The sequence below is a fragment of the Cydia splendana genome, chromosome 14 (genome assembly GCF_910591565.1).
Source record: "Cydia splendana chromosome 14, ilCydSple1.2, whole genome shotgun sequence".
Classification (NCBI taxonomy): domain Eukaryota; kingdom Metazoa; phylum Arthropoda; class Insecta; order Lepidoptera; family Tortricidae; genus Cydia; species Cydia splendana.
In genome coordinates, this window is record NC_085973.1 from 2,208,252 (window position 1) to 2,280,340 (window position 72,089).

General features: G+C 38.2%; 3 protein-coding genes and 1 long non-coding RNA gene across 4 annotated transcripts; 1 reads left to right on the plus strand and 3 right to left on the minus strand.

Moving 5' to 3' along the window:
* Positions 1-12,098: 12,098 nt before the first annotated feature.
* LOC134797094 (uncharacterized) lies at positions 12,099-17,124 on the plus strand. Its single transcript, XR_010145039.1, has 3 exons — positions 12,099-12,345; positions 13,756-13,937; positions 17,062-17,124. It is a non-coding gene; the product is annotated as an uncharacterized LOC134797094 (long non-coding RNA).
* On the minus strand, positions 17,062-31,850 carry LOC134797079 (endothelin-converting enzyme 2). The gene is made up of 15 exons (XM_063769303.1): positions 31,638-31,850; positions 29,564-29,660; positions 28,748-28,842; positions 27,709-27,830; positions 25,740-25,920; positions 24,827-25,088; positions 21,464-21,767; positions 20,699-20,992; positions 20,192-20,389; positions 19,431-19,767; positions 19,265-19,313; positions 19,127-19,194; positions 18,287-18,417; positions 17,764-17,928; positions 17,062-17,288 (listed from the first exon to the last, which is right to left on the minus strand). Exons 1-15 carry the CDS (start codon positions 31,687-31,689, stop codon positions 17,115-17,117), a joined length of 2,529 nt encoding a protein of 842 aa, XP_063625373.1. The 5' UTR covers positions 31,690-31,850; the 3' UTR covers positions 17,062-17,114.
* Positions 31,851-37,356: 5,506 nt separating this feature from the next.
* LOC134796848 (cuticle protein 16.5-like) lies at positions 37,357-40,418 on the minus strand. Its single transcript, XM_063769059.1, has 4 exons — positions 40,392-40,418; positions 38,805-38,945; positions 37,989-38,129; positions 37,357-37,546 (listed from the first exon to the last, which is right to left on the minus strand). The coding sequence occupies exons 1-4, from the start codon at positions 40,401-40,403 to the stop codon at positions 37,361-37,363; spliced, it is 480 nt and encodes a 159-aa protein (XP_063625129.1). The 5' UTR covers positions 40,404-40,418; the 3' UTR covers positions 37,357-37,360.
* A 20,246-nt stretch (positions 40,419-60,664) lies between these two features.
* Positions 60,665-65,775, minus strand: LOC134796849 (tetra-peptide repeat homeobox protein 1-like). Its single transcript, XM_063769060.1, has 4 exons — positions 65,753-65,775; positions 62,834-63,112; positions 62,228-62,377; positions 60,665-60,992 (listed from the first exon to the last, which is right to left on the minus strand). Exons 1-4 carry the CDS (start codon positions 65,762-65,764, stop codon positions 60,747-60,749), a joined length of 687 nt encoding a protein of 228 aa, XP_063625130.1. The 5' UTR covers positions 65,765-65,775; the 3' UTR covers positions 60,665-60,746.
* Between the last annotated feature and the right edge of the window lie 6,314 nt (positions 65,776-72,089).

The window sequence follows — 72,089 nt, forward strand, 5'->3', positions numbered from 1 at the left end:
CATGAGTGCTTGAGATTTTGCGAGTTTATGGAGCTACGGTGGATGGATTGGCAGTCGAGTGTATTTGGATGTTAATTTTAAATTAAAGTATGTAGTTTCTCAGTGTGTTGGTGACAAGACTGATGTAGTGCTGTGTAATCATTAAATAAATAAACAATACGAAATACGTCTTCAATCACGTAAATTGTGCTTGACAATCGCTACAAGCTAGGTGGTAAATCATAAGTCGCGATTGTCAAGCCGGAGTATTTGTTAAGTCGGCTTGATCGTCTACACAGCGCTTAAGACGCGTGATTTTAATGTTGTTCATTATATTAATGGTGTTAATTTTCATTAACTAAAGTTTTTTTATTGCGATTTCATAAGTTTGTTTCATTACCCTCCACTGATAAAATTACCATCCATGCCCATTTCATTACCAGCGCGTAGTTCATTACCACCAGTCTTATTAAATGAAAAGGAATAAGGTTACGAAGGTGCCTTTAGCATAAAAGTGTCAATAAATGAATCCACAATGCATGAAAACCCAAAAATTTACCATTTAAAAGAAAATTTACAAATCGAGAGAACATCACCGATTTGCACGAAATGAGAGAACGACCCATTTCCAATGTGCTCGATAGTCGTGTGAGGCACGAAATCTGTGAATTTTTTTTGTGTCAATTTCCGTCATTAAAAGCGGTCGTTCGTTATAAGCGGAGTCGTAATAAACGGTTTTACTTTCATAGTAGCTTACACTAAAACCAAACAAGTGCCTATACTTACGTCGCTATAAGCTAAATTCAAGAAATGCGTATAATTTGAATATATATATCTGTATATTCAAGTGATACGCAATTATTTGTAGCAACTACGCCAAGTGTGTTGTTTACTTTTATTTAAATACCTAAAGGCACAGAGTATATACCTATGTATATATGCAGTGGCGTAGCTAGGGGGGGGCGGCGGGGGCGGCCCGCCCCGGGTGTCACCCATTTGGGGGGTGACACCCGACCGTGAACATCAGTAGTGCCATCTATAAAAATTCGTAAAACTGTGGCAGATTGCACAACCGCCATTAAGGAAATAATATACAACATGCTCACGAGGAACCCGAGAGATTTTGACAGAATATTCCTGATCATATTTAAAGACTAAAATGTCCTATAAACTGTTTTGGAATTCGCCTAGTTTCATAGTCCAGTAGCACCAGCATAGCAATGTACAAATTGCAGAACATTCCCAAAAGGCGGAAACGTTCTCGAGGATGTTCTCAGAACATGGAAATTATTGTTCCGCCATCTTGGATTTTTTCCAAAAAAACTTTTTTTTGACATAGGAATCCAGAGACCTCTATCTCCCGCCATGCCAAATCTCAGCGCGCTCGCACCAACTTGAAAAAAAAAAAAAAAAAGTCGGCCATTTTTTTTTTATGCAGTTTGTTTTGCCTCGGGGCCCTCTATGACATTTGGTCGAGCACCCCCCACCTATCACGCACCGTTTAAAAGTTGCCATACAAAATAAAAGTGGCCAGTTTTCCCGCAATTGTAGCATTTTTCCAAAAAAACAATTTTTGATAGGTATTTAGGGGATCCCGAGATTCCGTGGCCAAAATTTCAGCGCGCTACTGCAAACCTGAAAAAATTAAAAAAAAAAGTCGGCCATATTGAAAAAAAAAACATGGCGGCGTCAATATGACATTTGGTCGAGCACCCCCCACCTAGGTCTGACCGTTTGGCCGGGCCGTCATACATTTTTCTGACCGGAAGCGGTAGACCAAAAGTCGGAATTTTCTGGGGGTAAGGATACTACACCTAAACTATCGTGAATATTCATGGTATAAACTACGATAAATAAATAAATTCTCGTTCTCGAGAACATTCTCAGAAGTTACCGAGAAATTCTCATGTGGAAAGTTTCGCAACTTTGGAAAGTTTTTTTTTAATTATGTGATTATTTCTGTAATTGACAAAAAAAAGTTAAAATTATTTTTGGGTGACCGTTTTACAAATTATAGCATTTACATTTTATGTACAAAAAATCGAAAAACGAGAAATTCTCATGTGGAAAGTTTCGCAAATTTGGAAAGTTTTTTTTTAATTGTGATTATTTCTGTAATTGACAAAAAAAAGTAAAAATTATTTTTGGGTGTCAGTTTTACAAATTATAGCATTTACATTTTATGTACAAAAAATCGAAAAACAATTTTATTTTGGCGAAATTGACGTAAACTCTTTTAGTATTTTTTCCTTCTTTTGGCCTCAGAAATGCATGGTTAAAATCTCTCGGGGTTCCTGGTATGTAACAATAATATGTTGGTGCCTCGTAGGTTTTTTTATTCAGAAAGTTTTTTTTAATTATGTGATTATTTCTGTAATTGAGAAGCTATGTCACTATTTCTAATTGGGTGACTCTGGACTATTTGAAATTCATTGTGAAATGGGATTTTACAGAATCTCTTTGAAATCGCGCACTTGGCAAAAAAAGTTTTTAATTTTTTTTTAACGTAAATTATTTGTATATCTTTCACGGGACAATGATGACTCGGACCTTTGGGAGGCGTGCGCGGAGCCCAGGCCAACATGTAGACCCTTATGACTCTTATGAAATGTAGGTTACACCGAGCGGATGCTGTCCTTGCCCGTGTCATAGAACGCGCGCAGAGGCAACACCCGCCAGGGTGTGGACTATTGAGAGTTCATGGAATCTAAAATGAAAGCGAAGGAGTAAATTGTGAGCTATGGAATATTATACGTAATTTTATAATTGTAAAATATTAAACATATTTTTCAATTTTGATTGAATTTTGGGGTGACACCCACAATTTCCGCCCCGGGTGCCACTCATGCTAGCTACGCCACTGTATATATGTATGTACTTGTTACAGTTTAGCATATGCTTCACTATCGGGAAATGCCTAGTGGAGCTCATGAATCCACCTAAGGAACTTCAGGAGGCCCTTGAGGGGACAGGATTCAGTGTGCAAGGCGTTGCAGCCATTTATTTACTGATCCTGGGAGTGTTCCTCGGTTTCAACATCACGTTCCTCGTTGGTCTGCGTAAGGTAAAAGGATGAGTCTTAGAAACAAACCTTTTTTTTTAAACTCCGTTCCGATCCGGCTCCGATTTGATTTATTTTTATATATGTTATAAGTAGTCTAAAATAACAGACATGAAATTTTTTTAGCTGCCCAAACTCAACCTACTGGAAGAAATTGGCCTCCAAAGTACTGAAAAGTGACAAAACCCTCTAACTTCTGTAGATTCCTTTATTTTTTAAACTGTTGGCAATTTGAATTCATTTCATTATTATATCCCTATAAGTATACGTTTTTATTACGCATTAATCTAATAATAATACCTTTAAATGAGCAATTCTTGTTTATTTATACAGTGTGGAAAGATATGTCGGGCCCTGGAGGGAAACTATCTTAAATCCTTAAGTTGGCTTATTTTACTTAATGGAGATATTCCTTTATTTTTAAAAAAGAAACAAAACTGCATTCAAAGATTTTTTTAAATTCGCTTGTCTCGACCGGGAATCGAACCGAGTAAAACTTCCAAAAAATAAACAATCGCAATTTTTTTCTACTAGTCTATACAGTTAATGTAATATATGCAAATAATGATAAAATATCCATAATATCGAATATTTAGTACTCAAGAATATTTTTAGACAAGCAAAATTGAAGAAAAAAAGAAAAATCTTTGAATGCAGTTTTATTTCTTTTTAAAAATAAAGGAATGTCTCCTTTAAGTAAAATGAGCCAACTTAAGGATTTAAGGTAGTTTCCCTCCAGGGCACGACATATTTTTCCACCCTGTATATATTTCGGGGATCTCGGAAACGGCTCTAACAATTTCGATAAAATTTGCCGTATAGGGGTTTTCGGGGTTCACAAATCGATCTAGCTAGGTCTTATCTCTGGGAAAATGCGCATTTATGAGTTATTATTTATGTTTTCCGAGTAAAGCTCGGTCTCCCAGATATTAACATTTAAACAAGAAATTTGTTCCAATAAAATAGTTTTTCTTTCAAGGCATAACTTGCGGTTTTTGCACGCATCAGAAAGTGTTTATGAGATGTGTAGGCATAGATAAATCAATGTATAAATTTATTTTTGCAGAACAAACGTGGCTACGTTTTGGCATATCTGATATTCACGACCATCACCAACGTACTTGCGGCAATCTTCCTGTTTGTCGTAATTATCATTTCGCAGATCTACCAAATCATTATTCCCCTTTTAATTTTTGTTGGTGAGTATATTTCAATAACTTTTTATTTATTTAAAAAATCAAACTGGTTAGTTCTATTTGTTTTCATCACACTTGCACGAAAAATACCTTATTCATGCAGGTATACTGAAGGACAAAAACTTAAGTATATTGTTCCCGCGGGAGTTATGGATTGTGAAAAAAAAGCTATAACTCCGTAGGGAGCTATAGCTTTTTATTAAATTATGTCACTAATTCATACGAACCATGTAGGTTATAAGTAAAATACTTAGTTTAAAGTCAAGGTATCAAGGAGTTTTAGTTTTAGGAGGTTTTCGCGGTAGGCCCTCTGTATCCAGCTACTATTCTTTTTCATATATTTATTTCATTATTTCGTATTATCAAACGACTACCTACCTATTTTCATTACAGGTATAAACGTGTACTTTCTCATGGTGATCAGGAGCCACTACTACAAGATGGATGAAACTAACATTCGCGATGGAGAAACAGTAGTCTACAGCAGCCCCCCCGCCGCCGCCCCGTACCATGATAATACGGTACACCAGAAGTTGTAAAACAGGTGCAGTTTTCGTAATAGAGGGTATGGTTGGCAGAAAAAACAAATACTTACATTTGAATATTTACTTTTGTTCTTTACTATAAAATAAATACTCATCTTAGGATTACACCTTTAGATATAACTCTTTCCGGTACAAAACCTTTTCGCGCTAATATATTTTTAAAACAATGTACGTCAAATGACATTATATGTCATAAAAATACAACTATAGTTGCGTGCAATATTTTAGAGACTTAAATTAACCTTCCTGTGACTTCTGTTAACGTAGAAAGGTCATTTAGCTATTTAAAATGGATTTTTTCCAATCGACATGAACGACTGACAGCCAAATCTGTTCAGCAAATTTTAGTCGTTTATTCAGTATAATTTGGATAAAGTGATTATAAATACCTATGTATAGAAATCTCATAATTTGTGAAATATATAATGTTTAAAATACTGGCGTATTTGTTTTTTTGTCAACCATACTTTGCTGCCAATACAGCACGTTTATAACGATCACTAGACTTATCTCACTGATAATCAGACATCGGGATTTTGGGAGTGAAATTTAAAACAGATGTTTTCTCTAGCAATGGTTTATTTCTATTATGTACTAGACGGGCCCGCAGCTCCGCTCGCGTAAATGAAATAAAGAGTTTGTCTTATGTTTAGTTAAATACCGATATTATTATGTATTGAACCCTGCCAGGGTTTATAACTGTGATAGGGACTTCTTATTTGCTATCGATATTTGGATAACTTAATTCGTAAATTTCTCAAAAAATTATGTGATTTGATAAAAGGCAAGATTGTATTTTTTCATCTACGTAGGTATTTATTTAAAACTTGTTTCAACATAAAATTATGGGGTTGCATTTGAATTACGCATTATAGGCAGGGGGGAGGGAGTAGGAACCCCCCCGAACCCATCCCCAAAGTTAGGAAATCAATAGTTACTACGAAAATATTTTTTTTATTTTTTGAGGTTATGTTCAATAAAACAACCAAAGCGTACGAAAGGGTAACCAATTTGGACTTAGAAAATTTCGTATACATATTATTGAGCACTTTGTCCGTATACATGTTTTTGAGCACTTTGTCCGTATACATGTTTTTGACCACTGTATTTCTTTTTTGACAGCGAGTCGGGTGTGTTGTGAACGCAAGATACCTAACACTCCTCCTCGCTTCGCTCGTCGTCGTACCTAACGGTGACTCTGGCACTGTATTTCGTTCCGTCACACGTAATTTCAAACACTTATAAAAGAAAACTACGCGTCTCCTAGACACAAATCGGGTGTCGTTTGAAAGGGGTGACCAATAAAATGCCACCCTTCCCCCCGCCCCTCCCTATAATGCGTGATTCAAATGCTAACCCAAAATTATTATTTATTTTTATAAGCCCAATTGCAAAAACGTTCATTAGATTAATTTCCGCCTTAAGACGAATATATACGACCACCGCCCATAAATCGCATTTTCATACAAACGTAAATAGTCCCCATTTCCCTGTCTGGATATTGATATTACTTACGACGGCTACGGTGACGCAACGACCGAAAATGAGTCCTGGCTTCCGACACCAGATCACGCCATGTTTCCCGGTCTTGCAATAGCTCTCGCCAGTCGCCATGGCCGAGGTTGAGCAGATCTTGAGTAACCCTTGAGCTCCAAAATATCTGAGCATGCACTTTAACTACATTATAATTTACATTGTTCGGATATTTGTGAATACCTCGGCCGTTCCGATATATCTGATGGGGACTGTTCAGCAAGAAGAAAAAATCCTACCTGGTCGAGTCGTATCGTATTACGCGAGAAAACAGTTCCCGAATTGGTTATATCTGTAAAGTCATTAAAGTATTATTATCACACACACACATTATTACGGGCACCATCCCTTGAACTGATATTTTTGGCCCATCTCGGCAGCCCGTTCCCCGGACGAATGGCAATGTTTGCCGAAGCCGTGAAAATCAATCTGAATAATATAACTCAAAAAGAAATTTAAAACAATAAAATACAAATTATTAACACGATAATTATACGATAATACTAATTTGATTGATAAGTCATTTATGGCATTTAAGTCACTCGTATGGTTTGGTTGAGGTTGACAGCACTTTTTATTTTACTTCGTGTAATAAAACGCCGCAATAACTGTATACCAACATGACAAACATAAACATTGGGTATGTCTGTAGCACCACATCAAATAATTTTGTCTGTACCACCACCGAAACGAAACTAACCGAGAGTTGCCGGAAATGGTCGATCATCGTAAAATGAAGATTGTTATGAAATTTTCTTTTGCTTATTGTAAATTAAATACGCATCGAAAGCGATAGTTTTTATGCTCTAGTCTATTCTCATATTTAGATAATAGATTTAAACAGTTTTTTCTTATCATATAGGTACGTGCGTCGTATTCGAGATACGTGTCAAAAACTTTTTCAGTAATTTGTAAGGCACCATCTCGCTTCTTCGCTCGTTTTTTATCCCGTTCTGGTTTTTCGATTTTATATTTATGACTAGACGGGCCCGCAGCTCCTCTCGCGTAAATGAAATAAAGAGTTCGTCTTATGTTTAGTTAAATACCGACATTATTATGTATTCAACCCTGCCATGGTTTAAAACTGTGATAGGGATTTCTTATTTGTAGCCGTTATTTGGATAACTGAATTCGCAAATTTGTCAAAAAATGATGTGATTTGGTAAAAGGCAAGATTGTATTTTTTCATCTACACGTATTTATTTAAAACTTGTTGCAAGATAAAATTATTATTTGTTCTTATAAGCCTAGTTGCAAAAACGTTCATTAGATTAATTTTCGCCTTAAGACGAATATGGACGACCACCGCCCTTAAATCGCCTTTTCATACAAACATAGGTAGTCTAGTCCTCTCGGTCTTGCGATAGCTCTCGCCAGTCGCCATGGCCGAGGTTGAGCAGGTCTTGAGCAACTACGTCGTTTCAGCGGTACCTAGGACGTCCACTCGCGCGTTTCCCATTTTGTTGTCCCAAGTACCTGCGCTCTCTTCACGGCACGATCCTCTCCCATTCTCTCTAAGTGTCCGAGCCACCACTGAATTTAGCCGCTTTTGTCTCTCAATATTTCGCCAGTATATCGGACCACATCCTTATTTCTATGGCAACAAAATTATATTACGATATTTGGCCGACTGCTGACTGTACATTTGCTTATTTTTATCAGGTCGCTCAATAACATCGGAACATGCACTTTAATGTACCTACATAACTTACTATCAACTTTGTATTTTTGGCCCATCTCAGCATTATTAGTCCGTTCCCCGGACGAATGGCAATATTTGCCGAAGCCGTGAAAGTCAATCTGAATAATATAACTCAAAAATAAATTTAAAACAACAAAATACAAATTGATAATAATAATATAGTAATTACTTTGATTGATAAGAATGATAAGTCATATATGACATAAATCACTCGTATGGGCTCTATAGACTAAGGTTGAGGTTGGCAGCACTTTTTATTTTACTTCGTGTAAAAAAAACTCAATACCTGTATACCAACATGACAAACATAATTTAGTTTACTTTAACTTACGGATTATTTGGTCTAATCTGTAGCACCGCCAAACGAAAGCAACCGAGAGTTGCCGAGAAATGGCCGATGAAGATTGTTATGAAAATTTCTTTTCCTTATTGTAAATTAAATACGCATCGGAAGCGATAGTTTTTATGGTCTAGTTCTGTTCCCATATGTAGATAATTGATTTGAACAGGTTTTTCTTATCATACGTGCGTCGTATTCGAGAAAGGTGTCAAAAACTTTTATAGAAATTTGTAAGGCGCCATCTCGCTTCTTCCCTCGTTTTTTATCCCGTTCTGGTTTTTCAATTTTATATATATGATGATAATATACATAACACATTATGTTACCGTAAAACCCGTCATAAGTGAAAACGCGTTTCCCTCAGTTCAAACTAGTTTTCCGTATCGTTTGATGAAAACGCGTTTTCACTAGCCAAAACTAGTTTTCGCGAAATCCCTGGGTGAAAGTTCTCATTAATTATTCAAAATGAATTTCAGTTACAACTACATAGTATTTGACTAAAGTAAAAGGATCGCCGTGGTTGTATGCCACGATTATAAACTTAAAAGTAATGTGGCATACGACCACGGCTATCCTCTGAATCTCCGTAAATATATAAAAAAATTCTTGCCTGATAATGTTAGTTTAGTATTGTGTTACTACCTGTGAGTTCCTATAATTGGCTTTCTGTATCCACTATAATTTCTATGGTATTGTCATAGCTGTTGGTTCTCCAAATAAATAAAATAAAATAAAATAAAATAAAAAAATAATTTCAGATAAGAATTCTATCTTGTTTCATACTTTTTAGAGCGCGATTTGTTTTTGAACTTATTTTTTATTGGGGTCATGATTTCGTTACTAACTATTTGAAGTCACTTTATATTACTTTTGCGAGGGCGTCCTCAGTTCAGAAATGCACGCAGAGCGCCGCCTATATCGGGCTACGCCCGACTCCTTTAATATGAGGGCGCCGATGGCGGCCGTCTTTGGAACGCGTACGGCGGGCTCCACCCAACTCTTTTAGTATGAGGGCGCCGAAGGCGCCCGGCTTTGGAACGCGTACGTCGGGCTACGCCCGACTCTTTTAGTATGAGGGCGCCGAAGGCGCCCGGCTTTGGAACGCGTACGTCAGGATACGCCCGACACTTTTAGTATGAGGGTGCCGTAGGCGCCCGGCTTTGGAACGCGTACGTCGGGCTACGCCCGACTATTTTAGTATGAGGGCGCCGAGGGCGCCCGGCTTTGGAACGCGTATGTCGGCTTACGCCCGACACTTTTAGTATGAGGGCGCCGAAGGCGCCCGGCTTTGGAACGCGTACGTCGGGCTCCGCCCGACTCTTAGTATGAGGGCGCCGAAGGCGCCCGGCTTTGGAACGCGTACGTCGGGCTACGCCCGACTCTTTTAGTATGAGGGCGCCGAGGGCGCCCGGCTTTGGAACGCGTACGTCAGGATACGCCCGACACTTTTAGTATGAGAGCGCCGAAGGCGCCCGGCTTTGGAACGCGTACGTCAGGATACGCCCGACAGTTTTAGTGGGAGGGCGCCGAAGGCGCCCAGCTTCGGAACGCGTACGTAGGGCTACGCCCGACTATTTTAGTATGAGGGCGCCGAAGGCGCCCGGCTTTGGAACGCGTATGTCGGGCTCCGCCCGACTCTTTTAGTATGAGGGCGCCGAAGGCGCCCGGCTTTGGAACGCGTACGTCGGGCTACGCCCGATTCTTTTAGTATGAGGGCGCCGAAGGCGCCCGGCTTTGGAACGCGTACGTCGGGCTACGCCCGACTCTTTTAGTATGAGGGCACCGAAGGCGTCCGGCTTTGGAACGCGTACGTCGGGCTACGCCCGACTCTTTTAGTATGAGGGCGCCGAAGGCGCCCGGTTTTGGAACGCGTACGTCAGGATACGCCCGACACTTTTAGTATGAGGGTGCCGAAGGCGCCCGGCTTTGAAACGCGTACGTCGGGCTACGCCCGACTATTTTAGTATGAGGGCGCCGAAGGCGCCCGGCTTTGGAACGCGTATGTCGGCTTACGCCCGACACTTTTAGTATGAGGGCGCCGAAGGCGCCCGGCTTTGGAACGCGTACGTCAGGATACGCCCGACACTTTTAGTGTGAGGGCGCCGAAGGCGCCCGGCTTCGGAACGCGTACGTAGGGCTACGTCCGACTATTTTAGTATGAGGGCGCCGAAGGCGCCCGGCTTTGGAACGCGTATGTCGAGCTACGCCCGACACTTTTAGTATGAGGGCGCCGAAGGCGCCCGGCTTTGGAACGCGTACGTCGGGCTCCGCCCGACTCTTTTAGTATGAGGGCGCCGAAGGCGCCCGGCTTTGTAACGCGTACGTCGGGCTACGCCCGACTCTTTTAGTATGAGGGCGCCGAGGGCGCCCGGCTTTGGAACGCGTACGTCAGGAGACGCCCGACTTTTTTAGTGTGAGGGCGCCGAAGGCGCCCGGCTTCGGAACGCGTACGTAGGGCTACGCCCGACTATTTTAGTATGAGGGCGCGCAAGGCGCCCGGCTTTGGAACGCGTATGTCGAGCTACGCCCGACACTTTTAGTATGAGGGCGCCGAAGGCGCCTGGCTTTGGAACGCGTACGTCGGGCTCCGCCCGACTCTTTTAGTATGAGGGCGCCGAAGGCCCCCGGCTTTGGAACGCGTACGTCGGGCTACGCCCGACACTTTTAGTACGAGGGCGCCGAAGGCGCCCGGCTTCGGAACGCGTACGTATCTTGTAAAAAAAATTACTGTTTCATACATTTTGGCTGATCAGGACTTATACCTATTCACGTTATAAAATGTTGCAGGACATTAAAAAAACACCATGTATAGCGGCCAAACAAATTTCTTTTGCAAAAACCTTCTTGTATCGCCGTTGTCGCGTAACACGCGGATAGAATCCAGAGCGCTTGTAGATTCATAGTTCGAATTACCTAACCGATAAATTACTGTTTTATTTGGCGCATGCAAGCAAAGCCGGGTGCAAAAGCTAACAATATTTATATATTTGAAATGTGCTAATTGAGCTCTTTGAAATGATGTATAACACGTCATCATCACTTTATTTTATTTTTTTGGTTCGTGACTTTATGACCTCTAGAGGGCGCCGTGTTCATTTTTTTGTAACGTCATATAGCCTATAACCAGCGGACGATTAAGACGATTCGAATGACACGTCGTTTGTCAAATTTCAATGAGTACTTTAGAAGTTATGAGGGAACAGATGAACATACATACATACATACATACATACATACATACCCACAAACATACCGGTCAAAATCATAACCCTCCTTTTGCGTTGCCGTAGTCGGGTAAAAACTAGTTTTCACCAAGGCACTTAGCAAAAACTGGCATAAATAGGGGTAATTAAAGCACCGATAATAAAATTGAGTTTTTAAAATATAAACCGTTTGTTCTGTTTTAAAATTTATTAACGCATATTATAAACATGTATGAAAATTATCTATATTCAAAAGTTGACAAAATTGACTACTTTATACAGTTGTACCTATACTACTACTGCAGGATGGCCCAAAATTACGACGTCAATTTTTTTTGATAGTTTTAACAAACGTTTGAGTTAGATTATCAAATCTAAAGGAGAATATTTTTAAGATTATATGGTTGTAATTAAATGATTTTAATTTTAATTATAATTTTTTTAAGAGACGTGCGTGTAAGAATTTTTTTCTAAAGATTATTTGTCAATTAATTTTTGGGCCATACTGTAATTGATTGATTAATTGAAACGATATTTAGTTTGTCTAAAATAGAGAAAGAAAAATAATATAATCGGTACAGAAGACGTAAATTTGTGTACAACTTCTCAAAAATGATAACCTTTTAGCTTCTAATTTGTATTTTACCAAAAGTTTTCAGGGATGATGCGAATATTCGGTATCCGGTACATAGGGCTACCCCGCTTGCAACTCCTAGCATGTACAAAGACCGCGCTATTCTGCAGGGCGCCGCGAGCGCACAGAGCTTGTGGGGAGTAACAGTAGAAGTAATAGAAGAAACAACTCTGTGTGTTGGACTCAAGGATTGTTTTCGTATGCTAAAATATGACACATCTTGTAGGGTAAACCCTCCAGTGAATGAACACCCCCCAGTGAATGAACAAAATCACGTTTTTTGTCTAAAATAAGAAATACAGCAATTTCCACCACTTTTCGTATTTTTTTTCTTATTAACAACTCTATTTTCTATGCAATGGCAACCCGTGATAAATTTATATTCGACTAGTTTGAATGTGACTGGCATTTGCAGTTTACAGGTTTCTGGTTTTGGAGTTTTGTAAGGAAAAATTAGATCCCAGGTAAGAACAGTGTACGTTTGGAGCAACATATGAAGTGCTTATTTAATGTTTACCTGTACAAAGTTGAGTTATTTGGTTAGATTAAGAGTTAAACCTATAAATGTACACTTTGTCGGCGTATTATGCGATTATGTCTTTATTTTTTATAGTTACATTACTGGCTTATCAAATGTTCTGAAACTAGTAAATGAACGGTGTGTTCATTTACTGGTGTAGTCTAGATTTAAATTTTTTTCTAAATTGATATGTAAACGAAATGGTATTGAGCTTGTTTTTTGTGATTCTGCATAGAAAACGATTCTGATTCATTCAGCCAGTATTGGAACAAACCAAATTTCTATAGTCCATTTACTAGATTTTTCATGCCTATGTATGAACAATACAAAATTTGGCTTGTTCATTTATTAGATTTCTACTAATTCTATGTATGAACAATATAATCACGAATAACGCAATGACAATAAGTTTATTATTTTAAGCATTACTTGCTAAGCCTGACCTATTTTCATCAAAATATGCACGTTACTTCTTGTTTTAAAAATTGATTCTCTTTTTCTTATTAATATGTAACAGGTTGCTGTGTTATTGGTGAATAACTATCATTTTTTTTAATTGAAATCAATATGAAGGGATAAAAAGATATGAACGCTTTCGCTATACCTACTAAAATAGAGCTAGAAACGGTTTTTATGTTAAAAATGTTTTTTTAATGCTGATTAAAAAGATGTAAATAATGTTCATTCACTGGGTTTTGCGGTGTTCATTCACTAGTTTTTATGTTCATTCATTAGGTTTTTGGGTACTTTTTGATAAATTCTGCTATAACTCAAAAACTATGAAAGTAATAAAAAATCGCAGAAATTACTTTCTTGTTTATTAAATGAGGATTTACTAAATTGCAGTTAATTATTCTAATTATTAATGAATGCTGAGAAATGATTTTTCAAACTTGGATAATTGCTTAAGTGTTCATTCACTGGAGGTCTTACCCTAGCAGGGTTCATAGGGCTACCCCGCTTGTAACTCCTAGCACGTACAAAGTCCGCGCTGTTCTGCAGGGCGCCGCGAGCGCACAGAGCTCGTGGGGAGTAACAGTAGAAGTAATAGAAGAAACAACTTTGTGTATTGGACTCAAGGATTATTTTTGTCTGTTAAAATATGACACATCTTGTAGCAGGGTTTATATGGCTACCGCGCTTGCAACTCCTAGTCCGTGCAAAGTCCGTGCTGTTCTGCAGGGCGCCGTGAGCGCGCAGAGATTGTGGGGAGTAACAGTAGAAGTAATAGAAGAAACAAGTCTGTGTGTGTGACTCAAGAATTATTTTCGTATGTTAAAATATGACACATCTTGTAGTAGGGTTCATACATGGTCTAATAAAACATGGTCTTCCATTCCCAGAGTGAAACGGGCCTACGTCACAATAACATTGCCACTTTATTTCAACATAACATGTTACATGGGTACATTATACCTATGGTTAATAAGTTAAAATATTTCTTTATAATTTTATAATTTTCATTTATATGTATTTTAGCTTAAATTTTACAATAACACGTCATTTTTAATTACTCGTTAGCAATATCTTCCGATTCACGAAAGAAATTTCAGACTTTCGGGTAATTCTGTTTATACTACTGGCAACACAGGATAGCGCTGTGCACATTTGACAATTCGGATCTAGATAACTTCATGCCCTGACCGTCATCCTTGTCGAACGCGTGTTAATTGTTATTTCCTTCTCGCTCAGTGTCAGCAGTCGCAGTGTTTTCCAAACTTTTCACGTCGTAAGCTTGGTAATTAATGTGTAACTGTGAATTAGTTTTTTATACGTTTGTCTTGTATAAATTTTACATTAACTCTTTCAGTTTTCGCGCTGTCCGGCTGTGGAATGCTCTGCCTATTGATATCAAACGTGCTAAATCACTCTTTATTTTTAAAAGCCTATTAAAAAATCATTATTTGTCTCTTTCATAAATTTTTCAAAATTTTTCTTGTAACTCCTTGTTGTTTTATAGCCTCCTTTGTCATGTATATATTTATTTGTTATTTATATAATGTTTATATAGTAATAAATGTAGTATATTTTTATTTCTTATATTTGTAGTATATGTATTTTATTTTTATTATTTGTTTTATTTTCGCACCACCCGTTAACCTGAATTTGTTTCGCCTTCTCACTATCTGAAGGTTGTCTGGAAGAGATCGCTGTTTAGCGATAAGTCCGCCTGTTGTTACCTACATATTTGTACCTGTTCATACTTTTGTACCATTTCTTTTGTAGTGTGCAATAAAGCATTTTATTATTATTATTATTTTGTGTCTCCTTTTGGATTTCACGGGCCTATAAATTCCGGTCTTTTGATAGGCTTGCGTGGGGATATAGATCCAACACGTAGAGGCCCCTTGGAGAGCTTTAATGTCATGTAGAACGCCTGCTGGAACCCGTTCACAGGCGTAACAATAGACACCCATGAACCGGTCTCAGCAGGCATTGGGACTATTGTAGAAAAAGTGAACAGTATACCGGTCTATGGATTGATGTTTACATTAACTCTTTCAGTTTTCGCGCTGTCCGGCTGTGGAATGCTCTGCCTATTGATATCAAACGTGCTAAATCACTCTTTATTTTTAAAAGCCTATTAAAAAATCATTATTTGTCTCTTTCATAAATTTTTCAAAATTTTTCTTGTAACTCCTTGTTGTTTTATAGCCTCCTTTGTCATGTATATATTTATTTGTTATTTATATAATGTTTATATAGTAATAAATGTAGTATATTTTTATTTCTTATATTTGTAGTATATGTATTTTATTTTTATTATTTGTTTTATTTTCGCACCACCCGTTAACCTGAATTTGTTTCGCCTTCTCACTATCTGAAGGTTGTCTGGAAGAGATCGCTGTTTAGCGATAAGTCCGCCTGTTGTTACCTACATATTTGTACCTGTTCATACTTTTGTACCATTTCTTTTGTAGTGTGCAATAAAGCATTTTATTATTATTATTATTTTGTGTCTCCTTTTGGATTTCACGGGCCTATAAATTCCGGTCTTTTGATAGGCTTGCGTGGGGATATAGATCCAACACGTAGAGGCCCCTTGGAGAGCTTTAATGTCATGTAGAACGCCTGCTGGAACCCGTTCACAGGCGTAACAATAGACACCCATGAACCGGTCTCAGCAGGCATTGGGACTATTGTAGAAAAAGTGAACAGTATACCGGTCTATGGATTGATGTTTGGGTGGACAATGAGATTGGGCTATTGTAAAAGAGGTCCGGACACCTGCCATAACAATGTTAACACCGTCATCGAGGCAGGCGGTGACTCGCCGCTGACTAGATGGGCCCCTGAAACTGCCGTCGCGAAGACGACCAGGAGCAACATCGGTGTGAGCGGCTCAGGCGTGTCGAGAGGTGTGCGCCGCTTTCTACCCAGTGGCTGTTAACAGCCACTGTGCCAACTCGCGTCTTATGCATCTTTCACTTCCACCCCTGGAGCATATAGCTCTAGCGACTCCTCTCTGGACGGCCAATGAAGGCAAGCCAGAGCTGAGAGTCCTGCGGGTCCCCTTGGGGTCCACTCCGACCGACGAAGACACGCCGGAGACGGAGACCCTGACCGACTCTCGGGAGCACTCGGGTCCGTGGGGTCGTTACTCCCCAACAGCTCGCCACAAGCTGCCCTGCCCTTATTATTATTATTTCCTTTATTTATTTTTCGTCTTAAGTTAGGTTTGTTATAATATGAATATAAAAGTAAAATATAAAAACACTTACAAAACAATAAAAAATACATATAAACACATTATAAAAAACCTAACCTAGGGTGCCGCCGGCAGCGGGGCTTGGCCCAAGCTGCCGGTGGTCAGGGCCGCAGAGTGAGGAACCGACGTACTATACGCGCCGTGTCCAATATTACCGCCTTCTGCATCTGACCCTTGATCCAACCACCCAGCGAGAGTCTCTCTAGGTGTTGGTCGAGACTCTTCGCTATGAGACCGTTCGCTGACACAACTATCGGAACAATGATCGTCGAGTCAACATCCCATTATTATTATTATTATTATTGTATAGATAAATAAAGTTTAATTTAATACATTAGATTTGTTTTATTTTACTATGTTTCTACATGAATAACTTAAAATTAATGCCGTTAAAATAATTTTCACCGTTGGTTACAATTCTCCCACATTTCAAAGTTTGAGAACCTGTAAACAGCATGATGACGTAGGCGCGTGTCAGTTAGGTCATACGCGAATCTCGGAATGGAGTACCAGGCGGAGTATATTATTATACCATGGGTTCATAGGGCTATCGCGCTTGCTACTCCTAGCACGTGCAAAGTCTGCTCTGTTCTTCAGGGCGCCCCGCGAGCGCGCAGAGCTTGTGGGGAGTAACAGTAGAAGTAATAAAAGAAACAAGTCTGTGTGTTGGACTCAAGAATTATCTTTGTCTGTTAAAATATGACACATCTTGTAGCAGGATTCATAGGACTGCCGCGGCGGCAGCGCCAAGCACGTGCAAAGTCCGCGCTGTTCTGCAGAGCGCCGCGAGCGCGCAGAGCTTGTGGCGAATGTTCGTCGGATAATTCATCTTCTAGGGACTCTTTTGTAGAGACACCGCACCATAGCTGTGGAAATAAAACGACTTTTAAGTACTGTGAAACGAAACTCACAAAGTCGATAGATAGATATAGAAAGGGTCGCTAAGACAAAACAGTGTGTGTTCATGATAAGCTAATTTCGCACGCAAATATAGTAGCTAATCACGTATTCGTTTTGAGCCATTCACCGCTCTAGTGTTTATTGATTTTTAAATTTGGGTGTATTTATTTACTTTTGATATTCTGACTATTTGGCAAAATTCTAAATTTGCCTATTTCGAAATCATTGTAACACTCATCCATGCATGCTGACTGTTCAAAAATGACCATCCAACGAATGATTGAATGCATGTGGCCGCGGAATCAAAGAGTGTGGAAGTATCACTAACGTCAAATCACTATGAAAAGATGAAATTACAATGGCACTGTCACACTTTGTCATATCTCATATGAAAGCTTAGACAGATTGTAACAAGTAAGTAGCGAGTAGAAAACTACTCACATTTCCATAAGACAGGAAGAAGAGCTGTTCCGAGCTCATATGTTCGAAGCCCGGCAACTTGGGCTCGGGGCCGTGTTTACGCAGGTGCTCCTTTAGCGCCGCGAAGGCCTCCCGTAGGCCTCCGTTGTCGGCTATATTCTCGCCTAGGGTCTTCTTGCCGTCTACCTGTTTTAGAAAATGTTAGGAGACAATCAAAAAATTTGTTAGAAAGAGACTTGTAATAAAAGATATTAAACTACCAAACCAAACTACCATCTACCACATAAATGCTGAGTCTTCGAATAAAAGGAAAATAAAAAGGGACTTCCTTCCCCTTATTAATACTAAATATAAAACTTCCAAGCTTTCATGAAACGGTCATGGTCTAAATTGATACCGACTGTTTTAAAAGTGATTAAATTTTAGCTTAGTCTCCTCCTGCTCTACCGAACTTCTGTAAGCGGAGTATCTGTAGGTACTAATAGACAGGTATTACTTGATGTCTTCTCGACATTGACTTTAGGTATTCTCCAAAAAACCTTACATGTTCATCTAGCTCAGGGATGAAGTAATCGTTGTATTGGTCCACGAAGCATTGGGTCATGTTGATGAAGGCATGCACTGTGCTGTTCGACCACCACGGCAGCAGATTACCGTTCTTGTCAAACTGCCGACCTTTGGATGAATTAAAAATATATGTGAATTAAGACAGAAAAGATCCTTAGATAAAGCCGAGGTACCTAAGTGCTTTTTCCGTAATGAAAAGTACTAAGAAACAAAGAGTCATAAGTCTTGAATTTAAAAAAGATACATTAGAATGGTTACTAGTACCGTAAAATGGGGTGAGTAGGGTCAAAACTGAAATTCAAACCTCGATAACATTTTATTTTTACATATGAAAACTGAATGGTGTATATAATAAGTGTTCCGGACGTTTGTATTTTAGTTTTTATTTTATTTTGGGTAGTTCCATTTCATAACTTTGACGATAAAGAGGAAAACCCACCTCACCCCGTAGTGCCTCGTATTTGGGGTGAGAGGGGTTTTCATACAAAGGTGATTTTGGAAGATTGTTGGATAGATTTTTTTTTATTATGCGTATTACTATGGCTCCATTTTAAATTGGAATACATTATTTTTGTAGCAGTAGCCTTAAAATCCCTTCTCACCCCCCTCTCAAACCTTCTCTCCCCATTCATAACCCACCTCTCCCCGCGAAACCTACTCACCCCGTTTTACGGTACAAGTTTATTAGTTAATTAAAGCTTAAATCAAAGCGAAATTAGCCTCACATTTTGATATCCTATGCGATTTACATATCTAATATCTTAAGAAGAGTGAAATATTGACGAATGATTTGATAAAATAACAATCACTCACTCACCAAAGTTGTCAAAACCATGAGTTATCTCGTGACCCAGCACAGTACCAAGCGAGCCATAGTTGAGTGAGCTGTAAAATTGATTCATGTGACTAGTCTTGTCAGTTATATTTACAACAAATCTTATTGATTAATACTTACTCTAGTCCCAAATCAAAGAATGGATATTGCAACATTACAAGAGGTATAGCTGCGTCCAAGAAATTAAAAAAAGATCTTAATTGAATTATATTGCGGACAAAAACTTTTAGAACGGAAAGACAAATGCTGATCAAGTCTTGGAAGTCAAATCTATACTCGTACTCACTTATAGTGTTCTCTTGAAAAGTATGATACGCATTAACTTCCGTAGGATCAGTAGCCCACGTAAAGTTATTTCCACCTCTAAACCTATTCAGGGCCTTCTTAATCTTCACTTGTATTATATGTATCATGTTATCCAAATGTGTGTCCACATTAACTTCCACGCCTTCGTAGTACTGTTCTAGTTTTCCTTCATCTAGTAGCCAGTCGGGGAATCCTATGAGTGATTTCATTTGGATGATCTTCTGATATGTCGCTACCTTCGTGTCGTCGTCCATCCATTTGACTTGTCCAACTAGGTGGGATAGAGCGTTCTTCATTTCGTGGAGCATGGTTTTAATCTGTAGGCAAAGGATTTTTGTATTTTTAGATTATATCTCTGCGTCATATAATATGTGGTAAATATATAATGATCAGAGAAGTGTTGTCCCACGTTTCTCAATGACCATAAATAGAGCTGAGCATGGAGCTGAGTACGTAACACTGCTGATTGATCTAACCAGTGCTTAGGACTAATAGTACAATGTCAGTATCATATTTTTTTGTGAACTGATTTGTAAACCAAGCAGAGTGACAAGGGTCACCTTTGGGTCGTATACCTTTAAAGTATGTCATGCTAATATCTTAAACTAAAATATGAAATATGAAAAATCTGGTTATATATTATGGTTTTAATTTTAGCAAGGTATGGTGTAAATCAGACACCAAGGCCCGGTACCATATTATACAATAGTCTTCACACATACAAGACTAGGGATGGGATACCTTGGGTTTAGTGACGTTGTAGAAGCTAGGGTCAGCGATGGCGTAAGACACAGCCATGCCCATCAGGTCATTAACAGCGCTTGCACACATGAGGCTGCGCGGCGTCGGGGCGCGGGGGTGCGGGTGTATTGCGTCGTATGAACGTTGGAACAAAGTGCGAATTTCGGATGTTGTGTGAACGGACATTACTTCCATCACCTGGAAAAAATTCGTGCCAAAAACATTCTTATTTATAAATAAATATCAATCAAAAATCAATCTTTATTCGGTTTCACGGAATAAACCGGCCTAGAGGAGTGTCGTCCTCTGTCAAACATCAATTAAAAACCAAATGGGACTGTACAATTATTTTAAATAGGGGGTAGTAGATGAGAAGTTTGGTTTAATCCGTATCTTCTACAACTCTCCTATAAATCCGTTTTCCAGTCCATGATTTAGTAGTGGACAAATATATCATATAGAGCAAAATGGACGGTTTTATCAGAACAGTGTTGTGTTTGAGCATACCTTGATCCAAACATACAATTCCAATACAACTGGTGGTGTCTTAGCAACCAACGCCGACATCAGCGCCATGTATTTCAAATCAGCATCAGACACCAATATCTTGTCATTTTTAAAATCGAGCTCAACGTTGCTGATATTGAAAACTCCTTCCAAATATCGTTTCCAAATAGGAAACGCTGTAGCATTGTTGCTCTCTACTACAGCATCTGTATGTACTTGGATTTCATCTACAGTGAATTCTGGTATATTTGAAAATAATTCTTCGTCGGACATTGTACTGTTATCCGATTCTAACTGAAATAAAGCTTAGAATTAAAAAGGAATAGTTTAGTTAGTTCTACGACCCCAATAGTTGTTATGTTTATAAAATTTCTAGTAATAGAGGTGACGAAAAGGAACTAGTTAATATAATTAGTAAGACTGTCGAGCTCTATGACATTTAACTTACTTAAGTAGACATTGAAAGAATCGAAGACACCTGATTATTTTATGAGTTACCAATATTACCTTTATTGACGGCAACGACACCAATTATTAATTAATACGCTTTTATTTTAGTCGTCTACGTGGTACTATTTCAGAATATACTGGTATTCAGGTGACGTAGGCTAATAGCTAGAAACAACTAATATTTATCGATCCATTCCTCACTTAGTACCTACCTACATAAGTACTGAATAAATAATATACCGACTTAAGTACCAGTTTTGGGAATATTCAATCAACTCATAATCAAATAAATTAATAGGTATTCAAAAGACTTACTTCATACAGATCACTATTGATAGACCAATATTCATCGGCAGTCAAAAATATGTTCTGATCAAGTTCAGTTTCGCTAAGTTTGGTGATGTCATTGCCGCCAGATTCCAAAACAAACAGCTTTATAAGTTCTGCGTAAAAGATTTTGTAAATGTGTTCATGCTTGTTCTCGTCACTCGATTTCTCCATACTTTCAAAGTAATGTTCGTTGTTGAATAAGATGGAGTCATCTGGCTTGTTGGGGTTGGTTGGGATACCAAATCTTTGGCTTTTCTTGCCAGCGTGACGTTTTCTTTCGTTATGGACACTGGAAGACATAATGGTATCTTTAAAAGCTTTATGCATAAATATATAATTTCAACACTCATAACTTAGGGTCCCACAGCTAAAATAGCAAAAACAAAACCCTTAGGTATAGATTTATCATCATGCTTGTATCAATCTTTCAAGACGTTCTTAGTAAGTCTAATTTAGCGAAAAACCTCATAAACCTAATGTTAACCTTTAACTATAAACAATACGTAAATGAACCTACTAGAGTCTCAAAAAATACAGCTAAATGCTTAGATATCATATTTACAAATTTTAATGCCGATGGCCTTAGTGTACATGTTGACGATCTTGGTTTCTCAGACCATAAAAGTGTCTCTTTAATAGTGCCTGATTCAATTCAAAAGACTGGATATAAACATAATGAATATATACAATTTAAGCGTTTGTTTTCGGAGAAAAATACTCAATCGTTAAAAATGGAATTACAGGAGGTTAACTGGTGCTCTATCCTCTCACCTCATTTTACAGTTAATGAAAATTATGATAAATTTAATAATAAAATAAAGATGTTGCTAAATCAATGTATCCCAAAAAAGCGAATTAAATTTAAAGTGAACTCTAAAAAAAAATGGCTAACACCGGGAATTAAGAAATCTTGCCTACACAAAAGATTATTGAAGAATATTACAGATCAAACAAATGACCCAATATTAATTAAATTCTCAGAAACGTATGCAAAAATATTAAAGAAAAGTGTCACGCTAGCTAAAAAAAACTATAACTACAAAAGAATAAAGATGTCAAGTAATAAAATCAAAACTGTGTGGAAAATCATAAAAGAACAGGCTAAAAAACCCCAACTACAATTAAAAAGTAAGAAAAACATTTCAATTAAAATCGACGGAAAACAAACAGATGCACCACTACCCGTAGCAAACAAGTTCAATGAATATTTTTCTTCAATAGGGCTTAACATGAACAATAAACAAGCAAGTGGTCGCCCGGTACTCAGTCCTACTTGCAATACTCTTTTTCTATCACCTGTGACGCACACAGAAATGGAACAATGTATAAAAAAGTTAAAAAATAAGCATAGCTTTGGCATAGACGAAATTCCACCATCTCTAGTAAAAAAATGTGCCAGCGAATTGATCGTACCATTGACATTTTTAATAAATCAATCATTTTCAACTGGAAAGTTCCCTGATGCCTTGAAAATAGCAATTGTTAAACCAGTTCCAAAAACGGGAGACTTGACCGACCCTGGCCAATACCGGCCCATCGCTTTGTTGCCGACAATCTCAAAAATCTTTGAAATGGTAATGGCTCAACGTCTGTCAGCTTTTTGTGATAAGTACGAGATAATAGATGATAGTCAATTCGGCTTTAGGAAGAAAAGATGTACAGTATTAACCGTTCACAAATTTATGCATGATGTTATTAATATTATTGATAGTAAGAGATATGCATTCGGGCTTTTACTTGACATGAGTAAAGCCTATGACCGCGTTCAACATAATATTCTTCTAAATAAATTATATGGCATAGGAATCCGTGGAACAGCTCATGACTGGTTCAAGTCATACTTAACAAATAGGATACAATATGTAGAAATAGACTATTTTAACAAAGCAACTAACTCTCTTTATAAAACATTATCACAAGAAAAGGCAATATCTTGCTCTATTCCGCAGGGCAGTGTTTTAGGCTGCATCCTTTTCCTAATTTATATAAATGATCTGGCAAAAATAATAAACACCGAATATACTAAAAGTTTCCTATATGCCGACGATATTTCTATTGTATTCTCTTGTTTAAACAGCAATGATCTAACCCATAAATTAAATAGTAATCTTGATACCGTAATACAATGGCTCACCGACCATAATCTACAACTAAATTTAAAAAAGACAAATTTACTCGAATTCCGACCCCATCAGCGGAGTCCATTAAATGTTAATTTTACTTACCTCAACAACCCAATTCTACCTATAAAAAACTGTAGTCTCCTCGGTATAAATATTGACGAAAACATTAATTGGAAAACACACATAGATAAAATTAGTTTTAAAATATCATGCTTTGCTTATGCCCTCAGAAATATTAAAAAAACTTCAGACTTAAAAACAGCTCTTAGTGCTTATCACGCATTTACACAGACATGGCTCCAATACGGGATTGTATTATGGGGTAACAGCACAAATAGTGTAGATTTGTTCATACTGCAAAAAAGGTGTATTAGAATATTAAGTAACATAAAAAATCAAGAAAGTTGCAGACCTTACTTTAAAAAATTAAATATTTTAACTTTACCATCCCTTTACATCTTAGAAACATGCAAATTTGTACGAAAACATCCTGACCTATATATGAAAACTAAGGACCGTCATACTAGTAACTTGAACTTAAGAAATCAAAATAAGATTGCCCTTCCTGCCAGTAATTTACAAATGAGTAATAAAAGCCCCTATAGCATATCTATAAGAATTTTTAACAGTCTTCCTAAAGAAATAGCGGAAGAATTAAAATATGTCAAATTTGTAGGTTGCTTGAAGACTTATTTAATAAGTAATTGTTTTTATTCTATAGAAGAATATTTGGATGATAATAAATACCATAAATAGGCATATATTATACTATAAAAAAAAATATTGTGACTACTATTTGTTTGTGTATTCTGTAATTTGTATGTTATAATTGTTTTATGTGTTAGTGTTAGATAAAATTGCCATACCCTTACAGGGTCTCATATTGTGAAACATTATTAGTTAAGAACATCTGTGTAAACACCAATATGAAAGCAATAAACATATTATTATTATTATTATTATTATATTATTAATCTGTCTAAGGAGCATAATGAATCAAGCAGACGTTGATTGCTCTGAGTTAATTCGACAATGTACCTACAAAATACTTGCCACGACCTTTCACCTTTTTTCGTATTGTCTTCCTAACCAGAATCATTCCGACTCTAATAGGTACATATTTAGTCAAGAGGTTTGAACTCACTAACTACCTACCCTTTTTTGTGAGGAATTAAAGGTTAAGGCCACTGCTTTAATTAAATAAAAACTCATAATTCTGACTTACCTAGGAAAAGGATTAGTAGTCTCAGGCGACCCCATCACCAGCCTATACACCGAAGAATTCCTCGGATCAGTAAATAAATCAAACCCGATCAACACATCCATGCCCAGCTTCACTTTCACCTGAATCACCGTCTCCAACCAGTCGAAGTTATACGAGGAGTAGTCAAAGTCTTCAGTGATATTGACGAAAGTGGGGTATGGGGGGAGGTTTAGGGATTCGAGCACTTTTATGACGGGTTTTAGGCCGAGTTTGTCCAGGGTTTCTGTAAGAAAAAGAGAAGCTCTATGTAAATTGTGCACTGAATATTCAGGCTCAGTAAAGCAAAGTGAGTGTATAAAAATCTCCTAAAACTGTCAAGGAGGTCTGCATGAAATGTGTTTCTAGTTATACATGCTCAATTAGATAGGTACCTGTACATAAAAATCGATTAATTACCGCAACTATGAATTCTATAGATAAGTACAGTTAAGCTAGTATTGATTAGGTAATTGAACACACTATGCTAGGACTAGGACCTACAGAGAACTTTGTGGAACTACTAAATGGAAAGTCCATTAATCCATTATCGAAAACTGAATTATCTGACTATTAGAACGACATTTAGAACTAATAGGTAACGTAAACGCTCCGTAGCGTAGGTACGTGTACGTAACGCACCCTGCCCAGTCACCACACACGTACTTAAAGATAGATTAGATAAGGTTACCTGTGTCCATACAAGCAGCATACATATCCTTCGCCTGCTGCACAGGCCGGGGCCCCGAGCCGTTGCCGCTCAGGAAGTCCCTCACGACGGTGTACACCTTAATCTGCTTGTTTCTGAGCCAATCGTAGGAGGGGTAGGCGTCTGGGCGCGGGTGGTCTACTGCCCAGTCACCACACACGTACTTAAAGATAAATTAGATAAGGTTACCTGTGTCCATACAAGCAGCATACATATCCTTGGCCTGCTGCACAGGCCGGGGCCCCGAGCCGTTGCCACTCAGGAAGTCCCTCACGACGGTGTACACCTTCGTCTGCTTGTCTCTGAACCAGTCGTAGGAGCGGTAGGCGTCCGGGCGCGGGTGATCGACTGCCCAGTTACCGCACACGTACTGAAAGCAGGTTGGTTTTATTCGCCTGTATGCCTGCCTGCTATAGGACATATTAGTTATTTGACAATGGACAGCAGATCAATTCTATGATGATGTTCATAAGAAGAGAAGATTACGTTCTTTGCCAATCAGTTCGGCTATGTTCATGGTCAATGATGAATGAAATAGATTTGAATGTAGAGATGCTTGTGCATTTTTTACCTTAAGTACTCGTTATTAATACGCCATTGTTGATAAACACGTTAAGCCAAGATATTTTTTTTAATCTACTTCTATCCACTTATTGTCACTCAATCAATTTGCAACTCGTTAAATAATGTTAATTAGGATTTATAAAGGTCTAATGTTAGCTATCAACCATACTAACTCAAATAATAATACAATCACGATTGTAACAGACAGACACTGAGTACCTATGGCACGACAATCCCGACATGCTGTTGGCAGGTTTTTGACTAATAAATAGAGCTTTTACGAACTGGTGTGGCATGCCACTACACATTTTAAACGTTTACCCAAATTAAACCAATAAGACAACTCAAGCTTTTTTTGCATATATTCGTAAGTAGGTATTATCAACAGGCTGTCTTAGGCATGGCCCATGGGTAACGATTTTCAAATATAGAAACTGTTAGGAAAGAGAAGAGTCGTGAAATGTATTGGGCCCCATACATTCCACGACTCTTCTCTTTCCGCACAGACTATAACCACTAATCGAACAATTACGTAGGTACCTAAGTAAAATGGCGCGTTTATGTAGTTTTACGGCGCTAAAATAATAGATATACGAGTATGTATGCTATTACAGGGCTCATAAATAATGCCATGCAACGATATCTAGGCCATCTATCGAACACGCTGGACATGTCACACGACATGTCGGTACTCTGTCGATAAAGTTTACTTTAATATTGGGGTTTCTAGGACACCAGTAATGATAGGCTACCTGGATTTTAGAATAGTTGTTTGTTTGAAAGTGATTACTTTTGATGTGTGGCTAATCTAAGTCATTTGACTCATTTGTCACGCTATTTGATTTAGGTCTTGTGAGAATAAAATATTTTATTGACACAGGAAAGGGACTAACAAATTAATACCTTCTGAATATGATGAATTTAATAATACAATTAACTATAGTTGGTCAAGCAAATCTTGTCAGTAAAAAAAAGGCGCGAAATTCAAATTTTCTATGGGACGATATCACTTCGCGCCTACATTTTTCAAATTTGCCGCCTTTTTCTACTGACAAGATCTGCTTGACCAAGTATACCTATATGGTTAAATATTTATACAGGCCATTGCATTGGCTGAACCAAACTTAAAACAAAGAGTTGCTGTCTCGACTTTCTGTTGAACTTCTTAAAAAAATACAAACTTAGGTACAAAATTAGTGAGGTGTCAATCAGGGTCATATTCTTCCGTCTCAATACAACGGACTAGACTGAAAATCTTGTTTGAATAAAAAGTCCAGTTCATGATATATTAGTTATTTACCATACAAGTGCGAAATTCGCAGAGAGTGGCGAATTTTTAACACGACCGAAGGGAGTCTTTTACAGCCTGGCAAAAAAGCAATAAAGCAACATTGTAGTGTCGTCCCTTTCAAACCAATTTATATAAGAAAACGGGACGACACTACAGTGTTGCCACTTTTTAATTTCTACTCTTTTTTGCCAAGCTATAAATCGACACTAGTAGCGAATTAACTATTCGCACGTGTATCGTACAACGTTATTTATACAGTACATATGGCCCTTTAAATTTGTACCTACTGGATTATTATATTACCTTGTAGAAGTCATCGCAAGGGTCTGCAGAGTTATCCATAGATAGAGCAAGGTTGGCGGCAGAACGGAGACACTCCTTGGTCTCACAGACCCTGGGCGGCCTGTGTCGCTTTTGTTTAATATCTAAAACAACAAATAACAACAAACATATATCCTTGGGATCTGTTTCAACATACTTACATTTAAGTAACAGACTAAGGGCTAGTTGCGCCGTCAACCACAATTAACAAACTGATCAACGTCAAGCAGCAGAGAACTATGAAACTTTCCATACAACAAAATTTAGCGAACGCTAAAACGGTGACAAACGGTTTGGTGCAACCGACCCTAAGACTAAGGAATATTCCATTTAGCTAATCAACGTGGAGAATAACGTCTATAAGGGAAGACCGCGCGGCTAAATGCACTTTCGTCGCTTTTAACTTTGTGCACATACTACACATTACAGTTATAACAGGTCGGTAGAGTCCAAGGAGTGAAGCTACTCCTTTCTGACTATGTCTGAGTGAGGTTGGTCATACACATTATATAGCAAACTCATATTTAATTACACAAACGGGTCTACGGGTCTTGGGACTTCAGTCTTTCAGTGACCACAGCCGGTGCAACTCAGCTGAAACGTCGGAATTTAAGGTAAAAACAATGAAATTATATCGCGGTAGAACCGTTTGTGTAATTAAATATGTGTACAAAACGCGAGAGTTTAAAGGTTTATAGCAAACTCGTTCGCGTCTTTCCTGTAGAAATTGCAAATTTAAGGGAATCTAATGCAAATTTTTACGCGGCAACTTTACAGGCGAGATACATTTTGTCAGTACATATATCTATGTACCAGAGTCGTTAACTTTTAATGTATTGTCCGCAGAAGTGACCTTTCCTAAAATGCGTAAGTACGTATCCTTTTCCTGCTGGACAAGCCGGAGTGTTTGACCTAGGTGCATAATTATATAAATACGAAAGTTCCTGCCCTTTGACATACATTTTATATGCCGGTCTTCCCCACAAAGACTTTACATTTTAAATTAAAGTCGAATACTTACAAAGAACGGTCATAACAATGGCTATACACAGTAAAACCAGTAGAAGCACCAGCAGCATGATTAAAAGCATTTTGCTCTGGTGTTTTCTTCTGAATCTGAAAAAATGAAAAACATTTCACCTAGGTAATGTATTATGTAATGTACCGTAAAATGGGGTGAGTTCTGACAAAACCGAAGTTCAAACCTCAATAAAAGTTTATTTTTATATGTGGCACGTTGATTTATATACTTGATAAGTGTTCCGGTAGTATGAACTTTAGTTTTTCTATGATAATCTGTCGTTTCATTTTATAAATTCAACGATAGACACAAAATAGAAGGAAATCCCAGCTCACCCCGTGGTCGGGGTTAGGGGGGATAGGAATTGAGTGAGACGGAACAATTGCTAGAATTGACACAATATTACAATAGCTTGACTCCTCAAGAGAATAAAGTATTTACGTAACAATCTGATAACTCTAGTCTAGTCTTAAAAATACCATCTCACCCCCCTACCATCCCTCCTCACCCCATTCATACCCCAACTGCCCTCGTAATCCGTACTCACCCCATTTTACAGTACTTATTATTTCTAGAAATAATAACGCAACTTTTCTTTGCAAGTCATCCCGATATATTTTTATTAATTTTGGACTGGCCTTTGGCGATAAAGATGTCATCTTGGCTAGAGTCATAATACCAAGATAACTCTGCATTACTTTTGCAGTGACAAGTGTGGCGATGTCGTTATTATGTTAAATTTCTATGAAAATATTGAAAATATGACCTTTATCTATAAAGTTAGCTTATGAGGTAACCTTTTATGCCCTAATGTACCTGGCTGTTCTCGAGCCTACGGAGATCAGGTATCCTGACTCCCGCAAATCGTTCCCATTCTTCAACGGAGGTGTAGTGGTCTTGGCGCTTCCCGTTCCTGAAAATATATAAATATTTTTATTATACTTAAATACATAGAAAACCCTCTCCTCCCTCCCCCCCTTGATTCTACTCTTGGTTGAAAGGTCAGATGGCAGTCGCTTTCAATTCTTGGGATTAGTTGTCTAGCGGAGCCCAGGCTCCCATGACTCGTGGCAAAACGCCGGGATAACGCGAGGAACATGATGACATACTTAGAAAACGCCCATGACCGTAGAACAAATATATATCCGTGTTCATCACACAATTAAATGCCCTTACCAGGATTTGAACCCGGGACCATTGGCTTCATAGACAGGGTAACTACCCACTAGGCCAGATAGGTCGGTTATCTTTATCACATGGAACTGTCGGCCTAGGCGAAGCCGAGACATTTCTTACTTTCACCATCATCATCATTTCAGCCTATATACGTCCCACTGCTGGGCACAGGCCTCCTCTCATGCGCGAGAGGGCTTGGGCTATAGTCCCCACGCTAGCCCAATGCGGATTGGGGACTTTCTTACTTTATTGCCTAGGTATGTACTACATATACTAATGATACTTAGGTTTTTCAAGGTCCAAGAAAATAGCGAGTACAATAGAGTTATGACGGTAGAGCTATATGAAAAGTTAATCGTATTATTATGGCTTCGGTAACTTTTCTGCACAGCCAGCACAGACGTTTATTGGCTATTATATTATTAAAAGCAACCTTATTGATTACTCGTGAATATAAGTAGCGTTAAAGTTATATTATTTGTCGTGGAAAATGTGTTGATATAAATGATAATAAGTACCTACCGAAAAAAACACCCTTCTCTTACTAGCCAGTATCTTTAATTTGTTCGCCTTGGCGACGCAAAGAAGAATTCATATTACGCTTTACGTGCCAACTGTTTACTTATTATTATTTGTGAGATTCAGCCCAGTTACAACCGAACGTAATATAAATAGGCTCCCTCTCCCTATTGGCATGGCATTTTTCGGGTGCAGAACCCTAGCGGACCATACCATAGTTTTCTTTTTAATTTTCACATGCAAACTACACATATTGTAACTGAATATGTAACTTCACAAATTCAGTGCTTGCAGTTCTAATTATTTAAATTAATTCACAAAAGCAACGTCCGGTATTTTCCATGATGGTAGCTCTAAACGTTTTAAGCTATAAATTATACATATCTCCAGAGTTTATCTATGTGGAATATAAGTAAAAAGTGTGATGAGTCACGATTTGACCGGTTAGTTTTAGCGAATTTGCATTTGGCTGCAGTCGAGCGCTTATCAACGGAAAGGCCGCCAGATTTGGATTGTTGATAGTTTGCTTACTTAGATTGTATAATTTTATAGTCAAATGTAATGCACTCATTGCCCCATTAAATATAGGTCACAATTAAAATTAATTTACATGCCACAGGCTGGAAACCTGCGAGTGCGGACTTCTAGCCCAACGGTGTATATTTTGGCAGTTCCGTGGGAATCTGCCCAATCCTACATCAGCAGCTAGCAGGTGACGAAGCAAAAAAAACTGATGTTTCACTAAAATGATTAATGCTTTTAAGATTATAATTATTGTATGTATGTTAGTCTGTAAGTTAGGTATGTATCATGGGCCCAAGGGCAACAAGTTGCATGACAATAAATAATATAATTAAGATTTTTTTACTTGTAAAATATTACGTTACAATAAGGTAAACAATTGGATAAGTTTTGATTGATCCAAAACGTTATTATGCTATAAAAAATAAAGTTCAAAGCTGTTTATATCAAGATATTGTAAAACTCAAACACATATCATGTGATGTGTGACTTATAATAGGGTCTCAAAAACATCTAAATGTTTCTCAAATTTAGGGAAAAAGAGGAGTTTAAAGTACATTGGCATAAAACGCTCCAGATGTAGTTATAGCTTAGATTAAAATTGTGAATAATTTACCTAGTAGGTAATGTATAAAACAGTTAATAACTATATATAAAATACTATATAACTTACTGGTAACCGTGGGACCCATAACATCCCCCCCTTCACCAGGCCACGCATTCATTTTTAAAAACTCTTCCCGCTCTCACAAACTCGTAAAAGTTTCTCGCTCGTTCTACAATTCAAAACTTCGCGACACATCATTCAAAAATCGAATGGTTTTAAAAGTTACTCTAAGCGGCCAGTAACTTTGTTTTTTTTTAGTTTTCAGATTCAGACCGATCGGGTTCAGAGCATTTCAGCTACTGAATTGTTGTGGCTTCGGGTGGCCGTTATGTAGTGTGTCCATTTGTTGACCGATGATTGGGACATATTTGTAGACAAATAAAAGACGATAGAATAGATTCTTGTGTATTTGTTTTGGGTTGTCCTTTACCCTTTATAAAGGGCAACGGTCTCAATAATACCTACCACTTTATAACATCATCTTTTTGTACTTTTTCTTGTACAGAGTGTTTGGGATTGGCGATGACTCGATGAGGCATTGAGGATTTTTTTCAGTCTTGCCCGTTAAAAGTTTACTTAATGAAATTTTATTAAAAATATGTAGATCTTTAGGTATTTTGTTGTAAGTAAACTTTAAAAAATTCACATTTAAACGAGCATTTCTTGTTTATTTATTATATATTTCGGGAATCTCGGAAACGGTTCTAACGATTTCGATGAAATTTGCTATATGGGGGTTTTCGGGGGCGATAAATCAATCTAGCTAGGCCTTATCTCTGGGAAAACGCGCAAATTTGAGTTTTTATGTTTTCCGACAAAGCTCGGTCTCCCAGATATTTTTTTTTTATTTATGCAAATTGTACAGGTAATATACGGCGCTACACTGCTAACTGACGCTGTTCGTAACACATAAAAGGAAGCACATAACGTACAGGCACTGCAAGTAAACTAGCAAAAAGCAGAGCTTTGTAAGGGCTCGCGGAGGTTTTCTACCTTAACGTACCGAACCGGTTGCTGTCCGGTACGCCTGTCTGTTACAGCTTTTACTTTGTCCTTTAAAAACGTGTCCAGACGACAAAATCAAATTGCCAATATCATCCACACGTAATATACAATTTCATAAGTGCATTACATCCTACACGGTCGCCCAGTACTTTTTGTAAGGAACTCAACTGGCTTTCCTACATAATGTTGGGTCAGCGAATTCTTGAATTTATTTTTGCGTCCACTCCACACAATTGATCGAAAAACTATCCCGTCTGGACACCTACTGGCGGTAATCACGCTGCTCCGCACATAAACTAACACACACAATTCCACTAGGTACAGCCAGGGTCCAGCATCAGCTCTATCTTGGGTACTACTCTTCCAAGTTCTCATTAAGACGTGTCGGATGACCAAAACAGCGTGTGCCTATGTTGCACCAAACCTGAGTTCCACTAGGTACAGCCAGGGTTTAGCATCAGCTCTATCTTGGGTACTAATCTCCTAAGTGCTCATCAAGACGAGTCGGATGTCCAAAACAGCGTGTGCCTATGTTGCAACAAACCTGAGTTCCACTAGGTACTGCCAGGGTTCCGCATGAGTTCTATCTTGGGTACTGTTCTCCCAAGTGCTCATCATGACGAGTCGGATGTCCAAAATAGCGTGTGTCTATGTTGCATCAAACCTGATCGAGTTCCACTAGGTACAGCCAGGGTTCAGCATCAGCTCTATCTTGGGTACTACTTTCCTAAGTTCTCATCAAGACGAGTTGCATGACCAAAACAGCGTGTGCCTATGTTGTATAAAACGCGAGCTCCATTAGGCACTGTCAGGGTTCAGCATCAGCTATCTTGGGTACTGAAAGTACTGATCTACCCAGTGATCATCATGACGAGTCGGATATCCAAAACAGCGTGTGTCTATGTATGTTGCATCAAACCCGAGCTCCACTAGGTACTGCCAGGGTTCGGCATCCGCTCTATCTTGGGTACTACTCTCCTAAGTGCTCATCAAGATGAGTCGGATGACCAAACCATAATGTGCCTTTGTTACACCAAACCTGAGTTCCACTAGGTACTGCCAGGGTACTGGGTCATTTTGCTGAACTGCACGCCGACGTTTCGATTGGCATGCAGTTCCCATACAAGTTGCAGTCGGGTTGTAGTCCGTCTGTATCGGCCCTAAGTCACTGAAGTTTGTATTAATTATGCTTATCTTTATTTATAATTTTAGCAGTTCCAAGCAATAGTAACACTAAAGGCGCCATTCATTAATTACGTAAGACAATTTTTGCCAGCTTTTGACCCCCTCCCAACCCTATGTAAGAAATTATAAGAATAGGCTGACCCCGTCCAGCCACCAATATAATTTATTTTCAAAAAAATATTTTTATGAATGTTTATTTGTACCTGTACAAAGGTACTTGAGCTCGTTTAAGCTAACTCTGCACCGTGTTTGATAGCATAGAGTGTGGAAGTATTATTTTAAACGTCATAATTTAATAAAAATAAAAAAAATATCGCATCTTTGTGATCTTACTTAAGAACTATGAAAACCCCCTACCACCCCATTGTAAGAAAAAATAAGATATGTTCGACCCCCCTCCACCCCAAAATCGTCTTACGTAATAAATGAATGGCGCCAAAACTGTATCTCGAACTGAAAATACCCGATTTAAGTTTGCTAACACAACATGACTGATCATCACATCGTCAGCGTCACAAAACATACGAGTAAATTGACCTCCGCAGTAAATATACAGCAAGATTGATTGTTCTAGTAGGTATTCACAAAAACTTAATTGCTAAAATGGGAATCAAACCAAGTGAAGCGAGGTGGGTTGAATCCAAAATTGTACCCACTTTGGTATTCATCGTTGTTAATGGCGTAAGCGCCATCGACATTATTGAACTTGAAAACACCACATAGGTATCGTATTGTCTGAATACCCACAACACAAGCCTTCTTAAGTAGTCAATTTGTATAAGAATCCAATATTTATTTATTTATTACTAACGCCATCTGTTAGAGAAAGAAATAATTAACATTAGCACGAATGTTAATTCATCATTTTGCCAACAGATGGCCCTAGTAGTAATACAAAGTGTTATTACTTTATTTTATTTTTTTAGGTTTATAAAATGATATTTTTATGTTTGATAACACATCTAGACATGAATTTAAATTACTATGTTAAATTTCAAACCTAACAGTGCAGTAGTTTTTCCGTAAAGTGTACCACAAGAATGCATAGTTCGTCGATTAGTGATAGGGCTCGCTTCGCTCGCCCTAATTATGCACTACCCCGATGAATGTCGGACTAGGTCAGGGCGGTCTGATAATAATATCTAATACCTTAAAATGAGCAATTCTTGTTTATTTATTTATATGAATTTCGATGAAATTAGCTATATGGGGGTTTTCGGGGGCGATAAATCGATCTAGCTAAGTCTTATCTCTGGGAAAACGCGCATTTTTGAGTTTTTATATGTTTTCCGAGCAAAGCTCGGCCTCCCAGATATTATTAAGGTAAATGTACTGGTGCTCGACGCGGTCCCAGTACAATGTCATCTTAAAACTTAAGTCATTGTCAATAGAGGTGACAGCAATGTGTCATCTATTGGGCATTAGCATGTCGAGCACTAGTACGTTTACCTTAAAGGTGCATGGACAGAAAGAAGTTCTTCTTTTCTATTTAATCCCTTTGTTTGAGTTAATAGAGATTAAAGTATTTTTTACTGCAGTATTGTATTCATAGGTTTATAGCGCCTTAAATCAAAGTCTAAAATTCTTCTTACAAAATATGAAATGACTGTATTGTTCGAATTGGGCCGTAATTCCAATTACTGCGAATGTAATAGTTACATTACGAAACAAGTGCGAAAAGTAGGAATTGTGTCGTTTTAAAACACTCTCTTCGGTCGTGTTTCAATTTATCGCCACTCGTTGCGAATTACCTTTTCGCATGTGTATTCTACAACGTTTTACAGTACATTTGGCCCTTTAAATTTTCGACATACTCGTACGCACGTAGTGCTAGTTACCGCACTAGGGTGGCGGCTAGGGCTGCAAAGCAGCAACATGTGTACTGTAAATGTTTATACTTTTAGTCCTTATTTCTCAATTGCGCAGAACCAGCTGAACTTGATGAGCTAAAATTTAGCACACAGGAAAACCTGGTACATCTCGTCATCAGAATAGCTTTTATGTATAATGGAACGTCTATAACGTCTGCTTTCTCGAAGCATCTTCAACTCTGTAAGCTTAGCACGAGTGCGTAGCGACAGCATCTCACGTGTGAAATAGAGCACCCATCTTTGTCTAACAGTAACATATAAAGAGACAGATAATATATCTCGAGCACGAGATTCTGTTGGGGCGCATTCTTGCCAAGCCTACGAGCACTTTACAGTAGCCGTACCACGAGTTGACACTTGACGTTTACGTAGGCGACAGCTTGGTGAGATAGAGAGGTAAAGCGATCGAGTTCAAGTAGTCCCTAACGTAAGTGTCGAATGCCAACTGGTGGTAGCCGTGCTGGTCCTCGATTCAAAGCCAGCGTGGTGACCCCAGCAGCTGTCATAAGCCCGCACGCGATCTGTAGTGATGCGCCATTGATTATACAACCATACAACGCAGTCTCCCGATGTGGCATTGTTTCATTCATTATGGCTTCCTTGTTTACATGACGTCACGTGAGATGTTGTTATCTCGTTTAGTTTAGGTTAGTGTGAGAGTGAGAGGCAATACGTTTGGGTAAGGTTAGTGTTTTTACGTTTTTGCATGTTAATGTTGTCATCATTCGTTTTCGTGATGCATGATTTTAATAGAAAACATATTATGATTTTAATTATCTTTGAGATTAATTTAGATAAGTAGGTACCTTCTTCTTTGGTTAAGAACTACAAAAAACTACTATTAGTGAAACCCATTTAATTACCCAAACGGGTCTACCGCGATATAATTTCATTGTTTTTACCTTAAATTCCGACGTTTCAGTTGAGTTGCACCAGCTGTGGTCACGGAAAGACCAGGTCCAGTAAGTCAGGTCAGGTCAGGTGTGGTCAGGTCTTTCCGTGACCATAGCTGGTGCAACTCAGCTAAAACATCGAAATTAAAGGTAAAAAAACAATGATTATTATAGGTATCGTGGTAGACCCGTTTGTGTAATTAAATATGATGTGTGCAAAACGCGAGAGTTTAAAGTACCATTTTTATTACTCTAGATTTTCGCCAACCGAATTTAATAATAATGAAGGGTTGTAAGGGATGGCCAGTACGCCGACTTAATGGCGCACTCTTAAAGGAATACTTCCTCCGAGGTCGAGTCCTAAGATCGGACAGCCGCTGGCGGGGTTTCGGAAGCATGGTCTCGGTTGTTTCCCGTGCCCCGCCTTATAGCCTTGAGGCGGCCAACAGAGGGGTTTTAGTGGGTAAACCTGGGGTCTAATTAGCCCACAACAGGGAGTCCCATATAACCATCCCGGCCCGTCCCCGCGCCGGGCGGTATGCGTAAAGCATTTCCCCAGTTTGTTTGTTTTATGGCAATCCTGAAAAGTTACGCGTTTCTGAGAAAAACCAATTATGACTAACGAAAATTCGGACAAACAATACATTATGACTTAAAACTATTTGGGAATCAATAGAGACCCTTAATTAGTACCTTGGAGATTGTGATGTAATAAGTCCTTAATTCTACGAGTTGACTATTATTCAGAAATAAAACGAAAAAACCATGGTATAAATCTTTATTGTCGCTACCGACGATCTCGACGCATATAACGGGGCTACAGTAACTAGTGGGACTACCATCCGTGTCCGTAGCCCACGGACGCGATCGCTGGCGCGTGGTACGACTGCACGATGGGCTGTGCGATGGGCGCGTGGTACGACTGCACGATCGGTTGTGCGATCGGTGCATGTACGATGGGTTGTGAGATAACTGGAGCGGCGTGGACGACTGGCTGTGCGATTGAGACTGGGTGGACGACCTGAAAGAAGATTATTGTGTGTTAATGACCAATTCTTTAAAATATTTTATGCTAAAATGGTTTCTAAATTAGGTGTTATAAAATTATAAGGAGTTGTAGAGCTGTCTCGCTACTCATTTACGTCATTTAGTCTACCTGTATACTTACAACTGCATGGAATATATGTATTCTTACAAGTATCCGAACAATACTTGTTGTTGCTTTTATAAATCTATCTAAACGCCAGTATATTGTGAGCCACCAGCCCGTGGTACATTTGGTTGATCTTATTTACTCTGGGTGCCGCCTGCACTACCGGCGCGGTATGCACTACGGGTTGCCCACTGCCTGGTTGGAACGAAGAGTAGCTAAGGGCAGCAGGCTTGGCTATATCTACGGGAGCATGGACCGCCTGCACTACCGCCACGGCAGTACCGGTTGCGCACTACCTGGTTGATCCTACCTGTTGGAATGAAGAGTAGCTAGTGGCAGCAGGTTTAGCTATGGCTACGGGTGCGGCGTGGACTGCCTGCACTACTGGCGCGGCGTGCACTACGGGTTGCGCAACCGCTACTGGTTGCTGTACTAGGCTGACTGATGACACCTGAAAAGGTAAGTTTAGTTTAGTTTATGTATTTCATAATGATAAATTACACTATAAGTTATTCTTACGCTAATCTTTATGAATTTACATTATGATCGTCAATAATTTGGCATACAAACATATAATCATAAAATGTTATCAACAATGATAATCAAAAAACAATAGGTACAAGTTGTGAAAATTAACAATTGATAAGTTAAAGAGGTATTTGAGAATTATCGTCATGTAACAGCCCTTTATTGTACGAAACGAGGATAGGTAACAGCAGATTAAGAATTGAAAGTACATGGCGAACTTATCCCTAAAAGGGATCTCTTCCAAGGTTATTTTGATACGACTTTTAATCCTTATTGTTAGTCAATAAAGCTTCATTAGCAACTACCTATTTTGTCTAATCTTCTATATGAATAATATTTATTTGATTGGATACCTGCAATTCTTTGTGAAACATAAAACTGCTTTGTAAAGTTTATAGTTTATCCCTAGAGTTAGACCAAGACAAGTCTGCAACGATTTTGATAGCACACACAGTGCAAGTGTTATTTTAAACGTGAAACTTCTATGAAATTATGACGTATAAATAACACTTGCACTGCGTGTGCTATCAAAATCGTAACCTCAACACTACAGCTGCTTTCGTCAGAACTGTAAATGCTTAGCTAAATATATAGCTACCCCGTGTCCTAGTCCATAGCCGCCTACGCCGTAGCCGCCGAGGCCGTAGCCGCCCAGGCCATAGCCGCCGAGGCCGTAGCCGCCGATGAGGCCTCCGGGCCTCGGCGCGGCTGCCGCCACGGCCAGAACTGTAAATAATACCTGTGGGGAAAAGTCAGATTTATATGTATTTCTCTATAGCTAGTATAGGTAGGGTGAGTTGTTCATCAGTTAACCACCCTTTTTTCGAGCGGTCATAATATCTCGCAAATTTTCAATTAAAATAAATTATTGCGAACATTAGTCAATAGACTAAATACATATAACATCCATAAGTCCATAACATAGGAACAAATATTCACGATAAACACACAAATACCACCAGTGGTGACTGGAGCCTTACCAGGATTCGAACCCGGGACCTCCTGCTCTGTAAGCAGGGTCACTACCAGGGTCACTAGCAAGGCTAGGATGCCGTTAATAAAATAAATCTATATATTTTTCATAGGAGATACTGATAATAGTTCTGTCGGTAGGTATATACATGTGCCTTATATTTTTAGAATTCCTATTTGTCATTGTCGGTTTCTATTTGTAATGTAATTTTTAATTAATATATCTGGGGTATTTTTTATTAATCTATCTACGAGTAGGTATATTCACTAAGTTATTTGTGCCGGTTTAGGCGGAGTATGTGACTTTCTTAGGAACTTCGCTTTCGAGTTAGGTCATGGTCTGAGGACGTCACTTTCTGAGTTCGTCACTTTCTGAGAACGCCACTTTCTGAGGACGTCACTTTCTGAGTTCATGAGTGCATGCTAAAAAAACTGACGTACTCAGAAAGTGACGAACTCCGAATGTGACGTCCTCAGAAAGTGGCGTTCTCAGAAAGTGACGTACTCAGAATGTGACGACCTCAGAAAGTGGCGTTCTCAGAAAGTGACGTACTCAGAACGTGATCTAACTCGAAAGTGACCTCCTAAGAAAGTGACATACTCCGCCTAAACCTATATTATGTTTGTTTATTTCTTTCTTTGTTTTTATCAATAAAGTTTCTACTACGAAAAAAAATATCCTATATGTGACTTCGTACAAAATAGATATTAATTAGATAGATAGGTCCTTATTTATTTATCAAAAGGAAGAAGCATAACTTATGGTCAATGCCAGCGCCTTAAGTGGCCAGAGGGCTGGCAGAGCTGCAAGGTAGCTCTACCTCGGACAGAGAATAAGTCTGGCCATCCAAATGGTAACGCAGTCAGCCTTCTGGACACCAAAACTCATTAAGGCGAACTGAGATATTTTATTTATAAGTTTAGTTTTTATTTTCATGATTAGTTTACTGTAGATTTATTTAATTTTTAATGTAGGTACTTGTATGTTGTACCCAAATAAAACGAGGTTTTGACTATGTATAGGCAGCCTATGTACCTATAAATTACAAAAAAAATATCTACCTTAATGTTAACTAACTTAGAAAAAATTGTGTTTACATTTGTATTACTTATTAGCATTTTCTATTAATTAATATTTATGATTCAATCAAAATTTTCACATCTCTCTCCCTCTTCCCCTCAAAAAGAAAGTCAAAATCAATGAAATACTCACTAAGTATCGCATAGTTGGGATAACCGTCGCTCGCGAACTAAGAATGTGGTATGACCAATTACTGGCCCAGCTGCCCTTATATACGAGATGGTATTTAACTAGCCTAGGTTTAGACATCCGCAGAATTAATTTTAGGTGCGCTGAGCGAACGTGACGAGAAACGGCCCTACATTTCGAAGAAAAACTGAACGAGAAAATCTTATTTAAGTCACACAATGATAAACAACTCTATTTCTATTAAGCTAAGGCTGTAATTCCAAATTTTAGGAGATTGTAGATATACCGTTTTTTTATAATGGAGGTTTTAATTTTAAGGATTAAAATTTATAAGACTACTGAATTACGGCTGTTTTTGAATATTTTTTATCAGGAATTTAGTTCAGTTTTTTTATAGAAGAGGCGGGGCGTTATGTAAAGTATCTTGAGTTATAAATAGGGATGCATACGTTTGGCTTCTGTTACATATACCACCCTTAGTTCATATTATATGTAATCCTATATTTTTTCTCGAAAAATATCGATTTACTCGTAGCGATAGATTATTTTAATAATCAAATTAAAATTCATTAATAATTATTCGCAAAGAGACGTCCATTTTATTTACTTCTAGTCTTGTGTTTCTGTTATCTGTTGATTGTATATTCATTTAAATGGTTTAATGTTAAGAGTAGATGTGAAATTGTGAATATTAACAAAATTAAATATTAGTTTGAACACGCAAAAGCACTTTGCACTTAAGTAGTGGCATGGTGCAGCAGTTTCAGCCAGCAATCAATCAAGATACATCAGAAGAAGTAAACATTTTATAGAAATCTATTGAAATGACTGTTGCCAAGATTAGTTTTAACCTTTTGAACGCCACAGACGGCAATTGACGTCAACGCAAAATCGTGACAACGACGCCAAAGACGGCATTTGACGTCGATCGTTTTTTGATGAAAATCTACTGAAAAAAACTTTACTGGCATTATTTATTCACAAAACTAAATTTTACCCCCGTGGCGTCAGTGGCACGGCAAATGGATGCGCCGTTTGGCGTTCAAAAGGTTAAATCTGAGAAACAAGGATCATATTTTGGATCAAAGATCTTAAAATTGTTTTACAATCTCTTTAGAATACATCTGTACATTTTATTTTACAGCGGTCACCCCTAAATATAAAAGCTTACCTTATTCGTTAATCAAATAATCATGTCACGATATACCCACATTTAACCGTCGCGTAGCATTGACCGTATTTGTTCAAATAAAAAACACAAAACTAATACACTTTATCGACAGCATGTTTGGGTAAGATCTAAAATAGCTAAGTCAATATGGTAACATACATGACTTACATGAGTCACGTTTCAAATTCGTAATAAATACCTGAAATGCTGCCTTACCATTAAATTTGCTATAAGAAGTTGGACGACATTGATTACAGTCTTGGCATTCCTGCTCTTGGATACTAAATTATACATTCCAGTATTTAATAAACATGATTAGCTTAATTACTATATTAAGATGATTAAATTGCTAACACTTAATCATGTCCTAATACAGCAGTGATGAGGCAAACATGTTCTACTGTAGAACCTATATATGCAACTAAGTAATGCAAAGTAAATAATAGTAAATTAAACTAGTTAAATTTATATTTTATAATAAATATGAATGGCAAAAAGTTTAAAAATATTTTTGAAGTGGCTATCATATGGAGCTTTTAAAATTTACAACAATTATTTTTTAAAGACATTTTTTACATATAGTCGATCAATCTTTGCCATGAAATGGACTACGGCATACATTTTGAAACTGTAATAATAGAAGCCACAAGTGTTATTATTTTCTACATGCTCTGTACCTTTTTTCCGCAAGAACACGGGCAATTATAGGGTTCCGTAACCAAAGGGTAAAAACGGGACCCTATTACGAAGACTCCACTGTTCGTCTGTCCGTCTATCTGTCACCAGGCTGTATCTGTTGTCATGAACCGTGACAGTTGAAATTTTCACAGATGATGTATTTCTGTTGCCGCTATAACAACAAATACTAAAAACAGAATAAAATAAATATTTAAGTGGGACCCATACAGCAAACGTGATTATTATGCCGTTTTTGTGTAATGGTACGGAACCCTTCGTGCGCGAGTCCGACTCGCACTTGGCCGGTTTTTGCACTTTTGAATTTGGGATATTTGAACTCGAATTTAATTTACGCTTGCATAAGTACGTGATTCTTATGAGGCTATAGTATATATAAAATAGTTTCAAACTACCTATGTATTAAGTTACTAATCTACCGGTAGCCCTCGCATTCTATCAGCGAAGTGCCCGAGATGCACCAACCATCATCTTTTAAACTTTGCTGTTGGGTAATCAGATCATTGCGTGATCTGACAGACATGGTGCACTATTACCTATTCAGGACGCCTATGATGGTTTTGTCACCATATCATTAATCATTTAATGCATGATATGACGACTATCTGATAAATGATATAATTCGGTAAAAAGTCGCGAGGATAACGTATAAGTGGCTAATGATAGCGTGATATGTTTTGAGGTTTATAAAAATCAATTTTAAACTCGATGACTTAAGGTGTATATTAAAGAAAAGATGGTTAAATCACATTCTACCACTTATCCACATATATCATTGAGAGTTAAAACTTATCCATGATTTGAACTTTTGAAAAATCAATTCTAAACAAGTTTACTTAAAGTGTATTTTAATTAATAGTTCGCGAGGATAACGTATATGTGACTAATGATAGCGTGACATGTTTTGAGGTTTTGAAAAATCATATTTATACTCGATGACTTAAGGTGTATTTTAAAGAAAAGATGGTTAAACTACATTCTACTATTTATCTAGATATGTCATTGACAGTTAAATTAATCCATAGTTTGAGCTTTTGAAAAATCAATTCTGAACAAGTTTACTTAAAGCGTATTTTAATGAATAGTTGGCTAAATGACATGCTATCACCACTTATGCACATGTGGCATTGATAGTTAAAAGTTATCCATGGTTTCAGATTTTGAAATATAGATTCTAATTGAGTTTATATAAGGTTTTTTTTAAAGTGAATCTTTTATTTCACCGCCTCAAATTTAACCGTCTTTATCATGTCGCAAAATCTACTTTATTTCTAGTACTTAGAATTCATAGTCTTTGAAATAAGCTACATTATCGGACTAAAGTAGACTCGGCTACAATACTTAATTCACGATTGCTGATATTTGCTTGTAATGTCATACAAAATTTTAAGGATAGTAGTCGACCTTATTAACCTAAAATACGGTGATCTGTCAAAATCAAATAAATAATTCTGCCGTGCTTATTAAGAGCAATAACTCATTTTGAAATCTCTTTCTATTGTAGAACACATTGTACAAGTACAAAGTGTCCAATTGAATGACACTTCAAAATGAGTTAGAGTCGGACCAAGAAAAGTCTGCAGCGGATTTGATAGCCCACGCAGTGCAAGTATTATTTATACGTCATAATTTCATAGAAGTTTGACGTTTAAAATAACACTTGCACTGCCTGGGCTATCAAATCCGCTGCAGACTTTTCTTGGTCTGACTCCACTGCTCTTATTATAAGCACGGCAGAATTGTACAATCACCCACACTGTTAACTGCACATCGGTGGACTTTATGCCTTTTGAAATAAGGTCCACCGATGTACAGTCACCTGCAATAATATGTTACTTTTCGAAGGCCGCAAATATATGTGACACGCTCTTATCACTCGACAAATAAGATCGTGTCAGATATTTTTGCGGCCTTCGTTGTGTAACATATTATTGCAGGTGACTGTACCTACAGTTAGGAATGTTGCAGTTTAGAAAAGAAATCGTTTATTTGAAAATAAAACATAACCTATTCGCTGGGTGCGATATGACAGCGGACTTTGAAATGTCAAATGGCTGGCTGTCATTACGAAGAGAACAAATAATTTCAATGAAATATTGTAACTTACATATATTCTATTCGAACATGTAAATCTTCATTTCCCCTCTAAAATGGCACAAATGGCACAATCAATAAATTTCAGGTAGTACACACACACGGACTTGCTCATGGCTGACTTTACGAGAAGTAAAGAAATAAAAATCGAATAACGCATTTCACATAGGTAACTACTGGGAGACCGAACTATGCTCGGAAAACATATAAAAACCTAGCTAGATCAATTTTTCGCCCCCGAAAACCCCCATATAGCAAATTCATCGAAATCGTAAGAGCCGTTTCCGAGATCCCCGAAATATATATACATATAAAAGTTATCCATGGTTTCAGATTTTGAAATATAGATTCTAATTGAGTTTATATAAGGTTTTTTTTAAAGTGAATCTTTTATTTCACCGCCTCAAATTTAACCGTCTTTATCATGTCGCAAAATCTACTTTATTTCTAGTACTTAGAATTCATAGTCTTTGAAATAAGCTACATTATCGGACTAAAGTAGACTCGGCTACAATACTTAATTCACGATTGCTGATATTTGCTTGTAATGTCATACAAAATTTTAAGGATAGTAGTCGACCTTATTAACCTAAAATACGGTGATCTGTCAAAATCAAATAAATAATTCTGCCGTGCTTATTAAGAGCAATAACTCATTTTGAAATCTCTTTCTATTGTAGAACACATTGTACAAGTACAAAGTGTCCAATTGAATGACACTTCAAAATGAGTTAGAGTCGGACCAAGAAAAGTCTGCAGCGGATTTGATAGCCCACGCAGTGCAAGTATTATTTATACGTCATAATTTCATAGAAGTTTGACGTTTAAAATAACACTTGCACTGCCTGGGCTATCAAATCCGCTGCAGACTTTTCTTGGTCTGACTCCACTGCTCTTATTATAAGCACGGCAGAATTGTACAATCACCCACACTGTTAACTGCACATCGGTGGACTTTATGCCTTTTGAAATAAGGTCCACCGATGTACAGTCACCTGCAATAATATGTTACTTTTCGAAGGCCGCAAATATATGTGACACGCTCTTATCACTCGACAAATAAGATCGTGTCAGATATTTTTGCGGCCTTCGTTGTGTAACATATTATTGCAGGTGACTGTACCTACAGTTAGGAATGTTGCAGTTTAGAAAAGAAATCGTTTATTTGAAAATAAAACATAACCTATTCGCTGGGTGCGATATGACAGCGGACTTTGAAATGTCAAATGGCTGGCTGTCATTACGAAGAGAACAAATAATTTCAATGAAATATTGTAACTTACATATATTCTATTCGAACATGTAAATCTTCATTTCCCCTCTAAAATGGCACAAATGGCACAATCAATAAATTTCAGGTAGTACACACACACGGACTTGCTCATGGCTGACTTTACGAGAAGTAAAGAAATAAAAATCGAATAACGCATTTCACATAGGTAACTACTGGGAGACCGAACTATGCTCGGAAAACATATAAAAACCTAGCTAGATCAATTTTTCGCCCCCGAAAACCCCCATATAGCAAATTCATCGAAATCGTAAGAGCCGTTTCCGAGATCCCCGAAATATATATACATATAAATAAATAAATATCCAAGAATTGCTCGTTTAAAGGTATTAGATATGACTGTAGTGTCGTTAATAATGCAGACTTTTCGTGTTTTTCCAAAAGGATAATAATAAGTTATGGCTTAACATGTGCAAGATGTACCTAAAAGAAATCAAATGTGAAGATCATAAGAGCCACACCATTGAAGCTCGTGTACCTAATTCGTCAAACTTCAGTGACAAACATCCTTGAATGTAAGCTGTTTTTTTCTGTTTTTGCAATCTTTGACGTAGTACATACATAATATTATGATCCATTAATGTAATAATGTAATAGAAAGTAAAGAAATAATTTATTTTTTACAGATTCCTTCTAGTCGTTATGTTACGAGTGGAAAATGTGATTGTGTGTACGTTAGGAGTAAACATATCGCGGCTCTGATATAATTACTACATCAACTACTAAGAAAACTTCCCAAAAACCAGTGAAGAGCAGCAATTGCGCAGACCTAGTGCCAGACAGTTCGCCAAAGAAAATAACTCAAAAGGGAAAACCTACCTTGAAGAAATGTATGCACCTGCAAAGAAAATTAGGTGTAATCCTTTGCCGTTACATGTTGGAATTGAAGGGAGAGTCAGCATTAAAGTTAATAATGGAAGCTGGTGCTTTATTTATTATTATTACTTTAAATGCACGGATACGTAGGTAAACCTCGCTAGTAAAAAGTGACAGTTGGTCTGCCGAAAGTTTCTTTTTGGGCCACGGCGCGCGTTGCGATCGATTCGTGGTTCTCCGACCCAGCGAATAATATGTGCATCTTCTAGTAATAAGTAAAACTAAATGACTTAACAAGTACAATATTACCCCCCACTGTGATTATACCCCGGACGTAATGTGCCAAAAATACTGGCGGCATTACCTCGCTAAATGGCCAGTGATATTTGTTGGACAAGGAAAGAACCAGAGCGAGGGTCACAGCTCCTTTCCCGTAAGCGTCACCTTATACTAGCCCTATATGTTGCGGCAGGAGCAAATATCGTCAGTCATCGCCTCCCGCTAAATACTTTGTCTGAGATGATAGTTTCTTAGATGCTATCGTGAATAAAAAAATTGTCAGCCGGTTGTATCGCTGTGGAAAGACCGTCAGTTGATCACATGAACATGTAAAAACTTTTTTTTTTCAATCATCGCCTCCTGATACTTTGCCAGATGATAGTTTAGATGCTATTATAAATATGCTATTATAAATAAAAAAAACCGTCAGCCGGTTGTATAGCGGTGGAAAGACCGTCAGTTACTTGCATAAACATGTATAAAATACGGACCTACCATTTCATGCCTTAAAGGGGTGGAATTTTGTATGGGGACTTAAGAACAACTGCACAACAAACATTGTCAATAGGAACTGTCCCGCCCGCGCGGTGTAGGACCGGCGCTGGTGCAGAATGAAGTCGAAATTTGGTATGGAGATAGTTTGAGTCCCGGGGAAGGACATATATAGGATAGTTTTTATGTCGGAAATCATCAAAGGAAGGAAGGAAAAATCAAAGGGGGGTGGAATTTAAGAGTTAATGAATTACCTACTAATTGAAGTAAGCAATGCCCGAATTGAATAATTGCTATTAGCATTATCCAGGCGCTATACCTACTTTAGCTGCTGTCACTAATTCCACGCAGACGAAGTCGCGGGCAAAAGCTAGTATTATAAATGCGAAAGTGTGTCTGTCTGTCTGTCTGTCTGCCTGTCTGTTACCTCTTCACGCTTAAACCGCTGAACCGATTTAGTTGAAATTTGGTATAGGGGTAGTTTGACTCCCGGGGAAGGACATAGGATACTTTTTATCTCAGAACTCACCCCTTAAGGGGGCGAAAAGGGGGATGGAAGTTTGCATGGGCAATCAATAATCGCTGAACCGATTTAAATGAAATTTATTATGGTGATAGTTTGAGTTGTGGGGTAGGATATAGAATAGTTTTTATCCCCGAAATCATCCCTTAAGGGTATAAACAAGGGGTGGAAATTTGTATAGGGGTTCAATAATTTCTTGAAATGGGACTTGCCTTTTATCATTTAAAAGTTCGTAAGAGATAAAGAATGTTCATGTATTTGTGACCAATTTTATTAGCCATACCTACCTTTAAGGGTGAAAAAGAGATGACATGGAGGTGGAAGTTTGTATGGAGAATAAATAAAAAGCATGTTTGCATGTTGCATGCATGAAAGTGTGTTAGCGAATGCTATAGACTTATATGTGTACGATTTAAGTACAATAGATACAATACAATACAATTTACATAGTTAATTTTCGTAACACAAATGAATCAATTAAGTTAAGACTAATTACAGCTTCTTAACTGCGCTTATCGTGACCCAGTGAGCACTACGATAAATTAATCAAAGGCTAGCCGTCAAAAATCGACTATATGTCTAATTATCCAACAATCGTAGCCATTTACCGTGTATTGTTGTCAAAGTGGACAAAACGGTATGAATGTTATAAAACTGTATAAATCTAGATAAGTGTCATTTATATCATTTAACTTATCCACTTATCCACTTATCCACTAAGTTTAAGTTGGAAATGTAGACAAATGACATATTATCCAACGACCATGTTATGCAGTTAATCGTTTAACGACTATCGCTGTCAAAAGTGGAAAAGACGACAAATCAATAAAAACTGGATAAAAAGTCCGTTTTATCATCATTTATCCAGCCATATCATTTATACAGTCGACCATCATAGCCTTGCAGACCGCATAACCCGGGCAGTGCTTACAGTCAGCAGCAATGTGGACGGGACAACGCGCCAAAAGTATCTGCCACTCCTGATACTTTTCCAAAGATACAAATATTTCTACAGTTTGAGTCCAAATATTTTCGGCGTTGGACCAACCACTAGACTGATCAACGCCACTCAGCAATCTGCCACTATGAAATTTCCCATACAACACCTACAACACAATTTTGAGAACATTTTAACCCTTTTATTGGCAATGTATCTTACAAGATACATAATTTTACACCCTCTTTTTTATCTAAAGCATTTTTTTGCTCTATCCAGCGCAATCGAGGCTTAATCTCAAGGTTTTTTTTTTGTCATAAAAAGGGAGGTGGCAGACGGTTTTAGTGCAACCGACCGAAGATATGTCTCTTTTTGTGCAATAGGTACCTAGCTTCTAAACAATTTACTTGACGAGTAGTCTCATTCACTAAGATTGATGCTGACTGTACAAATGCAGATATTGCCTAGTAAAGAGAGCAGCTGTCTCGCTCGCAACTATTTCTCGAGTGACTCCGGATGCTCTGGTTTCGATTAGATTTGCGTTTGATGGTGTGGAGTAGACTTTAACAATTCGTTTCTAATTTTAGACAAACTTAAATCCCATCAAAAACATTACATGTAATGTTTTTGACCGGTCTCCCCCTATGGTGTTCCGTGGGTTTCACTTAGTAACCATTTTGACCCACCTTTCGGGGTACATGAGGCTGACACATCCAGCCTAGTCCCACTTATGCTTAGCTTATCTCGGTATTCCGAGATTTCGAAATACCGAGATCTCGTCCATTTTTTGCAAGATTCATCTTGCACGCTAAATCGTGCGCGATCTCGCAAGATTTGCAAGATTGCGTATCTATGCATTCCATTAGCTACACTTGCCCAAATCTAGATGTTTTCTTAAACTTTACTGTTACGCACCATCTTGCACGTTTGTGTTTTTGACATAACCGTCGTATTGTTATGCAATACGCCGTTAGCCAACATTATTCTATGTGTTTATTACCTACCTACCTTAGGTTTTTTGTTTTGTCTAATATCTTTTGTCGGGTCCTTATCGGCGTGAGAAAACGATGCCATCTGCTTGACCGTTATGGACCACGGAGTGCAGTCTATCGCTCCCAGATTTATTTGCAGTCAGTTACTCCACGACTTTCCAGTTGAACTCGAGTTGAGGAATTCGCGCGCGTTTTAAGTGTTTGCTTACTTACGCGAAGTGTTACGAATTTTAGATTGTTTTTATTAGTAAAAATACAGTTTTCAGCCCATAATTGATTTAAAGTAGTGTATTGATGAAATTGTTTACGCGAAGTTATTGAAGTAGAGGCAGAACGAGCCTTTTCTGGTACGAAACATCCGAAGTCAGTTGGCTGATGGTACGCTAGATGTGCTGCGTTTTCTCAGAAGCTATTTTCAAAATAACCCGTAATTTTCTTTTTAAATTAATGATTCCGGAAATATTATGTGCTAGAATAGTACTATAAGTACTCAGTTTCAATAGATTACAAAAAAATATTCGTAGATTTGCGAGATCTCCGAAAATACCGAGATCTTGCGAGATTGGACCTCTTAAATCTTGCAAAAACCGAGATAGATGATTATGCTGCAAGATTGCACTCCCTATGCTTAGCGGTCCAGACACCTTCATCCACAACTCGAGTTCTGGGGCGTAGTTCCGTGTTTCAGTTTCAATCAGTTCTGCGAATATATTTCCCGAATTTTTCAGGCGTATTCTGATTTTAATAACAGGTTATTAATTAGATCTGGATCGGATGTCAAAAGTAACATTTCAAATAACAAACGTCACTTTTGACACAGACAGATCAGATCAATAACTAATCCAGAAGAATCCAGATATAATTTTATTAAAATCATAAAATTTAATACGCCGGTTAGTAAAATACACGAACGCTCCTTGTATTTTGCTGTTAATTAATATATCGGTCACAGATTTGGCCCGTATATCGTCACCCCGCCTGTCTAAGATATGTATGTATGTACGTAAATCAGCCGTATCTCTAAATCTAAAGCCTATCTAGGGCCAGACTTAGTTGTGCAATATGCATTAGACTTCGTGTAAGATAGATGTTTACCAATGCATGTGACAGAGCACTAGTTTTAATAACTGGCCTCAGGCACTGTGAAATGGCGTAATTACTAATACATTTACTTTATTTATGCACATACCTACCTGCAGATGTAGTGCATAAATTATTTTCCATCGTATTTTCATCGTATTTGGAGCGGAGTTCTGCGCTCCAGAACTGGTATAGTAGATGTGGGTGTTAAGGCCGCTAAGCTTAAGTGGGATTTGGCGGGACACGTCTGCCGTATGCACCCGGATCGGTGGGCCAAATTAGCTACTGAATGGACACCGCAGATTAGTCGGGGCAGAGGTAGACCAAAAAAGAGATGGCGGGATGACCTTGACGCTTTTTGCAGCGACTGGTGGGAACATGCACCAAACCGTGATGAGTGGCGGAAGAAAGAGGAGGCCTTTGCCCAGCAGTGGGACACAAAATAGGCTATAAAAAAAACACGGAGGCGTACGAACGTCTCTTGCTATTTCAGTCAGTCGGTATAAAAAGTACTGAGATTATGCACTATACATCTGCAGATATTTTAATTCATCTGTCATTTTGAAATACCGGGATATTAGAGAGGTTGCCAACCGTCCAGTGGCGCCCTCATTAGGGGGATTGTGTTTCCTAATAAACCTATCAATTTCTGTATAATCCAGTATAATAAAGTTGTAGTCCTACTGATATCTACAGATGTTTGATAATATCCATAATTGTTTTCATTGTATTGTCTCGGAATCGTTCGTATTTGTCGTGCTACTTCAGTCAACGTTCGTACTTTTTGTACCGAGACTAACTGAAATAGCAAGACACGTTCGTACGTTTCCGTGAAAATACGATGGAAAATAATTATGCACTACAACTGTACAGTGTATGTTCGAATTGGCCTGAGTCTACGAATTAAATAAATCACGTCTTAAATATAAGATCGAATATGTCTATAAATTAATTTACATTGAACCTAATCTATTGATCCAATACGCTTTAATAACTCGAAATTAGGTACACAAATGAGTAACCTCGCACCTAATCCGAAGGGTCCATTTGAAATGCTAATGTGAGCCATATGCAGAATCTAGTGGAGGTTGCGCTAAGTGTATCAGGTTAGTTTTTGTTAGACTCGTGCGCAGGTACTTGGGATTGATAATGAGTTAAACACAGTTTATGTAAAGTTTAATTAGTATGGATCGGAATATTCGCAATATGGTCTTAAAAAAATGGTTGTCTGTAAAGTCGGTTTACGGACGATAATTTTGCGTGATAACGTCATAAGAAAACATTACCATTACATTACGTAACGTTACCATGAGATCTGTCCACAACGTTACCATGGAGATTTGTCCACAACGTGACACTTTTTCGTGCATGCTACCGGTGTTCATCGATTTATAAGACGTTATCATGTCAAAAAAGATTTATTATTTACTAACTTCTGCCCGTGACTTCGTCTGATTGGAATGATGATTGATAAAAACTATCCTTATGACCTTCCTCAGGCCTCAATCTATCTCCATAACGATATTCATCTTGATCGGTTTAGCATGAAGAGGAATTAACAGACAGGCACAGCCTGTATCGCGTGGGGAACCTGACTGGACCAGAGTTTGATATTTGATATTTCATTGATATGAGCGCACAAAAATTTCACCGTACGTCTCTCTTCCTAGCCTGCGATGCTAACAGATTTTTTAATCTGATCCGATTAACCTCAGTCTACCCTATTTTATTCCGAAGTAGGTATAAAAACCGAACAAGTGCGAGTCGGACTCGCCCACCGAGGGTTCCGTACTTTTTAGTATTTGTTGTTATAGCGGCAACAGAAATACATCATCTGTGAAAATTTCAACAGCCTAGCTATCAATGTTCATAAGATACAGCCTGGTGATAGACGGACGGACGGACGGACGGACAGCGGAGTCTTAGTAATACGGTCCCGTATTTACCCTTTGGGTACGGAACCCTAAAAACTACCCGAACACATCTATCACACAACTTATCGAACTGCAATAATAGGGTAAGGTTTACTCGGGTAATTCCGAATGTCGAAAACTGTCGGATAATTCCGAAAAGAGAGTTTTATTATGATGGAATTAAAGGTGATTTTCATCTGAATTTCGGAATTATCCGACATTCGGTAATACCCGAATACACCTTATTATACTGTATTTAAAATAAATTATTTTACACCATGCATAAAATAAAGCACCGGATAATTATTAGAAAAACACAGATCGGAGTTATTTTTAAACACAAGTTCTATTTAATAAATCGGATAGAAATATAAAAAGTAGGTGAGTTGACCGTGACGTCACGATGTAATGTTTCATATAAATTCCATATTAGCAAATCGTTTTGACAGTTCTAAAAAAGTAACTGATTTGACTAGTAGGAAAATACCCTATTGTTATTACAAACGTCATAATTTCACAGAAGTTTGACGTTTATGATAACACTTGCACACTCCGAGCCATCAAACACGGCGCAGAGTTAGCTTAGCCTGACATCGACAAATCTATGTGACACGGCACAAATTGTCCAGCCCAGTTATATCGTTATCGGGTATCTGGGTCGGTCAGTCGTCAATAATGCAAGCCTCGACTGCCGGTCGATGGGCGACGTCACGCTACCATGTGTGATATTGCCTTAATGGAATCATTTGGGGTTTATTGTTTTAAAATTTTTCAATCATTGTTTTGTAATTATTTTTACTGGTCGAGCGTTAATAAAGGTCTCCATTTCAGCTTGGGCAAAAAGGCTGTCGTATGTCGGGATGTTCTCCACTGCAGGTGGCATTTTTCAACCGATTCTCGTAAAATTGTGTGAGCTGGTTTGATAGTTAAATATAATTTTTCTGTCGTTTCGTTTTTTGGAAGATGTTCAAAATGGTCGAAATTGAGATAAAGGACTCAAGTGCCAATATACATATGGTCTATGGCACTAAAGACAATTGTTAGTACGCTGTGATCATGACTCAACGAAGTCAGCTTTTTATATTTTTTAAGCTTATGGCATTAAGGCAAGTTTACAACCTCACTAACAACTCACTAGGTAGAAGCGTTTGACAACGAAACAAACTTATTTGGAATAAAGGAAAGTGGAAAATTCACTGTGCCGGGAAAGAGTCGAACTCACGACTCTGGGAAACAAAGTTCTAAGTCCGCTCTCCCTCTTCATCTCCTCAAGATCTTTCAAATGAATCAAAGCTCGAATTCGAATCCCGGTAAGGGCATTTATTTGTATGATGATACAGATATTTGTTCCTGAGTCATGGTTGTTTTCTATGTATTTAAGTATTTATATATTATATATATCGTTGTCTGAGCACCCACAACACAAGCCTTCTTGAGCTTACCGTGGGGCTTAGTCGATTTGTGTAAAAAATGTCCTATAATATTTATTTATTATTATTATTTATTACTTGAAACCCATAAGCACATCACTGTGAGTACTAGAGTTATATTAGTACCAGTTTCAGGGAAACTCACTAGATGGCATTTAAATAAAAAAAAGATGACATTGTAAAAGTGTCCGTCACACGTGACGTCACGTCTTACGTCTTACGCTCTCGCGAGTTTAACATTTTTTCCCCATCAAAAAAAGTGCTCAACGCCGCTAAAGAAGTTTTCACTTCAAAAATGTGTAGGTATGTATTTAAATTTTTAAGTATTGAGTCTGCAAGATAGATATAATTATGAAATGGTCTTCCCCTGACCCCAAAATCGACGGTCTCCTTTTCTAAATTTCTGGAAGCTTCCATGATAAAATTATCATGCAAGTTTCCACTTAGAAAGTTCTCGTTTAGATGACATAGAAATTAAAACTAACTTTAAGAAGTTTTGGCAATAAATGTGCAGAAAAAAATACAGAGAACATTTCACGGGAACTTTGAAATTGTACATAATTTCTCTGGCACATTGCTAATTTCGTGTGATTTGTTTCCAGTTTGCAGAATACGTCCAGTAGAGTGTTGCAGCAATCATAGTCTAATAAAACATGGTCTTCTATTCCCAGAGTGACACAGGCCTACGTCACAACAACATGGCCGCTATATATAGCGCTATCGCATATTATCATATAGCGCTGTCGCATGATGACGTAGGCTTGTGTCAGTTAGGTGACCTAGAAAAGACGGGAATGGAGTACCAGGCGGAGTTAGGGGCCCACTGATTAACAGTCCGCCGGACGGTATCGGCCTGTCAGTTAGAACAAAATTTTGACAGTTCCGAACAACTGACAGGCCGATTCCGTCCGGCGGACTGTTAATCAGTGGGCCCCTTTATACCATGGCAGCAATTAGCACACACCTAGCCCCCACATCTGTCAATTGTCACGAGTTGATATCCGTTTGATGCAGAATATTAGAGGAAAGCGTAGGAGCCGCAGGGCTAAAGGGGCCCACTGATTAACAGTCCGCCGGACGGTAGCGGCCTGTCAGTTAGAACAAAATTTTGACAGTTCCGAACAACTGACAGGCCGATACCGTCCGGCGGACTGTTAATCAGTGGACCCCTTAATTGAGCTTCAACTGCGGCATGAAGTGGTTTAAATTGCTTTTTAATTGAGTGATCCTGCTTTTTATTGCATAGTACCTGAGAGACATAAACTCAAAAATTTGCGTTTTTCCAGAGATAAGGCCTAGTTAGATGGATTTTTCGGCCCCGTAAACCCTTATATAACAATTTTTTAAAGCGCGACAAAATTCTAAGTATGCTCAACAACATTTCATCAACCAAAAACTTTTGACACTGACAGATCGGTATCGTATCGCTTTGAGATCTTATAAACATTGTTCGAATTCGGCTGATTTTGAATGTTTAACATAAAGTGACTCCTACCGCCATCTATGAAGCGGGGATTGAGTTAAAGCGTGAGTCAGATAGGATACTTGATAGCTTTAGTTCTAGACCTGCTAGTTCGTTTAGGGCTCCGCTAGAGTCCACTGATTTCTTATAGATGGCGACACTTTTGAATTTAGCTGAGCTGAGCTTGAGCTGTAGAGTGTAGACAAGTGTAGACGTAGACCTTACATTTAGCACAAAAAAAAATAAAATTTTAAAATACTTAGCTATACTTTGTTGAGTAATTATTACAGCGAACTCACAATGGTCTTAAGAGCCCTATAGACTGGTCCTCCACTCCTTTATGCGAATTTCCGCCATTTTAAACTTAAAAAAAAAAACGAAATATCACAAAAAATCTATCTAACCACCGAATTTCCCTCACAAAATTTCACGAAAATCTGTTAAGAGAGAGAGAGAACATCCAGACATACGAAAGCATTTTGCCCAAGCTGGAACGGAGACCTTCGCTAACGCTCGGTCAATTAATTACCTACTATTGACATTCACTAAGATTTTCCTAACAAGAGCCATTGGATTTTTTTGACGACTGGTCTGGCCTAATGGGATGGTCCCGGGTTCGAATCCCGGTAAGGGCATTTATATGTGTGATGGCACAGATATTTGTTTCTGAGTCATGGTTGTTTTTCAATGTACTTATTTAAGTGTTTATATATTATATATGTCGTTGTCTGAGTACCCACAACACAAGCCTTCTTGAGCTTACCGTGGGGCTTGGTCAATTTGTGTAAAGATGTCCTATAATATTTATTTTATTTATTTACCCGTTCTAGACCTACATAGATGTAGCAAGGTTCGGGATTCCGCATTCGTGCACAAACTCTCGTTGCAAAATGCGTCCTCCACGCCCCGTGACACTTACCGATTGTTCCACTTGTAAAGGTTATCATAAGATTATTGTCTGTCTAGGATAACTGTTGCGTCATAGATATGCAGAAACACAAAAGTTGTCTCAAAACTGAAAATTTAAGATAATGGAGATGGATGTTTGCTTGTGAATTCAGGCACCTATGTTCTCTAAAAGAAAAAGAAAGAAAATAGGTATATTTACATATTATATAACTTCACAAAATACATCAAAACAAAAAATATAATACAAAAACATTGAATCGTAATAACCAACACTGTTGACTTATGTGTATTACCAACAAGAATATGGATTTTTATTAATCTGATATAAATATTATTCATTCATTCATTCAATAAAGCAGCGGTCGGCAACAAGCGGCCCGCGGGCCTCCCTGGCTATTTTGTATGCTATAAAGTCACAAATATTAACAAAATGCGGCCCGCATCAACTTCGATAACTACTATGTGCCCTTGGCTGCTAAAAGGTTGCCGACCGCTGCAATAAAGCATCCATTCAGCAATATATCGGTAATTCCTGACGAAAGTTCGCAAGTACTGCCTTTACACTTATCATATTCATATATTTCTAAAGGAAACGCATTTGATGTACCTTTTGATCCCGATTGACCTTACATCTATCTTTTTCTGATAGACATCGCATCGCTAAAATATACTTACGGATTTTCAATAGGTTGTACGTTCAAAGTGATACTGAAGATATCAAATTCCAAAGTGTATTCCTCAAAGCTAATGATGTATAAATGATGACTAGCTACCATCTGATTCTGTTCCGCATATCAAACCACGGTCCACAGAACACCATAGCCGAGCCACTTGGCATTCACGTCACGTCCTGTGGAAAGTGACCGCGCTGCCTTTTTTACGGGACTGCGTTATGTAACACATGACATACCCTTGATTACGTGTGTAGATATATGTTGTTGGTTACGCAGTAACCAGAACCTAGGAAGCTATCGATCTAGTTTTTATTTGGAACCTGTTTAACTTCCACATGTGTGTATGAGCTTTTATGTGGCTTATGAGTGGGGGATAGAGTTTAAATTTGTATAGTTTTTGGATTAGATCATGCGTGTAACAGTGAGTTTCCTATTAGAGTACCTATGTTACGGATCAGGAATTAGAAGGAAGGAAAATATTATGTAATTTAAGAGCCAACGGGAGTGGTCATTTCTCCATACAAACGTACTCCTCGTTTTCCTCCGTGGTTTTTGAAGCTAGAGCAATGGTTTTTTCAACACAGATTAATATTGTCAATATCTGTGTCGGACCGTTTTGCTTTTTTTGATATTTTTGTTTTTTAAGGCGCTAGAGCCCTTCAAAAATGGCCAAAATGGCCTAATTGACTATGCCGCAATGAGAGGCGTGGCATTCAAAACTGATATCAATTAGCCGAAAAAGCAAAACGGTCCGACACAGATAATTTCATAATCATTTAGATTTCCAAATTTGGTTACGATTGGTTAAGTTTTGGAGGAGGAAACAGAGGAGTACGAAACCTCGATTTTTGAGATTTTTACGCAGGTATTTTCGCCTTGTCCTTATCGCACTACTTTTAGGTGCCGCTTCCGTTAGCGAGACGGGTATATTTACCTAAAATATTTAAAACTCAGCTCCTATTTCGTCTTAAAGGCGATACTTATGGCGTTCAATCTAAAATGCCGTTATTCATAAACACCTTTAATAATAGATACTATTTGTGTAATAATGTCTTATAATATGTCTTTATCATTAAACTGATAGAGGCTTTTTATTTTTAAGTATTATTTTTAATAAGGGGTTTTTACAAGTTAAAATTACACAATGAAGAGGATTTTGGACTTTAATTGTTTTTAGTTCATTTTAGTTTTGTTTTTTATGTTTTTTTTTCATTTCATTAATGTCGTTAGGTCAGGTGTAAGAAACATTTTTTTAGATCTCTAGATTTTTATGATTAGAGTTTTCCTTCCTTTGTCGTAGGTTTATTTTATTTTTCTGATCTTTTTAGGGTAGGAGTAACATACATAGAGTGTACTTATATTTTAAATACCTTCACTTTGTGTAGCGACAAAAATAAAACAGTCAAATATTCTTCATACAGTTTAATATAAAAATCATTCGTTAAATAAAAATAGTTTTTAGTCGACTGCGGCAGAAAAAAAACTCTTACTTCATCTTTAAAACTAAATAAGCTATATACAACAGAGCGTCAACCAGGTACACAATGCAAGCCTTTCTCTCCTTTACTCGTATACACAATATTCGACAATCGACAGAGATCAACGAAAAACGAAACGAAACATAATTTCTAATGCACACACTAGTCGTTTGCCTATTTGACAGATCCAAGTTATACAGCGATAATATTGTAACGTAATTGCTCTTCTCGTCTTTATTAACTCTGGACGCCAAAAAAAAAAAGAAAATCTTCACGTAACGCTTGCAACAGCAAATAGTCTCTCGCTTGCGCCCAAGATATTGGCGTGTGAGTGACCTTTTTGAGAGAGTGAACTAATAAAAACAAAATTTTCATCTGTATTATTCTTTGTGACATCTTTACACGTACTATTCACATACATTACTGTAAAAGTAGGAGGTAGTTATCTACTAGAGTGAGAAAGTAAGATACACGTAAGTATTACCATCTCATTCTAACAAATAGCTGTCTTCCATCTTTGCATCACTGCAACCAGGACCGTGAAAACTAGACTGTGTGCGTTACAAAAATCAGAACAGTTTTCTATATATAAAAAAAGTACAACAGAATACAGACTCAAAGTCAGAAACAATACATAATTATTGCTTTCTCGTCCCATCACCAAAATACCCCGATATGGCAAAACGCGCTTTTAACTTGACTTAGAAATGCTTTGCAGTCAACCGGGAGAATTGCGACCGTGGGGTAAATGCGCTTCCATTACAATAAGATGAATGGGGACTGATTTAGCCCCCTCAACTGCCTAAAGTTCTTCATTGACTCGACTGTCTATACATTTACAGTCTCACAATAAAGCGTAGAAATTAAATCAAGGCGAACTAAAATATTGTACGACATCAGATTTTCTGCCAAATTTTGTGTCAAAATGATCAAATGTTTACATGCTTGTAAATATCCAACGTATATAATGCATTTTTGTGGCAGAATAAGATGGATGTATCTATTTGCGATTAGCGACAATCATAATTATAAAGGCAGGAAAATACCTTAAATATAATACCTATTGTCTGTATACTTGTACGCTTAGTGGTGCCCTCAATTATTTTCTATTCTGTATTGCCAGACTGTACCACTTATAATGATTAAGAAAGCCCTTTTTTCCTCACAGACGAAATTACCCCGATATACCAACATAGCGTTATATCTTCTCTCGCTCCCTAAAGCTAGCTTAACCTACATCACAATACTCGTTCAAACGTTGACTACGCGTGTCCTGTGTGGAAATGCCATTATATTTTATACATGGTAACTTATAAAACATTCGTTTGTCAGGTGTACATATCTCGATGTTGTACCCTCGTAATCCATCACATTATAAGTGACAATCCATATCAAAAGGGACCTTATGGCGGTCGGCACTTACGTCGCGTAAGTAGTACGTCGACGTCAAAGATATGTTTACACTTTTCGCCTTATTACAAAGGAGTAAGGTGCAAAAGTGTAAACATATTTTTGACGTCGACTGTACCGCATTAGTATTGGCGCGTCGCTAATAACAAGCGTGATGTAGTGCATAACTATTTTCCATCGTATTTTCACGGAAACGTACGAACGTGTCTTGCTATTTCAGTCAGTCCCGGTACAAAAAGTATGAGGTTGACTGAAGTAGCATGACAAATACGAACGTTTCCGAGAAAATACGAAGGAAAACAATTATACACTACATCTGAGCGCCGACCGGTCCCTCTTGATATGGATTTTAAGCACATTTCAAATTCAGAAAAAGACATTGTAGACTGATGCAGTAATTGCAATTAGCACCTCGTCACAAAGACAATAATTAGGAATATACGTGAGGCATATCAAATTATTATCATTTTCATATCTAGTCACAAAACTGCGAAGGAAGTTCTAGACTTCTTTGCATTCAAAAGTAAAAGTTAAGTATTTTTTTACATTGCCAGATAAAGGCTAAGACAAAAATACTTATTGAACAATTTCCTTGACCATAAATTCAAATGTTTTTCTAAAACACTGTGTTTTCTATTCTTATACCATTCTTTAAGTCCTACATCCAAACCCTCTTTTCCAAAACATCACCTAACAAACTACTCAACCCCTTTACCAGATCTTCCCATGTCCGTGCACGTCATACGCCGAGATGCCATGGGAGTATCCGTGCCCGATCAGTCCGTGTCCGGCCAGTCCGTGTCCGAGTCCGATTCCGTGTCCGAGTCCGATTCCGTGTCCGAGTCCGATTCCGTGTCCGTATCCGTGTCCGACGGGGACGGCGTACGGCTGGGGCACGGGTACGGCGACGGGCTTCGGAACCGCTACGGGGTACGGTTGTGGTACGGGGACTCCCACCTGAAAATGTTTGGAATTTTTGTTTAATTATTTAAACTAATTGCACAAAAGAAAAACTTAATGTACAAAAGGCAAACTTAATGCCTTAAGGCATTCTCTATCAGTAAACCTTAAGGAAAACCAGAAAAGATTGTAGGCAGTGCAGGGGGAACCATTGTGATAAATGCAGATTTTACGTGCGCTACGTTAACACATAGTAATAATTATGTATTAAAAAAAAGACAGCTTGGTTTCAAGAAGCTTAAAATAAATACAGACTGGAGATGGTATATTGATCGTGGATTTAGACAGACTGTTTGTATATCAAAGCTAAAGGAGGGAATTTGACCTCAGAAACAGGACGGATTTAAAAATAAGAGTCAAATGTATACTCAGTTTCAGAAATTTGAAATTCATAGAATTAAGTATATAAAAATATGTACTTAATGGCAAAACTATGCATATATTACTTATCAAGTTATCATGCAATGAGATAATATTTACTTTTTAGAAACCATAACATAACACTGCTGGGCATAGGCCTCATCTCACGCGTGAGAGGGTTTGGGCTACAGTCTCCACGCGGGCCCAATGCGAGCCTACACAAACCATAAGTACACATAAAATATATATACAGTGGTGCTACAAAACTAAATTAATAACTAGCTTAAATTATATTATGTTATATCAACATGCTTATGCCAACAGAAATGCAACCCAATATTTCATGCACCATTACCAACCGACTAGCCTGTTATTTTCAACGGGTGATACCTAGTCATGGAAACGGTTGATGATACTATTTGATAGTTTTGTTCCTGCACACCCGATATAGGTACAATTTTGTAAATTTTACACAAGTACGAGTAACGATTTTAATAAGATATGAGTAATTTAAAAATATTATAAACAGACAAAATATTCATGCCTAAACTTTTATAGCCGATTGTACCTACTTATAAACGAAAAAAAACTTAGACTCAGTGAGAATTGAATGTCAGGACGTGGCAGTGGCGGATTTGCCCTAAGGCCAAGTAGGCCCGGGTCTAGGGCGGCAAGATATTAGGGGCGACAAATTGTGACAAAAAATTGCAAAAAATAGTAGTCAATATGATGGGTGAGAAAGGGGCGGCTACAGGGCCTGGGGCCTAGGGCGGCAAAGACTGCAAATCCGCCACTGGGACGTTGTCCTAATTTAGCTTCCATGACTCACTCGTAAGTTAGATAAAATCTTGTAAAAAGTGTTAACACATTACCTGTTTAATGACGGGCACCGGGACGGCGTGCGGCACGGGCACTGGAACAGGACGGTCAACCGGCACGGCTACCGGCTTCTCCACGGGCACCGGGTACGGGCGCGGTACGGCCACGGCGTACGGACGGTCCACCGGATAGGGAACAGCTACCTGAAGAGCAGATATCATAACAATGTCAATAACTATTATATAATTATATTTACAGTACATCTGGTGCTACATTACGACACGGGTGCTTTAATAAGCAAATTACATAACTACGTCTAAAACTTAAAGGGCCATATGTACTGTAAAACATTGTACAATACACGTGCGAATAGACAATAGGAGAGAGAGAGAATAGGGAATAGGAATATCACAACTCCTGTCTGATTAGCATCTTGGCTAAGGCCCTAGGTATTTTAAACCATACCTTTTGTTTTCGTTCCTCCCCTTTGAAGATATTATGGCCTTATTTTATGTTCAAAATCTGACAAACCATTAAGATTACCGTCTTTCGTTGCTATGACTTTTATCTACAAGAAACAGAAACAGACTGAGACCGTCTTTCCATTTTCATGTTAAAGATGTTTAATATTGTGCATTGTATTTAAGATATCGACTTACCTTGACCGGATATGGTACCGGTCGATCAACCGCCACCGGATACGGCGCCGGAACCGGCACGCCGATATGCTTCGTGACTGTCGTATGCACGTCCGCGCCCACCACGGTCCCTCCGTGGAGGCCTAGCGCGTAGCCGGACGGTATTCCGGGCGCTAGGCCTAGCCCTGGAGCGAGGCCGTAGCCGTGGAGCGGAGCGCCGAGGTGGCCGACGAGGCCGCTTCGTTTTTGAACGACTTTGCTGGGTTCGGCTAGGACCGAAGTCACGAAGAGGATGGATAACTGGAATTGGAGAGATGGAAATTAAGCCTAAGTTTTGGCAAATACATACATTAGGTATGTAGGTTAATGTAAGAAGATTTGAAGAGAATAGTGTGGGAATGCCGCAGGGACAGTAACCTGCAGCTCCAAATTCAGGGAGTTGGACTGAATGAACGCGACACGTGATCGACAGCGCAGGAGGATGGAAAGGATTAGCTGGACTGAAAGGACGACGAATGAAGAGGTCCTGAGTATGACAGGAGAAAAGCGATGCTTATTAAATGCAATAAGAAATAGGAGAGGCATGATGGTAGGACACCTTATACGGCATGACAACTTTTTCCTAAACATCCTGGAAGGCAGGATTGAATAAACAAGAGAAGGAAGACCTAGAATTACTTATCTCAGCCAAATAAAAAATAATGCGTCCTATGAGGAAATTAAAAGACTAGCACAAGAAAGAAATGAGTGGCGATTACTGCACCGACAAGAGCAAAGCTCTTAAATTATGATGATGTTGATGAACGATAGCGCGCCTCCTTCCGGCCGGATGTAAAAATAATGGTGCACCTAAGCGGCGCGGTGGCCCTAGCGGTAAACTTCTGAACTAGAGGGGTTGAACACTTTTAACCCCAACTCGTAGGTACTCATGAACGGTTACCATCAGTTTGTCACTAACATAAACGCCGTCGAGAACGTAATTTACTTTCTATACATCTCGCTCGCACTCGCATATTAGTGCAAACGGGATGTATAGAAAGTAAATTACGTTCTCGACGGCGTTTATGTCAGTGACAAACTGATGGTAACCGTAATGAAGTTTCTAGGAACTTATGCACTACAAATTCCGTCGCATGTTTAGTCAATTTCATGTATGTACAGTCAGCAACAGAAATTGCTGTGTTCACAATGATCTTGACGAGACTTTATTGTTAAGAGAATAAAAGAGCGTGTCAAGGTAATTTTGAACACCTCGCCCGCTTAGTAACTTCTGCTGCTGACTGTACATAAATACCTACTTACGAACCGAACCAGGGCCTAGCCAAGGTGACAATCGTTATCGCTTCGACAACGAAACGCTTTGTGTCTCTCTATCACTCTTTCATATTAGTGCGACAGTGACAGTTGCGTTTCGATCGCTACGAAGCGTAAGCGATTGGCATGTTGGCTACGCGGCCAGCACGTGCAAAACGTTAACACTCCTGATTAAGGAGTACCTACTCTTACTTAGGTACACAGCCCGCTCACACGATCATTGCCAAAATCGTGCCCGAATCTGAATACAATGCCACTTTTACTAGTTACGCGCCGTGACTTCACTCGCGTGCCACGAAATATTTGCACGTGAGGGGCATTGTGAGTGGGTCCTTTGTTATTGATTGGGTAACTCACTTGATAGCAATATTATTGATAAAGCGAGACTAGCAGAGGCAATTAGAAAAACAAATACTGATATTCTCGATTCAATGACTATGAAACGTCATCTTACTACACCTTATTATAAAACAAAGTCCCCCGCCGCGTCGGACTATTTGTGTGTTTATTCGCGATAAACTCAAAAACTACTGAACGGATTTTCATGCGGTTTTCATCTGTCAATAGAGTGATTCTTGAGAAAGGTTTGTGTATAATTGGTTAACCCGTACGAAGACGGGGCGGGTCGCTATTACTATTTATAAATTAAAAATGTGATGTTTTTCGACCACAGCTACGTGCACAAGATTAGGTACTTAACTTGAAAGCATAATAAAGGCATTTTGAAACGTTGATATTAAAAACAGTGCTTGTAACCTGTTGAACGATATTTCATATCATAAATTTTATATATTCATGAAAATACTTATTCATAAACGCGCTACAAACCTCAATTAGCTAATAATCGTTTGTCCTTATCTGTCATTTTGACTTATGTATTTGTAAGAAAGGGATAAAACATAATTTAATTAAATCAGGCCCGTAAAGTTTTATGAATAAGGGGGTGATTGTTTACAGTTATATAATGAGAAAAACACTACTTAGATATGTCATTCTTAATATTGATTATTTAAAATGTTTTTATATTCATAAGATTTTTATGTATAGTTAGTATTAGGTTGTCCTAGCTATAAAAACTTTTGCCTTTAGGGTAATGAGAAATAGGGCCGGATTTTTCCGGCCGACTCAGATATCTATGTAAAAAAAAAAAAATTATATCATAATCGTATAAGGATAGTGACATTACAAATAATTATCAACTGTGTATTGTTTTTAAATAAGCTGAGCCGGGAATCAAACATGGAACTTTGCTTGGCTTTTAAAAAAGACCTACGTTTCCTAATAAATATAATTACGAAAATCATAAATTGGACTCAAATTCTTAATAAAACCTTCCTGTCCTATGGTTTTCATTCTGAACTCTGAAAACAACAAAAACCATAAGACCATTTAGTTAATCAGAGACTCGAGTTATTTCTGTTAACCTCTCATCTGTGTATGACTAACTTGATAAAGATTCTGACCAAAACTTTTAGTCACCTTTTTGCATTTTTTTACGAGAATATTTCTTACGTTACTCTATACAATACAAAGTTTTAACCTCTTGACCGCCACACGCATATGAAAGGTTAACATATTGAACGAATTTTGATCATAATAAGCCCTGAAAATAACCTAAACACTTACAAATGCCTTCATGTTGCACTCACTGCACTAATGTCGTCACAAACACAGACCGAGTGGCGAGGATCGTGCGCGCGCGGTTATATAAGGAACGGAACCCCACTAAGGATTTACAGGAGTTGCGTTATATGAGCATACAGAGTTTGGGCGAGTGATTCAAAAGATTCTACGATCAATAAAACTTTTATTGATAAAATAGAAGTATTTTACATGTCAACACATTATTTCTATTACAACACACATTATTGTTTTATATATGAAAACATTACTAACACAGAATATCATTATTATTTTAGGTCAACACAAGACAACTAGAGACCGTCTGAGCTATATTTGCACTTTGAATACAACAAAGTGAGGAACTGCCCTTGAAATGTCATACTGCCGTATTCGAACTTCAAGAAATTCACAAGAGACGACACGTACTAGATCCATTCTAGATACGTATAGTTTAGATATCAACTAGTTCTCTTTTGCAGCGCAATTCGGGCACCCAAGGTCACTTTTACGTTAGATACCTAGACTAAGATATCTATTAGATGTGAATTGGATCTCTAAGTCATATCCTGTGGAAATCGTTCAAGATTGTCTCCCGAATCGCGCAAATGCCAAATTTGACAGGTTAGATCTTAAACATATCGTTATCGTATCTTGGTGATGTCTAAAAGATATCTAATAGATGTCTATTTCAAAATCCGAATCGGGCCCATAAAATCTAATCCATATCGTTTCTAGATTTATTGGCGTATCTTAAAGTTCGAATCGGGCCGGAAGTGTCGTTATAAACGTTATTTTTAGGGTTCCGTACCTCAAAAGGAAAAAACGGAACCCTTATAGGATCACTCGTGCGTCTGTCTGTCCGTCTGTCACAGCCTATTTTCTCCAAAACTACTGGATCAATTAAGTTGAAATTTGGTACACATATGCAAGTCTGTGACCCAAAGACGGACATGTAATGAAAACAAATGAATTTTAAATATAGGGGGCACTTTTGGGGGCAAAATAAGAAAATTAAAAAACAAAGTTTTGCAAACTATATCGTGTTACATATTAAATGAAAGGGCTTATTTTAAGGGTCTCAAATATATATTTTTTATAATTTTATAATAAATAATTTAAGAATATAGGCAAAAAATGACCATTCCCCCCCCCCCTTAACTCCGATACCACTGGGTAAAAAATTTAGAAAAAAAAACTCATAATAGTTCTTCACCTCTAGATGACAGGAAAACCTATTAGAAATCTACAGTCAAGCATGAGTCGGACTTAAGAAAAAAAACGCGGTTGGGCTGTTTTAGGGACACAGCCGTTATGGTTTACGTGAAACGTGGTGTGGACAGCTATTGCGAAGGCCGAAGGCCGAGCTACGCGTAGGGCCGAAGGCCCGAAGCGTCCCGCAGAGGCTCATTGAAACGCGCGGCCGAAGGCTGAGTTGCGGGAGGTTAGTGCTCAAACAGAAAACAGTTATAGTGTACAAGTTATAGTGTAAAACCTATAAGAAGTCTGCAGTCAAGCGTGAGTCGGACTTAAGAACAGAAATTGCAGGTAGGCTGTATCAGGGCCACAAGTCACAACCGCAATTGTTTACGTGAAACGTGGTGTGGACAGCTAGTGCAAAGGTCGAGGGCCAAGCTTTGCGTGGGGCCGAAGCCCTGAAGCAACCGAGAGAGGTGCACCTCCACGCAAGGTCGAATGATGAGCTGCAGGAGGTTAGTGCTCAAACATATAACAAATAATTGGTTTAAGTAGCTAAATGAGAAGGCCGAACTGCTGTGTCAGACGTATATCTGTTATCTTGAAATAACAGAGATACCTACGCCTAACCAACGCAAAAAGAATGTATTAGGCACTATGTTTAACTTAATATCAATGTCAGTGTCACAAAATCAGTCGCCGCGCGTCTCGATCGCGCGGAATCTGGATGCGGGGCGATCTGAACGGCGGGCGGAGCCCGACGTAACTACTCTGGGTGCCGCAGGCACCCAGCGCGGGTGCGCATGCGGGGCGATCTGAACGGAGGGCGCAGCCCGACGTCACTACTCTGGGTGCCGCAGGCACCCAGCGCGGGTGCGCATGCGGGGCGATCTGAACGGAGGGCGCAGCACGACGTCACTACTCTGGGTGCCGCAGGCACCCAGCGCGGGCGCGTATGCGGGGCGATCTGAACGGCGGGCGCAGCCCGACGTCACTAATCTGAGTGCCGCAGAGATTATTATAGCGGGAGATTTCAATATTAATTTCGGGATAACACGAAAAATGAAATATCACAATACCCTTTATCGCTCGGTTTTAGCCCACAAATTAAAGAATACACTACAAGGCAGAATACCACAATAGATAACATATTTAGTAATTTCCCACTACAATCCGGCACTATACATACTTTTTTCAGTTACCATAATCAAATATGGGTTAGGTTTAAAAAACCTTTGTAGAGTCTGTGCGAAAAGAGAAGAGTCGTGGTATGTATGGGGCTCAATAAGGGCTCAATACATTCCACTATTCTTCTCTTTCCAAACAGACTCTAACTTAGTTAAACAATTTTTTTTGTATTCATTATTATAAATTCAAAATTCTAATGTACATAAATTATTCTGCAAGAAGACCTGAAGGGCCCTTTGACAAGTTCAGAACTAACCATATATTTAAAACAACAAAATTTCATTATAATAATCTTAAAATAAATTAATAATTATTACAATACAGGTATAGTAACTATTAGTCTTAATGGTTAATAAATACATTTTTTTTTAGACTTAGATTCCTTATACGGACGTACGGAACCCTCTCCAAGCGAGTTTAACTCGCGCTTGTCCGGTTTTTTCATAGACATTTGACATGAAAGGTGACATTGTCACACTTTGTTATTACAAATGCAGTGCAAAGTTAGACGAAGCTCGGTTGGCAGCGATTTTGATAGCCCAGACGGTGCAAGTGTTATTTAAACGTCTTGTTTAAAATAACACTTGCACCGTAAATTTTAGAAACTTCCCAACGTAATATAACAATATGAAAGCCTCTGTTGAGTTTCCTCTACCCCGCAATAGATGGCGCCGTTCCCAACGCCAACTCGGTAGCGATGTGCTTTCCCAATATCAAAGATATATGTAACTTCGTATAAGATAAATAAAGTCTAAGAAAAAAACGTGCCTCGGAAATCAAGAATAAGTTATTCTCGAATAGATGGCGACCTTTGGCCTATTCTCGGCTAGATGGCGTTGAAGATACCGTTTGATATTTAACAATTTTAACACATATCAGTGAAAGAACATGGGTCAGTATGGACAAAGAGAATAGGTAGTATAGAGGGCTATTGCCATAATACATTTTGTAGTCACGGTACATTTACTGCCATCTATCAACACACGATTAAAACTTAAAATAAAATTGAAAATGTATAGATTAATTAAAATATGTATACGGATAAATGATTTTTAATTTTTATTGTTCCATACTGACCCATGTTCTTTCACTGATATTGTGTTAAAATTGTTAAATATCAAACGGTGTCGACAACGCCATCTAGCCGAGAATAGGCCAAAGGTAATGGCGCCATCTATTCGAGAATGACTTTTTCTTGATTTCCGAGGCACGTTTTTTTCTTTATTTATCTTATACGGAGTTACATATATCTTTGGTATGGAACAATAAAAATTAAAAATCATTTATCCGTAAACATATTTTGATTAATTTATACATCTTTATTTATACAATATATCGTGTGTCGATAGATTATTATTATTATTATTTATTAATTTACACAACATATTCCACATTATCATACAGAGCTGGTTCCTACACTAGGGCTTGCCTGTGTCGTAGGCAACCAATACAAGAGAAAAAATTACACATAATGCGCGAAAATATAAATTAGCCTAAAAGGTTACATAAACGATAGAATAGAATAAAACTAAAAATTGAAGCTAAAAATAAGAATACAAAAATACAATTAATAAAACACTTATTCAACAATCTAACACTAATTATAATACAAGGAAAGCGAAGTGAATGTCCATGCAGGGTATATGTAAATGTGTGTATGCGTGTGTGTGTTTGTGTAATATATATATGTGTGTGTGTGTGTAAGAGTTATGTGTTTTTATTGAGTTACACTCAGTAAGCTCTCAATATCCTCGTAATAAAGGGTTTTGAGCCAGGCTTGCAATTTAACTTTTGCTTCTCTACCCGAATATTCTTGCAGGGAAATTTTCTTACAGATTTGGTTGTATATGAAGGGGTGTATATGGGGGAGATGGCAGTAAATTTACTGTGACTACAAAATTTACTATGACAGGACCCCTCTACACTATCTATTCTCTTTGCCAATACATAGGCAAGCTTTGTAGTGCGGCAGTTACGAGTAGGTGCTATTTACTTGACGTGTTGCTCATCGCACAGTATGTATTATTTAACATAAATAAGTAACAGTTTTTGTAAACGGTGTAGGTTATGGCTTTTACACCGTTGTTGTTAGGTACCGCGGCCTTAGAGGCCAATTCAAACGTACACTGTGACATCAACAAAATTACATCTCATTGATGTTACCTACTCAAAACAAAAGCGGCCGTTTTAACTTTGGACGCATAGATTGACGAATCCAGCAACATAAAAACTAGTTTGATGTATTCAAAAGGTACTTAATACAAAATACAGTACGTGGCGGCCTCCTTTTTAAAATATCTTTCGTTAAATTTATATAATCACGATTATTTAGCAGTGGCGCTAGTGTGCAACTGTGCACGTAGATGGGCTCTTAAATAGAAATGCCCAATTATCAAAATGTGGTCCCAGTGTGATAACAGCCTTAGATGTAATCCTTAAAGTTTGAATCGCCTCAACTATTTTGTAATTAAATTCAGGCGATATATATTGGATGGGGAAATATAAGGAATGGTGTTTAATAAAGTATAGTTAGCGACTCGGACCGTTCTGCAACCGTAACGTGCTCGAGATTTAAAGCGACTTGAGGATATATATTCGCTATACTATGGTGTCTGTAAAATTGTAAATAGCAAACATCGTAAATTTTATTGCATTTTGGTGCAGCGGAGTGGTGTTAACGGAATTGGTATAGATAATTCCAACTGAAATGGTAAATTAAGGTTAATGTTAACGTTAAAATTAACGTTAAAAATAGGTAAATATCTAAATATTTATTATCTTATCTAATATAATATTTAAAACTTTCGCGTTTTGAATACATATTAACTCACATTTATAGACGGGTCTATCGCGAATTTATTTTATTACCTTTATTTACCGACTTTTCGACACAGGTTTCACTGATCGTGGACTGGTGGTGGTGTGTCGAAACGTTGGTAAATAAAGGTAATAAAATAAATTCATGATAGACCTGTCTATAAATGTAAGTTAATATCTTATCTGATATTATGTGAAGATGGGATGAAGGATGAAACATGCTAATGAGTTCTTAGAGATCACAAAGAAACACGAGTATTGTTGAAGCACATTGCACAAGCCAATTTCGTACAATATCAAGATAATATTATGCCAGCCCAATTAAAATTATAAAATTTTCTATGACTCCAGTTCAGCAACTAAAGTTCTGAAATGTAATTGTGTATTTAGTACTGTAAGTGGCGGGATCGATGGGGCGTTTTCAATCAGCGAAAGGCAGCAGTTCTTGAAAGAGTAATTTATTTACTTGGCGTATTTATGTTTACAGTTTGTAACAGTGCACAAAAAAGGTAACACTGTCCGCGTAAAGGTGAAGACCCACAAGAATATGCAGGAGCAAACACCCTCAGCACGAACGTAACCACCGGTCGGAGATACTGTAGTAATCAGTCTCCGAGCATCTCTTGATAGAAAGTACTCAGAGTAGCTGATACTTCGCATATAATAACCGTGTCACCTATCGAATCTATCAACTAAACAAAAATCAAACTTAGAACTTAACTATTCTACGAAAGACAAACGCTTGCGTGTTCTATTTCGATGTCACCGCCATCTAGTGAGCGGTTTGCATACTAATGTCGAACACATGCCATGAAACTGTGATAGACAAGCGTTAGCGTGTTCTATCTTGACGCCAGCGACATCTAGCGACTAATTGGGTAAACTTTCCGTATTGGAAGTGGTATTGTTACAATCTCCCCCTCAGTTTCGTAGGGCGGCTCGACCACGGAACTGTAACATTTAGTGCTTCTTTGGTCGGCCCCTTCCTCGTTTAGCGACGGGGACAGTAGATTTTCGAGGACGTCCTCTCCTCCGCAGTGGTTGTACGGGGGTGGGTAAAGTTTCCTCGTTCCCCTTGTAGGGCTCTAACGCAGAGGCATGGTACGTACCAATCGGAGTTTCGATTTGCTCCGGATTGGCG

What these genes read in the sequence shown, in the direction of transcription:
- LOC134796849 (XM_063769060.1), bottom strand. An exon ending in CGGTACCATATCCGGTCAAG is followed by an intron (nt 62,378 to 62,833) that starts GTAAGTCGATAT and finishes TCTGCTCTTCAG; the next exon opens with GTAGCTGTTCCCTATCCGGT. An exon ending in CGGTGCCCGTCATTAAACAG is followed by an intron (nt 60,993 to 62,227) that starts GTAATGTGTTAA and finishes AAACATTTTCAG; the next exon opens with GTGGGAGTCCCCGTACCACA.
- LOC134796848 (XM_063769059.1), bottom strand. An exon ending in GCTATGGACTAGGACACGGG is followed by an intron (nt 38,130 to 38,804) that starts GTAGCTATATAT and finishes TTACCTTTTCAG; the next exon opens with GTGTCATCAGTCAGCCTAGT. An exon ending in GCTACTCTTCATTCCAACAG is followed by an intron (nt 37,547 to 37,988) that starts GTAGGATCAACC and finishes ATCTTCTTTCAG; the next exon opens with GTCGTCCACCCAGTCTCAAT.
- LOC134797079 (XM_063769303.1), bottom strand. Translation starts at nt 31,689, where the DNA reads ATGAATGCGTGGCCTGGTGAAGGGGGGGATGTTATGGGTCCCACGGTT. An exon ending in CTTGCGATGACTTCTACAAG is followed by an intron (nt 25,921 to 27,708) that starts GTAATATAATAA and finishes ACCTGCTTTCAG; the next exon opens with TACGTGTGCGGTAACTGGGC. An exon ending in TCCCTGAGCTAGATGAACAT is followed by an intron (nt 17,929 to 18,286) that starts GTAAGGTTTTTT and finishes TTTCTAAAACAG; the next exon opens with GTAGACGGCAAGAAGACCCT.